Below are 60,948 nucleotides of genomic sequence, written 5' to 3'. Positions count from 1 at the left end.
CCTTCACCCTGCTGTGCCGAGGGCTCCCCTTGCACCCAGGCTTCGTGGCAGCCAAGAAATACATGGGAGCAAGGCTGCTCGCTCCCTGCGGGCTGGAGACGCTGGCTGAGCAGGCGCAGGAGGTCACCACACGCACCAGGCATGTGCGGCAGAGCTCTGGGGTTGTGCTTTGACAGCAACATAGTCCTGTGCAGCTCTGAATCAAACAATCTCTTGTGCTGTTGAGGCAATAGAAAATGAAATTCAGGGCTGCTCCGTTCTGCTTTCATCTCGTTGAAAAGAAGCTTGAAGGGTGGAAGCCAAATCAAGCGCAGGCAAACAAAACATTCTGTGAGAATGTTTTCATAAGCTCTTAGGGGGCTGAGGGCAGCATCTCGCATATCCTTCATAACAGGGCCCTGAGTTGCACTGACAATGACAGTGGTGCTGCAAGCTGAAAAGTGCACTGAGTTAGCTCAGCTGAAATGTAAAACAAGGGGAGATGGGTATGGCTACTCTGAAAGCAAAAAGGAGGCTTAATTCTGCATCTTCTTGGTTGAGCTGTGCTCTCCACTGCTGTTATGCTGCCCTCAATGTATATATCAACATACAGAAGGTGGTGTTTTGGGGAAAAGCCGTGAGCCTTTTCTTGAGACTCCTTGACAGCAGTAGGGGTAGGCAAAAATGTAATCCATTAGAGCAATTCTGCTTGATCTCTATGTCTACTGAATTTCTGATCCATACCTGTAGGCACAGCGCACAAAGATGCCTGCACACCTTGGAGCAAAAGCCCTTTCGCTGCCAAAGGGAGCAGGCTGGGCATTGCAGCCGTACAGGAGGAGGTGAAACACAACATTTGCACGGCGGCCTGTAGAAGGCAGGTAATAGCCCCATGGAATGAACTAGGTATCAACTGCTGGAATAATTACTGGGCTTCTCATTGACATGAAATATCTTCTTTTCTATGTGTGCCAGCTGGGGGTTGGTAGAGCTGCTGATAATATTCAGCAGAATTGTATGCTGCTTACCCAGGTCTCTTCTCATTCTCTACCTCCTCTTTTTGACACTAAAATTAAAGCAGAGTAGGATCTTTTTTTGTTATTGAATAGGAAAGCTGTAATTAACTAGTCAATCACGCTTGCTTTTTGTACCTGAGATCATTGTAGGTAAGGCACAGTCACATCTGCTCCTTTGATATGCTGCCATGTTATTGAATGTATAGATAACATTTTGAATGTTTTCCTATGAGAATACTAATTTAACTGAAAGTTCCTGCAGCCATAGCCCTTCTAAGCAGGGAGCTTCTATGCGTGCATATATACATACATATCTCCTAATTATGCAACTCTACGTCACTAGTTTGGTACTTAGTTATAGGAGTTTTATTTTGGGTTGTGACATCTTCTTTTTGCTCTGGATCGCCACCAGAAATTGTATTGCGCCAAATAAACTTCTAATTACAGTTTTAAAAATAATCTTCATTCGTGTTACTACAGAGATAAATGCCCTCTGGTCAGAAAAGACAAGAGAGTCTTGGTATTTCTGTCCAGTAAAGTCTGTTTGGATTAAGCCATGCAAAAAAAACCCAAACAAACAAGATTGAACAGATTAAATTAAAAAATCCAGCCTGAAAAGCTCCCCCACTCCCATGAGGTGGGAAGACTCACTGAGTTTGTGGTTAATTTTAGAAGATGGCAGTTTTGCAATCTATATTATGACCACTGGAATTTTTCTGTGTGTATCTTTCAGCTGCTCCCTTAAAAAAACCCAATAAACACCCCCCTCCCCCCCGAAAAAAACCAGAAAAAACCCAACCCAAAATACCCACCTCCCAAGTGCATCAGAATTCCTCCATAAATGAATGAGACCTTGTCAGAAATTTTTCAGCAAAATCCTATAAGAAAATACCTATATGTCAAACCCTTTTTTTTTTTTTTTTCTTTAAATAAGAAAGAGCCTGTTTTGCTGAAGTAACTTTTGCAAAGCTTTCTTCCTGCTAGTGCTGAAGGCCCTGGGGCACTGAGGGTGTGGGACAGAGCGGGGCAGTCTCTGGACCCCTGAGTTCTGCTCTCCCCCTACAGCAAGAAGACCTCAAAGCCTGCGAGTCACAGGAGGGTACGGGGGAAATTCCTATTTTCCCCCACGTTTTCATTCAGTTTAATTCCAGATATCCTAATACATGACAATAAATGTGGGAGCTGGAAAATCCAGGTCATTGCAACTTCAAAACTTCAGCCAGGGCTGTGCTGCCTCCGGAGCACAGCTGCCAATTGTTAATACCTAAATCTGCCAACTAATTTGTGAAGCCTTTAAAAGCTGATTCTTGGTCACAACAGTTATGGATTTTCTCCTCCCAGAAAGCAGGGCGAATAGCAGAGCTGATTCATGGCTGCAGCTGGGGATGCCCCAACAGACTTAGCCAAGGTCAAGGTGCAAAGCACTTATCTTTCACCTTTTGGGTGGGTTCCTTGAAGAGCTGATTTGGCTTTGGGTCGGCCAATGCCTTAGGTTGTGTTAAAACAGCCCTGGTCTGGTCTCTGCTCTCTCTGAGCTGGGTGGTCACTGGTGCGATGATCGCAGTGAGTCAGCAGCAGTGCTTGAGAGGCTTTGGCTGGCTGTGTTGGTGCCCTCGCTGACACCAGCGTTTGGAGTGCCTGCCCCAGGTTTCCTAGTGCTCTACCAAGCTGCAGAGCGATGTTTTGCAATGCTTTGTAAGGGTTGTGTTGCCCTTCCTAAGTCCCTGGGTGGGAACCATTCTTGTTCTTGCTCAGACAAGCCCTGGGCACATCAGACATGCCCATGGTATCTTAGCACAGGAGAACTGTGCCTCCAGGAACCCACAGCCGTGTGTGTGTGTGCCTGGCTACTTTTCAGTAGCACTCCTGGGCACCAAATGTGCCTTTTGCAAAGGTTGATAGACTTTCTTACAGAGCTGGAAATTTGTGAGCTGCCTTCTCTAAACAAGGTGTTCCCGAGGCGTCAAGGTGCTTCAGGGGAACACCCAAGAGCAATGCCATGTCCCCTCTGGGAGCAGCATGCTTGTTGGCGATGTTCTGTGCAGTGAATGGTGCTGTTTGTCAGCCCTACAGTGTCAGGGTCACATCTGGGCCTTGGGGGTTGTTATTTAACTGCACACCGACAGGACTGTATTTTCTTTGGGGCTCTGTACATATGAGGGGGAGAAGCAGGACAGAACCATGCAAATATTGGGAAAAGAGTTTGTTTGCATGGATCAGGAATGGTGAATCCCTCTTATGGTTCCTTAGTGTTGATGGTCCAGCTCCTGCCCATCACTCCTCACGTGAGCAACAGCAGGGGCTGTTTTTTATTGCATGCAGCAGATACTGGGCAGTAACACTACTTCATGTGACACCAAAGAACAGTTTGTAGCACTAGTAGCCCTTCTCCCTGCTCAATATTTCTATTATGCTGGTGTGGGGAAGAGGATCCTGAAGGAGAAATGTGAAGGGTTTTCTGTAGGGAGGGAAAAGAGGAACCGACGTAGGTGAATGCCCTGCGTATTAGATGAACTTAAGGATGGAGCAGGCTATGTGTCTGTGTGGGTTTGTAGGGCAGCAGGGACAGGACCGGCAGCTTTCTGCCTCCCTGGCTGGCACGGCACGTGGGAGCCTGTGATGTTCCTGCTGCCTGTCTCTGCTGCTTCCACATCGGTGCTTGTTTGATCTCAGGTCAGTGATGCACAGAAGTGGCTGCAGACAAAAGCTCCTGAGCTGTGGCACTGAGTGCCCTGTGTGAAGCTGGGTTGGGATCCTAACTTTTCAAACCTGACAGCCCCTTGCTCCCAAGCTTGCCAGGGTGTGGACTTCACTTGCTGAGCCTCTTGCATGGCAGGAGTTGCTGCTCACACATCCCAGCAGCTTCACACTTGCTGTGGTGCAGAGCAGGAGGGATAAATAACCTTGACACTTGTTGACAGCTACTTTACAGATGTTGGCTGACACAGAGCCCTGGTGCCAGCAGCTGAGTGCTCCAGCTGAGGGGCAGAGCCAGGCTGTGTGTTTGGGTGCTGGTCAGGTCCAGCCTACCCTTTCTGAAGACCTTCTTGTACCATTAACTTACCAAATTGAGAGAGGTTTTTTCTGGTGAATCAGGAGATAGAAAGGAGCTAGTCCTGCCTCATCTTTCCTCCTGCCGCAGCCACAAGGCTTCTGTCTGTGTTTTTAAAACCAGGCAGGCTGTTTAAAAACAGCCTGGTCGCAAGAAGAGAGTCCTGCTGACGGGTCCAGCAAGCGCTCAGCAGCGTGTAAAGATGAGCGTTGCAGAGGTTCTCCCACACAGACAGCTGCATTTGCTGATGTTGGCCATCAGATGCTAAGCAGGTCATAAAAATGTCTGTAGGTTGGCTGTAATGATTCCTCTAATGAGCTGCTATTTCAGACTCTTCTCCAGTGACCGTGCTTGAAAGAAGGGTGGCTCTGCAAAGGCTGCGTCTTGTTCTGAGCGATGGCAATGGCTGTGGGCTGTGAAATGGTTCTCCAGGTTTTTTAGGGGTCGGTTTGGTCAAACACTTTCCTGTTTGGCATGAAGAGATGGCATACAGGGTGGCTTAGGTTACACACAGACAATTGCATGGCTATTCTTATCCAGTGGTAGGATAACAGCCAGATGTATTTACACGACTCTTTCTTACCCCCATACCCCTGGATTTATAAACCATAGCATTTCCTCTTGAACATTTGCAGTTCAAGAAAGCCCCAACTCAACAGGTTTCCTGTGCTGTGGAAAGCTGCACTGAGGTTTTTGCAACCTGTCTTAAAACTCTAAGCAACAGAAAAAACTGACTGAAAATGGTAAAGACAGCAATTCCTAGGCACAAAGTAGGTGGGAATGTCTATGGGAGCCAACGGCAAGGAACTCCTTATTTAGGGAGGCATTACATATAAATATGTTTGCTAACCGGCATTACATATAAATATGTTTGCTAAACAGGCCCTTCCCTTGGGATAATCCCACCTGCCTTCCCACAGGGAATATTGCATGGTGGTGGTGGAGGGGACCACAGGGGACGTTGTGTGTGTTTGCACTACTGGCAGGTTCATCTGAGCTCACCCCATGCTCCCAGTGAAGCTGTGGCCCTGTAGCTGATCTGCAGCATGGGTGTTGCTGCAGCAGTGCAGAACTGCCTGCAACGTCTGCCCATCTCTCTGATCCCACCTGAGCAAACATTTCATATTGCCAGAAGAGAAGCAGAAGTCAGGTGCATGTGCACTGAAACCTCTTGTGACATTTACTGGAGGGCTGACCTCCTCTAGGCAGAGTGGTTAAACCCCAGAGTGGGGCAGCCTGAAAATGAGCACCTGGGCACAACTCAGAAATTTGGGAAGGAGCCCAACCGGTGGAATTGAAACTCCCAAATTACCGGTTATGAAAGGAGCTGTGCAACTTTCATAAAGGGCAACAGAGGGCAAAGATGTTTCCCTGTTGTATATCAGTTTCACAAAATACTTTGTTGTTGTTGTTTTTGCAAAAGTTTGCATGTGTATCAAGTTTGTTTCGGGATTGAGGTCCGGGAGGTAAGGTAGGATTAGACAGTGCATTCTTCCAGTGCTGTTCCTGCTCCCTGGCGTGGGACAGCATCGCTCTTGGGCAGTGTGAGCCATTGCAAAGGCTGCCCCCCAAATGAGCCTTCTGCAGACACCGCGCTTCTGGGTTCCTGTGCACGGCTTGGCCACATTGCTCTCCTGTTGGCAATTGCGTTGTCTTACAAGTGGCGGGTGCCCAAGGAAAGCCAGGCTCCTCCTTCCCTGCCTTCCACCCCGCCCCACAGAGGGTGCCTCTGGCTAACTGAAATAATTAAAGCCCTAATTCCAGCCCAGTGAAACCAGTGGGGGTCTTTCTGCTGGCTGACTGCCTGACATCTGCCTGCTTTGGGGTTCTCCAGGGAACTCTTGGTTTCTACTCTCGAGGCGCCTTTCCTGGCCTTGGCCGATGCCTGGTTGTGCAGCGCTGCTATAAACACACTTTAACGAAGCATGATCTTGATTTAAGCAGGGACCCATGTGCCCAAGGAGGAGGAAGCCTTGCTGTGACTGCCTACGCAGACTAGCCAAAGTGAGCTCCAGGTGGAGCATGAAGCACCACCCGTCCTGCAGGGGAGGTAGAAGAAAAAAAAAAACCACAAAACTTTGGCTCATTGAATTCAGTAGCTTTTGTTCTCATGATCGTCCAGATTTGGAGCATGTTTAGATCCTTGAGGGATGGGAAATTAAACTCTGAAAAAATCCACTCTTCAGAATGGCTCATAAAAAATATCTTTTGACGGGAGTTCAATTTCTGCTATTATTTAATTCTGCCTTTCTGTCCTTTGGAGCTAAATGATCAGCCAGATTATGTGCTGTGCTTCATTACTTGAGAACATTGCAGCAACGAGCTGGAATAATGAGTGTGAAGCTTCATTCAGATGGTAGCCAAGATCCTCAGAGCTTCAAAAGATCAGATTTATCAATGAGAAATACTGAAATATCCTTGTTTAAAGAGGTGTGCATTTTCTAGGATGGTTCTGAAAATTACAGCAAAATCAGCTAAGGTGATGGACATAAAAAGAGATACAAAGCCTGAAGATGGACTGTGTGATTCCCACTAATATCATCTGAACTGTGTCTGTCTTGGCTGCCCTTTCCAGCAGCCAGAATTTTGCAGTTCTCCTTTCCAAACTCTATATAATAAACAGCTGGATTTGGCTTTATTATGTGTGAGGGAGAGATCTCCCCACTAGCAGTGAAAATAGAAATAACTGACAAACTAGCATCCCAATGTAAAGAATGTAATCAACTTTCCAAGCTTTAAATCCTTTCTGGAGGGAAGAAACGGTAGTACCCATCAAACTATTTTCATCTCTCCTAGCTTCTTAACACTAGGTTTCAAGCACCATGTAATCCAGGAGAATAAGAACAATATCCATTTCAAATGCGCAAGGCTGCCAGGCTGCTTTTGTTCGCATGAGCTATTGTGTAAGGGGGGATTCAGTCTGCCCTTATCTCCTGCATCTTCTCTGAGCTAAAATATTGGCATCGCTTTTCCAAAAATACATTTTTATCTGTGCAGAAATTAATTTAACCGTATCCTTTAGTGACTGTTTGTCAGTTGTCTTTCATGATAGACTTTGAAGACTATCATGAGCTAACTGGCTTTGTTTCTTAGCTTCAGATGAAATGACACTAAGAAACTTCAGGCTGAGATATCTCGTGACATTTATGTTCTCTCACTGGGCATTTTGGGCATTGTTTTGTCCCTTCCCGGATTAGTTCTTCTTTACCAAATCACTCAATGATTATCACTTATACCTTGTGTCCAGTATGACTCCTAATTCCCCGGTCTATAATTCCCACAAAGTACCTGATTAACTGCTGAGGTATTCTGGATAATGTTGTCCTAACTCTGGTTAAGTGTCGTCAAAGCAATTTAGCAAGCCTTGCTGCCTTCATAGTATTAATGTTCTCTTAATGTTGCATTCTGATGATAAACCTTATTTTCAATAAATAAGCTCACAACATGAGTATGCATTTTGATCAGACCAACACTGATCTCCCATGCATTAATATGAATGAGCAGGATTAACACGGGAAAATTTGCAATTTCTGTAAACGCTGGGAGTCAGAGCCAGACTAACAGTGTTAAAATTTTTTCTTGGCTTGTTCACCCTTAAAGGTTTTTCCCCAAGCTATAGCCAAGCATATAAACAGAGTCAAAGGCCAAGAGCATGGAATATATTTAGGAAGCCAAAACTTTAATGATATAAGTTGGAGATGTGATAATTAGCAGGGATTTTTATTCCGAATTTCCTATGTGGTTGGCTTGTGGGTTGCTTTTTTGTTTGTTTTTTTTTTTTATTGAAATGTATCTCCTGAGCTGGCAGGGGCTGAAGTGTTGGATGCATGCAGAGGGTTGAGGGAGCCGTGCAGCCTGGAGACAAGGAGATGAAGCAGGAATTAATTGCCATCTTTAACTACCCAAAGTGGGGGCTGTAGGGAAAAAGGAGCTAGGCTTACCTAAAAGGTACAAAGTGAAGGGCCAGAAGGCACCTTCCCACCTAATTTATTTTGTGGCTATATGAGTTAAGTGTGTGTTTGTGTGTGGAGCAGTGCCTCCAGATGTATTTTTAACATGGTTTACAAAACATCAGGAATGACAAATGGTCCCTGTCCCCAAAGGCAGTAGGAGGGAAGATGTGATGTTCACAGCCAAACTGTGATGGGGCACTTGTGGTCTGCAAGCTCGTCCACCCTGGCTTGCACAGGGCCTCCTGCAAGGGCATGGGCTTTCATGGGTAGCTTGCTTTCATGGCCTGTGCATCCATCTGGACTTAAAACCCCCTTCCCAAATGGAGACATCAAGCGAGTTCCTGGAAAGCGCAGTGACAAATGGCATTTTTTTGCTACTCTTCTTTGAGACATCCTCCTCGCAAACTCCAAGCAGCTGCAGTCTCCTTGTCCGAGTGACTCAATTGTATACTCTCTGGTGAGCTCTCCTCTTTAGGTCACTGCAGTGAGGAAACAGCTTTGTCAGAACATCATCCATCAAGGATGAACGTAATGTCAGTGACAGCTTGGAAATGGAACGGGCTTTACTGGTGCAGCTGTAAGAGCATCACTGCACTTCCCACTACTCTGACACTGATTTATAAGGGGTTTCTCTGGCACTTGGGCCGTAACGCACATGGAGCTGGAAATTGGAAGAAGACACTGTGGACTGTATTTTCTCTCCAGAACTCTCCTCCCTCTGATTACTGCCTTCTCCCTCTGAGCATGTTTTGTTTTCAATTTTTGTTCTCAAATATACATCAAAGCACTGTATGTCATTACCACCCACAAATATTCCCTATCATTATTAAACAAATGAGATGCAACTGCTAGATAAAGTTAGTGAGAGTGCCTAGCTGGGGAGAATGGGGGAAAAAAAATAAAAAAAAAGGAGAAATCTCTCTTTTTTTTGGGTATTGTTTACTGTGCTAGGGACACTGGATAATTGGGACATGGATTTTCTTGGCGTACCATCTAAGACTGCGCTGTCAGAAAGCACGTCTCCCTCGGGGTCTGGAGCAGGAGTGGAAACACGGAGGCAGACGCCAGGTCTTCCAGGAGGAGGGCTGGCTCTGCAGTAGGCTGGCTTTGCAGCTCCCTGCCCAGGTGACGCTGACCTTTTATATGATGTTCTTAAGTTGTGATACTTCTTGTCTGCAGGGCTGGAGCTGATCCCAGAGCTGAGGACGTGCTGGGAAACATGGCTGTGCTGCCTTTCCCAAGAGGGAGCAGAGTGCAGGGGATTTAAAATCACTTCCAGGGATACTGAATACGTATCTCCTATGGGAGCTAACCCCTGCTGCCTCAGCAAGGGGCTACAGTTGCCTTAAACCTATATGTTATGATTTCACCACAACCGTGCCATTTTGGCTGTCCACATTTCTGCAGAACCATTTATATGCATATATGTATGAATAGATTCAACTCCCTAGGCTGTTGCTGGGAGCTTAAGTCACTAGAAAATCCTATTTTCAGACAGAAACAACGTGGCAACAAAAAAATTCAGACACCGTGGGATCTGTTTTGGTGCTTCCAAGGACTGAGAGCTCTGGTTCCTTCAGAAACAGTCCCAGCTCTTTTTTGGGAAGCTCCGTGGTGGTCCTGCTTGTGCAGAGCCAGCAAAAAAAAAAAAAATGCCTCCCTGGCTGATTTTCTCCAGCGCAGAAGGTGCTGCAGGCTTGCTTTCCTGCTCTTGGGAAGCGCTAGCTGCTGGGTATGGCTGCTGTCTCCGAATCCTGTTGCTTGCTCAGCCAGGAGAAGGCTAAAAGGGCTGTGTGAGGGAGAACGATGAGGGTGCATGCGAGATAGCTTGGCTCTTCCTTCCTTTCTGCCAGTCTGTGTTGGTGTGTTTGGGTTTGCAGCAGCTCTCGTGGGTTCCAGGACTGCAGGGGAGTGGACAAACACTGCGATCTTTTTAGCAAAGCCACTCTGAATGCTGTGTAACTGTCTCCACGGAGGAGTGAAATACTTATGGGCACTGTTGAAGTGCTGGAGGCACCGAGTATTTGTGATACCACCCTCCCATGATTTTTTTTATTTTATGATACTGCAGCACGCAGTGAAATACTAAGCTACCTGTGACACAGCAGCCCTGCGCCCAGGGCAGCAACCAGGCTGCTGCCAGCTGAAATGAGCCTTTGTGCTGGAAGGTTTGCTGGCAACCGGTGACGTATCTGGTCCCCTTGTTTTTTAAATGTTAATGCAGTTTTGTAATTAAAGGGAAAATGCAGGGAAGCACAAAATGTGAGGTATTAATGGGTTATTTTGTGGGATTTATTTGCTTGCTAGACTGATGGGGGGTTCAGTCTGGAGGCACAGTAAGGTTTCTCCAGTTGCTTTCATGCTGGGTCAGGGTTAAGCCCTGGGTTTATCTGGCATTTGAGGACTGGAAACTTCCAGCATTGGGTGAGTCAGCAGGTGGTCCCATGCTAAGACCCCTGCTGATGAGAAGTCAGACACATGTAAAGAATTGGCGTGACTGAAGGGATAGAGGTACAGCAAAGATCCTGCATTGCCTTTGTGCTGAACTTTGCAAAACAGTGACTTTGGCAGGAACCCTGTAGTATAAAAATTCCCCCTCATTGGAGATGAGGTGGAGATTGGCCCTGCTGCAGAGGAGATAACGCTGACCCTGTGGCTCCAGCCCTCCTCCACTTTCTGCAGGCTCAGTCACTCAAGAGCTGTCTGCACGTTTCCAAGCAAAGGGCATGAAAGGCACATTTGCAGCCGCTCTGGGGACAATCCAAGCCTGCAGTGATGCAGGTTTAACGGTCAGCATGGCAGGGCAATTCCCAGCCCCTTGGTTCTGTTATAAAAGCCTCTCCCTGCCCTCAGAAAGATCCAAAATCATGGAGAAAACTTTACTGGCGGATGCCCAGCTTTGCAATGGGCTGCTGTTTCTGTGGGCTATAGGGCTGCAACTTGTTCCTTCTCTCCTTTTGTTAGGACAGCTATAATCTTGTTTGTTTGCTGTGAGGAGTGTGTGTGTGTACATGCACACAGCCAGCAAAAAGCAGTTCAGGATGCTTATTCAGACAGTGCAGTGTGAATTCAGGAAATTGGACTATGGGGTGAGAAAGCAAAGCCCTTGCTGAGTGCAAAGCAATGGGGAATACAGCTTAAGGAAAGAGGGGAAGCAGGTAATGAGCCTGTTATTTCCTGACACTGAATTCCTGCTGAAGAAGCAGAGCTGAGAGCACACAAAGTGGTCATAACCAGGTGGAAAAACCCTCCAGTTCTTCTTGGCTTTTCTGGAAACAACCTCGTTCAGTGATGATGTGAGGGTAGGGAAAGTGCCTTTCCCAAGGCTGAGATGGGTTAAACGATACTTGATTGTAATTTTCAATTGCTCTAAATATTTAGTAATATTTGGTGGCAAGATGGTAAAATCTTTAAACATAGGTCTTGTAGCCAGCAAACTATAACAAACAGCAAATGATTAACGTGTGACTAATATGAATTGACAGGCAGATAACTATCCTAAAACTTGACAAACTGAAATCTGTGAGTGCTTCTAAAAGATCTGCAAGCCAGAAGCACCCTTGAGAAAAACCAATTTATGCTGCCACCCTTCCCTCCTTGGAAGAGCACTGGAGCGAGGCAAGGATCTCTGAGTGCTTGGATATTGAAAGCAGTTCAGTAGAGGCAGCAACTGCCATTCTGAAGCTGCGCCAACATGTGAGGAAGAAGTGAAACAGAGGGTGTAGAAGGTCCCCAGGCAGGCAGAGCAGGAGACATGCAGCATGTGCTAGGCTACGTTCTCTGACGTCTGTAGGTGCATTGCTGTACTTGGTCTCCCTAGTCAAGGCTTCAGGTTGGGATTGAAGGTTTGTCTTGTATGAAGAGGAGGGCAAATTTCTCTGGGTTATAGTATATAATGTGAGCAGGCAAATTGCAAGGTCGCACAGGGGCCTTGCAGCAGAAAGCGGGATAAAACTGGGATGTCTTCAATCCCAGCACAACTCTGAGCAGCAAGGAATGGGGAGGGGGGAGGAGGGGGAGGGGGAAGAACATAGACATCAAGTTGATTTAACATGGGAATGATTCAGATACTTATGCACTGAGTTGCATAGCACGAGAGGTTACTACACCCCCAGTGCAACCAGTGTGAAGCCAAACGGAGCATCAGTCTGGGCCACCTTGCAGTCCTGTTGTGCTCGAGCAGCAGAAAAAACTTCAGAGCAAGACAAAAGGTTTGCATGATGTAGCCTTAAACAGCTCCAGTTCTTCACCCAGCGTGCTGCACTGGGCTGTAGTGGGCTCCAAGTTAAAAACTCTGGTTTATACTTAGGTTTAATTTGAATTAAAACATGCTCTTTAGATTTCATTTCCACTGAGAATTCTCTGATACCCAATGTGGATCACGAAACATGGGAAAGGGAACTCATTTTGAGTGTTTTCGTATTTGTCAGTCATCTTGACAAATTCTCCCAAGTTTTTGATGAATGGGCTCATAAAAGTAGCTACCTACACAGATGTGGAACCTAAATCTCATCTGCTGGAGAGACTGGCAAAAATACTAATGACCTGAATGTGAGCAGCATCGGGCAGGTAGCTGGACTGTTGCTCTGGGGAGCACGCTGCTCACTGCCTATAATCCATAACTTGCATGTAACGATTTTGCTGCCAGGGTTTTGTGGATTAGGCATACGAAACCAATCAATTTATGTGATGCTGGCAAGAGTTCTAGTCTAAATATGGTCACCCAGAAGTGATTTTGCTAGTAAGTGTCTTGTTTCATTCTGGAGGTTTTGAGGTGCATTTTAGGGGTCTGAATTTATTGATTGCGCTCTGTGCAAACTGCATCTCTGTTGGGAGGGTTTGCTGGTAAAGCAACAACAGAGAACTGCCTCTGATAGAGGCAGATAAAGGTGGTAAGTGGGTGAGGTAAAGCACAGGAGGCAGTAAAGACGTATTCATTTTCCTCCACTACTAATAAATTAATACAGTCAATGTCCTATGAGGACTTCACATGATTTCAGTGCATGAGCTCACACGGTATTAATCACTGAGCCTTTCTCTGTGTCACCGATGTGTATCGTGGGAAGAATAACAGCATCATTAATCAGCCACTGTTCTGCAGGAACCCAGAGCCTTGCTATTCAAGAGGGTGGATTTTTATTTTTTTCTGCCTTCAAAACTGCAGTTAAACTATTGGAAGATCTGTAGGAGACAGTTCTCTTGCTGAGGAGCAGATATTTGTGCTCTTGAGAAGCTGTCCACAAATACTTTTAAGTAACTAACAAAAATAACCTCCCCGGTTACTCTCTCATGACTGCATTTCGGGAGGATTTCAATAATCTCTCATGACAGGCTCCAAACATAACATGATTATCAAGACAGGAATAATGTCCTATTTCGAATAATGTCCGTTTCATTCCTGAATGTAAAAATCTAAAGCTGCTGAGAGATAAGGAACACGTGGCGATTATGTAGAGAATCACTTTGCTACTGGAAAGATTTTCTTGTTAGGTTTGCAGCCAGGAAATGTTTGTTTAGCTCCTTTGATCTGCAGATGCTGGGTTGTCTTAGAGTGGGAATAGCCATTTCTAGTTGCCTCAGAATTTCAAAAACTGTTTGATCCAGAAAGGTATTAGAGATAAATTCCCTGAGTTTCAAAGGGTATAGATAATACATCACATGCAGTAGGAGACACCACTGTTGTTTTCTGAAAGATTAGACAGGGCTATCTTAACATCATCGGGGAATTTTAAAACAGGCATTGAAATATATTTGTTCTGTCACTTATGAGGAATATTTGATGAAGCTTGTTTGATTTGATTGTTTCACTACTGTGTGAGCTCGTTTATCTAATTATGGTATTGACCATTTTCTCATTGTATTGAATTTTAATAGTCCCAAGATTAATTAGATGTGCATAAAGAGCAGCTGCAAGAGATGTGAACCTTTTGTTCTGGATCTTTTTTTGTACTGTTTTGAGAAGAAAGAGATGAGAGATAACTGAATGCAATCAAAATGCAGTCATGCTCTTGATTAACAACATAATTAATTAAAAACTGGAAGTTTTTCAGGGAATATCTGCACTTGATATATATAAGGCTCTGAACTGACTAGAGAAAGACAATGTTTGGGTTTCGCTTTATTGTTTATAAATATGATTGAATGTTTTAATAACAAACCCTGTATTTTTGCAATAGGAAAATAAACAAATAGGAAATGAACAGGCAAACAAGGAAGGTATGTTGGTTTCATTGCTGTTACGCTAACCTCAAAAGGGAGAGTCTGGTCTCCACTGCAGCTATTTTGCAGCTAGCTTTGCACTAGCAATTCTAATGCACACCCAGCCCGATGTCTCATAGAGAAATACAGAGGGAAAAGTTTTTTGGTTTTTTTTTTTTTTTCCCTGCGATCAGGGCCTTTTCTTTAAAATGCTTCAGCTTAGGTGGGTGTTTTTGATAGGCACCGAAGGAGAAGGGGTGGTGCAGGCTGACCTGAGGTGGCAGTGGCTGACAGCAAGTAGGGGTGTGAAGGAGGCCGGTACCTTTTTAGCTAAGGGCTAAAATGTATATCGTGCTTTTTGGGGAAAAAAAAAAAATAATATTGTTTTGTCAGTCTTATTTAGCAGTTAGAATTAGGGGGGGGCAAAAATCTCTCAGGCTACAGCTGGTAGGAAAACCCTGAGGATTTTTATGAAGAATATTCAAAAATGTCCTCCTGTTTTAAGGAAAACTATTGCCAAAGAACACTTGAAAATAGCTATTTTCACACTGAGTGCAAATCATGTCTAACATAAACAAAAAACCACAAACCAACCAAAAAACATTGTAATTGCTATTATTTGTGAATAATCTGTTTATTTGCCAAAGATAAGGCACAGGATAGCAGAACAGAGAGCTGCAAGTGATTACTTTATTTACATTTTATGTAATTATATTTTTTTACTTTCAGCTTTAAACAGAATAATCTTTAAAAATATCTTTTGTGGGATGGAACAAATCTGAGAGCAATGTATCTATATGAACTCACAAAATAAAGTGTATGTTCTTGCTGTTCTAGAGGTATTATGCTTCCAGATTTAAGTATCTCCACTCCAAAATTGGTCCTGTATAAACCCCTGAATTCTCTCGGTGTGTCTGCATGTTTGCAGTGCGTTCCTTACAAGCTTTCCACCTGTCAGTTTTAACTTATCAAATTCCACTTAGCAGCACTGCTGAGAATCATAAAAAATGCTAGACTAGAAAGCTAGAAAATTTATTTCTTTGTGCAAGTGAAATTACTAATTTCAAAGTTCGGAGGAAATCTGGCTTGGCTCTAATTATTTCCCCGAAAGTTTTGATTTTTTTTTTTTTAAATGAAAAATAGATTGATTTTTGTTTGATACGTTTTCAGTGCCCATAAATCCTTATTCTACATGAAGTATTACTTTGCAGGAGGAATTAATAGCATAATTTCCTCCTTTCGCCATTCTTATAGTTTATAAATATGCAAAAGTAAATTCCAGTAAGGAAATAAAGATACTTTTATTAATAATGTCTTTTCTGAGAGTAATTTTGGGTAAAACACCATCTTCATAGATTCATCGTGTAGATTTGCAAACCATAAAAGAAAGTATCACCATACCTCACAGAAAGGATTCCCTGGGGGGACAGATCCACCCTTTTCCAGCAGGGAACTGGGGAAGATGGGAGTGAGGGTCTGGGGTCGGGGAAAGCCACGCCAGTTTGATTCTGTTCTGGTGGTGTTGTTACTTTGGTTTGAACCCTTTTCTCTGCCCCAGTGTGCTGAAGCACAACACAGAGGGCTTCTCCTATTTATGCTGATGGCTGATAGTTAGAAATTAACGGTGCTTTGCAGCTACTTCTTGGTGGGCTCATAAAAATTCCTTTTAACTCTGCACAGCCCTTCAGTATGCAGAAATTCTCCAGTGCACCATCTGCTCAGGGCCTGTGGACATCTGCAAGTTACCTCTCTGTGACAAGGATATCTGAGAGCTGTGCGTCTTTAGCATCCCTAACTAGCCGAAACATTTCAAAGCCAGCTACTGGTGAGAATGCAAAAGGGATTTTAGCACAAAATGAATGTGCGCTATGAAATAAAATACAGGAGCATACTTGCAACTGTTTACCTTCTGCTAAGCTTGTTGCTACTGAATTAATTCTGGAAACATGATCATTTCATTCTGCTGAAACAGTAATTCATGCATAGGATGTGTTTTTAGAGCTTCAGATCATTTAAAAGCACTTAGTTCTCTTAATTTATCACCTGCTTTCCAAAAATCTTAATTTGTAATTTTTCTACTTTGCAATCAAAAACCTATTATTGAAGAGGCTGTCACTGAAAATTTCCTCCTTCCCTCTTGTGATATGCATATTGGAAAATGAGTTCTCTGTCAAATGTGCTTGTGGAATTCACAGGGGCCAATTCTTTTCCAGATCTGATCCTACTTTCACAGCTATAAAGCATGAGAAACTCCTCTGAATATTCACTGCAAATTATCTGATCAGCTGTTAGCCAGTCTCCTGTTAGCAAAACCAGAATGTAACATAAGTTGGGTGGATTTACAGGCAGCTGAATAGCCCCTTCTTGAAATCGTTGTGCTCCTAAGAAGGAGAGTCATGTAATGCAGGAGCAGAGCCGAGATGAGGATGCCCTGACAATAAGGTACTGAAAGGCCACTGTTACACTTTCATCAAGCAGAGAGAACAGATCATTTGAGTTCTGTATGTAATCTGTTGCTGTTGATAGCTGACCTAATTTCGGAGTGCAGAAATGACTTAGTAGCAATCCCATCTCTTGGATAAAGGAGAGAGTAGAAGTGGCGTGTTGCTGAACGGCCTCTGCCAAGAAGGTCAGCAAGTTCTTAAGCGAAAATGTTTGATAGATGCTATTAAATGTACAAGGCTTCTGCCTATTGCTTATTGACGAATTCTAAAATGAAATTATTTTCTCTCAAGCTTGAAGGTCATTTCTGATACGTGCCTTGGCATTAAATTCGGGATCACTTCAAATTAAATGCCAGGAGCGGAAATGAAAAATTAAAAATGTTCATATGCTGCAATTACGAAAACCAAATCAATAAAGGAAAGACATTTAATGAGACTCACAAATGTCAGAATGCAACTTCAGGATGCATCCACATCCATGGTTGACTAAGACTTTACTCTGTGCATGCTCATACTGCACCAGCTGATAGAGAGGAAAATTGAACCTCACTGACACCCTTTATCTATTTAAAATAATTGCTTCCAATACATTGCTGGGGAAAGCAAAGTGGATGTATAATTAGACATCTCCCTTGATGGAAAGTCAGCCTACAAGCTTGGATGTCTTTTTTATTTTTAACATCCCCAATGCCATCTGGAGGTTACTCTAACCCCCAAAAGTAAGACTCTTGTGGTAAGACAGCTCTAGAGCAGCTTCAACAGGGCTGGGCCCTGAGGTTCAATTATCATGCCTGGTATAATGTCATAACTCATTACTTTTCAGAAATATAAATTTATAATGTAATACAGCAGGCATAAATATTTTTGGCATTTGATGTGGAAGGGGTTAGAACACAATCAGAATGGAGCCATACTTGGAGTGGCCTTTTTGGAAACATCGATGTGATGCCCACTCATTAAGGGAGCAGCCAACTGCTGGACATAGTTGATTGCATTGCTTTGTGTCTCTGGGAGGGATTTTTCTCTGATTCTACAACCTGTAAAAATAGCCCCCATGAGTCTGGGTTCAGACTTCTTGCTGCATTTGCACATTCCATTAGGAAATTTTGCTATTTCCTTTTTTTTTTTTTTTTTTTGCTATTACAGTATGGAAGGTAAAGTAGGGTAGCACTTTTTGATTTAATATATTTGTATACACTTACATAGCATGCCCTGCGAAGCTTTAATTGGTTTTCTCTCTGTGTGAATACTGCTAACCTCTAAATATCCAGCTATCCTGCTACCCATTACAAAGAAACTATGTAATATGCTAAATTTAATCTTACTGTCACCATGATGGATCTGGGAAATCCCAAGAGACCTTTGGAGAGCCCTTGGATCTTGACTCTTTCCCTGATACTCCCACATAGCCCCCATTTCCCTTGTTTCTGCAGCTCCATGTAGATGCTTGTTGCATGTAGCTGTAGTAGGCATGGGGCAGGCAGCCTGAGGGATAGGGTCAGGCACAGTCCAGTGCACAGTACCCAGCTGTAGAGTCTATAGGGTCTGTACACAGCTTTCCTGCCCCTTGTCCTCCTCCAGTGGTTTTTCCAGCGAGGAGCATTTGAAGCTGCAGCATGCGGTATTCATGGGTCAGCTCACCTTCCTTTCAAATGAGACTGGTGACTTGGAAAGCCCTGATCGAGAGTGATAATGCATTTCGGAAGATGGATGGAGAAATTCTTGCTATGCATAATGCATGCTTCCCCCCAAGGACAAAGCTGAAAGTAGTTCTTGTAGGATGCTAATGATGGAGATGAGATGGAAATTCCCGCCTTGAATTCAGATCCACGGTGCCATTCAGCAGCTGGTGACCTGGAAGCCTGGAGTTTCCTAGTGGATGCTGTGCTGAGTGCTGCCAGGATGGGGTTTTGGGGCAGGATGGCTATAGTGCAGTGTTTCAGCTAGCTGTGTGTCTGGATTCAGCCCTCTCAGGACCTGGGACCTTCCCAGAGCTGCTGCCGCAGTCTGATGGTGCTGTCACCGCTCGAGGCCAGCTATCACTTCTACAGGGGAGAGATGCCAATGGCTCCACATCTGTGCTCCAGCACCAAACCCACTAAGTTCATGATTTGCAGACCTTGGGGCCAGATCCTAGCTTCAGGTGATGAGGTTGGCTGTTGGACTGAAGATATTGCATTAGAAAGGTTGTAAATCAGTGCAGGAGCAAAGGACGCTGTGGGAAGGGATCATTTAAAAAAAAATCATGCAGCAATAAGACCTGTTTTCTTTGATAGTACTGGGAGGATTGGTATGTCCGTAGGCTCATTGTGGGGATGCATGTGGGGCTGGCTTGTGACATGCCCTAGAGTCCATCATTTGAGACATGGCTTTCAAAGGAACACGGTTTTAATTGCACTAAAAATACTCCGGGATGGAGCGTTTATTCTGAAACTTTTTGACAGATGTGCTCCTGTTCAATGGTGTGTCTCAGCAGCACACACTGATATTCAGCAGCTGTAGGAGCTGTGTTCAAGCCCTTCTCTGATTTACCAAAACCCACCTGCCTTTATGGGCAAAGTTTGCAAAAGGGTCCCTTCAAGCAAAAAAGCTCATTATAGATGTTAACGTGTCCAAAGACATTCAGGATGCTTTCATTCATATATAACAGGTTTGAATGTGTCCCCAACGTGTGATATATAGTGGGGCTCAGGGACATGGTTTAGTGGTGGACTTGGCACTGTTAGGGTCACAGTTGGACTCAACAATCTTAAAGGTCTTTTCCAGTCTAAATGATTCTATGATTTCACATATGTAACAAAGAATCCCATGTATATTTGCTTTCTTCGTAAGAGAATTGTCCATCACAGCACTCTGCCATCCTGAAAAGCCTAGGTCATCATCTCCTAAATAACATTTATTGAGCTCCCACTAGAGACAGAAGATGGTTTTTGCTGTTAGGTGTAAAATGCCTTTAATCTCCCCGTGCGTATGGGTGATTGAACCGGAGCAGATGTGTGTATACTACTGAACTGCTGAAAAACCTTTGGCTGCAACACTTGGGTATATGTGAGATTCATACAAAACAGATTAACTGTGGGACCATGTAACAGGTTAGCAGATGGCCAGCACAGTCTCTGGTATTATTCTGGGCTGGCAATCCTGCCTGGCGTGGATGCTTGTGTGGGTGATGAAATGGAGGAATGATGAACTGGCATCTGATGCATGAGTGTGCAGCCCTGGCGTTGCGTGGCTCCTGCCAGCAGTGCTGGTAGACCAGTGGGTTTGGATTGTATTAGCACAAATGACCATATAGACAGGCCTTCCTTGGATCTATGTTAAATAACTACAAAAGCATGAAGTGATTAACAATTACCTTTCTGTTTCCCTGTCCTGAGATCAGAAATAACCCTCACTGAAGTCCTTCGCTTGGGTGTTGCTTCTCCAGTGGCAGAGTCCCTCATCTTCCCCCCGTCCTAGCTCAGCTGCCGCTTGCAGTCATGGGCTTGGCAGGGAGATGCTGGCAACAGGGGCTGATTCCTGTTCCCTGGTATGTTCAGTCCTTCCCAGCAGTATATATACAAAATGTGGCACAGGAGGCTTTTGGCACCAGCAGGGAAGGGAAGGCAAGAGCCTACAGGTCAGCTATGAAATGCTGGGTTTGCACTGCAGCGGGGAAGAGCATCATCAGATAGCTGGAAAAATTTCCTAGTGGGCAGCGTAGTGAAGTACTTAAATAGTCTGAGGAGGTGGTTCAGGACAGCTGAGACGTATGTCATAGGCAGAGGTCCAGCTGATCCGGCCTCAGGCAAGAAAATGTATGAGCAGGACCTGCAAGGTGCCTTCCAGCCCTGTTTTCTGTGATTCTGCAAATCTGCCACTTTGAGTCACACAGCACTGCCCAGCGTGCTCCGATGGCTCCCAGCCCTCGTGGGCCCTGCACCGTGCTCAGCACCAGCGCAACTGAGCACCGAGTGCTGTGTGGCGTGCTCAGCCTGAGGGGTCTTCTCGGGTCAGAGGTACCTTGTAGAGTAGATGCAGGAGGAATTTTTCATACAAATAGCATGTCCAAAACTGAGCGGACTGGTGGCACCGTGTCCCTCAGCGTGTCGGTATTCACAAAGGTGAATACCTGGCCTTGAAGTGCTTGTGCAGTGGCACAAGCTGGGGGGATTATCACTGCACTGAACTACATGGGTGCTGGCAGTCTCCAGCTCACCTAAATGACAGTGTTTGAGCATGGCAGGTGGGACAGCGTGTTTCTTATCCTACACCTAGAGAGCACCTGTGAGGGGCAAGAAGAGCACAACAGGCACAGTGAGATGCAGCAGCTTGTTTTTGGAAAAGCGGCAGGAGCTGCAGGCTGGCTGCCACTCTATGCTCAGACACCAGGACAAAACCCCCTACTTAGGAGGCAGCTTTTTATCCTCAGGGTGGCTTGCCATCTTGCGAACGGAATAGCTGATTTACTCCCACTTAAGCATACAACTTTATGTGCCACAGAGCATCAATAAGCACTGATCAGCCCAGTTCCTGCACAGTGGCTTTAGTCAGACTCCAAGGCCAGTTTCTTTTGTCCCTTAGAAATCCTGTTCGTGTTGCTGGGAGTCCTAGACAGGGCATTTAGCATGCTGTGGCAGCCCCATCGAAATGGAGAGTTACTCCAAACTCTACTGTTGTTGCCTGCAACATGGAGGTAGTAATTCTCTTTCTATCACCCCAGGTTAGAAAGCCTTTTTGCTTGTCTTCATAACTTTTGTTGCAATAGAAATATGAATGTTCACTCTGCTCACTATGGCGGAGAGAGACGTTGCATTGGGTTATTGAGAAATGCTGCGTATGTGGCTGGGCTGTAATAAAAAAAAAACACCCTGCTCTTTCCAGGCTGCTTGGATCCAGGACTTTGATCCATCATTGTCATCCTGGAACAAAGGCCTGTGTGGAAACTGAAATCTGGTTCCAGATAGTTTCCAACCAGTCAGATCCATGGCTTGGGTCAGGAATGCTCTTTTTCTGGTGTTTGCTTTCGTGGACTTTAAGGTGCAGATGTAATTTTTTTTTCTTGGTCATCAGCATTGCCAGAAGTAAAAAAGCTTTTGATGAAATCACTGATTTGAGGCAAGTGTGTTAAGACCAATGATAGGCTTGTCGCTGGCACCTAGATTTAATTTCACCTCCTATGAAATATAGGTTTCATAAAATGCTCCATGACTTCTCTGAGCCTTTTCAATTTTCTGAAATCAGTTTTGAAAAAATATTTTACCTTCTTCAGCCAGTCAATTTTCTTGACTTTTTGACCTTTAAATTCAATCTGTTGTATCCAAATTAGTTGGCACAGAACAAAAATACAATACTGGAAACTTAGCTGCCTTACAGAAGCAATGGGCAGAGTTCTGCCTGCAGTACAAATCTGGAGCAGATTTAGTGGCTGTATGCCAGGTCTGAACTGAAAGCAAAAGCGGGCTGTTTATTTTTTTGCCAAATTATATATAAATGCTGCACAAATTGTGTCCTTGCAGAACATCACTCTTTCTACACACACAAATATTTATGTGATGAATAGACTGTATAGCAGAGTTACTGTGGCACTAAACTTGCAGGCATTTGTGCTGGAACAACTGTGCAACATGCTGTTATTTTTAAAGATGCTGCCCTTGTAAGTCTTTACACCTCATTGTTTTTGTATGGCAAATTTGCCATTTCTCTGGATAGCCATAAATGTGACCATAATGTATCTACAAGGTCACAGTAAATAAATATATAATTAACAAAGCCTTATGCAATGTAAAGATGCATTCAAATGACATAAGATACTACATTTCAATGTTACTTTTATTAAAGATATTACAAGGGGAAAATCAGGTATCTACCACTGAAAAGCCCTTGGCTACCTGTTGGGAGATGGGTGTGTGAATTTTATTGTCCATCTAATTACTTCGCTGAAGATTCTGCGATTTAGAATCCCATTTCACACCCCGGTAGGGATGTTAGATATTGTTTCCTGGCCCAAATCCAAGCCAAAGAGTGAATTTCTGCATACTGACGTGCCCCTGCTGCTACAGCTGAATATACCTCTTGATGGTTTGCACCGAAAAATATGTAATATTGCTTTTGCGCTCTGCTCCCCAGGCAGGTGATATGACAGCGTACCTAAGCAATACGGTGAGTGACATTTTGCCAGTTGGGTGGAGACTCTGCCGGAAATCCCTAGTCAGTGCAGGCTGGTGCCCTGAGGGTCTCCGAACTCCACCAGGCCATTATCCCACATTTATGGTCAGTGGGAGCCAAAGTGAACCTGATGTGTAAAGGTGGGATGCAGCTAGGGGCCAGCTGTGAGCCTCTGTATTGTTCTACAAATGTCAGGATCCTTTGGAAAAGCTCTGTAAGAACTGATGGATAATGCACGTTGCAGGGGAAGCCCCTTCAGTGTTACTGAAAGAAAACCTTTGTCCCATTTTAAATTACATTTATTAATTGTCTGAGCAATTTTGAGCTGGAAGACAAAATGGTGATGTAAGAAATAGCAGTGTCATGGCTGCGAGTGTTATATCAGCAGCTCGGAACTCCTCCAGCTCCATCCATGGACCAGGTATCACCCACATGGGGAAACCTGTAAGGAATGGTGCTGTCATGTTCCTTGAGTTCAAGGCAGGACTTGCATCTCGTCTTTCATTGTCTAGGCAAATCTATGGAATTTGCTATGTAGAGCAGCATAAAATTCCCAGAAATGCAAAGCTAATGGTTTTTTGCCTTTTTGCCTGCATGGGGTGCAGATGTTGCGATGAGGGTCTGGTAATTTAAATTGTGGGGACCTGGAAGCCCCACCACGAGGTCTGTAGCCATCTTGCTGATTTATAAAGAGGCAAAAAAATAATGAATTAGGCAAAACAAGGAATGAGACAGTGTTTCAGATTTTCCCCTCCAAAGAGTAGTAATTTATTGAACATTTAAAGCTCCTAATTAAGTATATAAACCAATCACTCTGTCTCCCTCCCTCTCCCTTTTAATAAGGTTTCCAGAGCAAAGCAAAGGTGTGAAGTCGGTCAGGCTCTCCTTAGAGGATTAAGGAAAATTGTGTAAGTTATATTTAATTCAATTAATCTTTCCAGATAGGTCCTAAATCATGTCATCAATCTATTTGATTCCACAGGCATAATCCTTAACATGCAGCTGCCTCACACAATAAGCCAGGGACATGCTCGGCTGCATTCAAGGGAAATAAATTTAATTATAAACACATCATAGAGTCGAACATTTCCTGAATTTGGAATTCAATGTCTTGTCAGCCTTCCAGACGAGAACAACATCAAACTTTTATAGGGAAGCAGACTCTGTCCTGAATTTATATGTACTGGCAAGCACCTTAACTGGAGGAAAGCATAAAAACTATGTTTTTTAAACATTTTAAAACTTAAAGCTACTTTCATCTTCAGTAGAACTACTCACAGTGTCAAATAAAGCCAGGAGTATGGTTACTAGAACTTGTCATAAAAAGGGAGAAATAAAAAAATCTATCTGGTCCAGATGGCCACAGCATCACACTCAAAATACTGAGGGTTGCAGAGGGACTGGAGGGGCAGGGGGCTACAAGCCATTCACAGCCCATGTGAGTGGCCAGAAGTTCAACTTCTCACTGTGTTTAAAACCTGGGGGCTCCATTTGGTGCCAGTTGTTACTCAGTGATGCCACCGAGGACCTTACATGTGAGGTTGATCTCGCTGTGATCGTGTGACTTAGTAAGCTGAGGTACACGGGGACCAGAAGTCACTCGGTAAGCCATGACCTGGTGCGCAAGGAGGGGCAAGCATCCTGCAAAGAGGGTCATTGGGTTCTTCCAGGGGTGAAGAAGCCAAGCCCTGGGTGTCCACAGGAGGATCAGAGCCCCGCCTGACCAGCAGAATCCTGTTAACGCTAATTAGGCACATCATAGGGCATCTGGATTTATTAGGACAGAAATAATTCTGTTTTCCTCTTTTATTTACTTGTTACTCTAACTCAGTATTGCCTCCTCAGCCATACAGATGCCCAGTTCTTTCTGGATTCCTTTAAAAGTAATGATTGATGGTTGTTTTACTGCATGAGATTTTTTAGTATAACCTCAGGTTATGCTAAATAGTCCATAATTTATAATGGAATATTGTATAACAGATGTTTTCAAGGAATTTTATGCTTTGGAAATTCTATGAAAAAGTTGCAGAAAAAAAAAAGAATTTTGAAATCCCTGAAACATCCCCTTCCAAAATTTTCTCACACTTTTCCAGTTAGGGAGGCAAAATTAGTTTTTATTTAGAAACGTGAAGTTATACTTTAAAGAATTAACAAAATGAAGTGTTTTCATTGCTCCTCCAGTGATAAAGCAAGAGTCCAGGCAGCAAGCACCAAAAGTGTGAGAGGCAGCACAGCTCTTGAGGTGCTCGTGAGGCTGAGCAATGGCTTTTAGTGTTTCAAACGAAGGTGTCTGTGTTAGTGTATTATATATCATAAATGTATAATGGGGGAAAACTGTTCTGCCAATAGCTTCATTAGTTCAGATTAAATTTTTAATCTTCGCTTTTGGCAGGCTTAATTATTAAAGCTAATTTCACGGTAGTTGGTGTGTTTCTTGTTAGCTTTGGCCCCTCTTGGGAGGTAACACCTATGTTTTATGTGGCAGTTTTCCCGTGACCTGCCAGCTCCCACCTACCAATTCACCCTCTCCCATCCTCCATGGTTTGCGTTTAGCTTGTTGTTTCTAATGTTTCGACAATAAATAGGTTTAGTTTATCACCAAATCAAAGTTGTGCTGGTCTCAAGGGCTTGCGGTTGCTTCCACACGGCCCTTTTTTCTGTGTCTGAGTGGGATGTATCGGTGTGTTTTTTGTATTTTCTTTTCCTCAGCTGTTCTACAGACTGTCTTGTGGTATTTTATCAGTCACTGAGATTGAGAAGTTTTGAGCTGAGGCATAAGAGATCAGGCATTTTCCTCCTGCCAGGGAGATGCGCTGAAGCGGATGCTGGGGGAAAGGCACAGGTTGTTTGGTGGGGCTGGGGGGGCCTGGGAGGCAGCCCCAAGTCCCAGGGCAGTGGGGAGGTAGCAATGGGCTCACCAGCAATGGGCTGTCACCTCCTGCACATGTCTGGGATGGTGGCAGCTCCCCTGCATCATGTGCAATAACCCCACCATGCCCACAGCACTGTTCCTGCCACAGCAACAAAGAAAAGCTTTGGAACTGTAAAACCGAGCAAGTGCAGAAGCCCAGGAGTAAATCCCAGGGGATGAAAAGGCCACCTTTATACTATATCACTTTCCCATACAGCCCATCAAACATTTTCTTTACTTGTTACATGTTAATTTAGGTTGTGACAGCTTTTTCTAAGTGCCCTTTAAATACGCTTATAATGCAGAGGAAGAACAGGAGATCAAGAGAGATAATTATTTGTTCAAACCTCCGCTGCAACTTCATGCACAAACGAGAAAATCTCAGTTCAAGTCAAAGGAAAGGAGAGCCCAAGCACTGCTTATTGCCTTTCTGTAGTATGTAGCGTTGGCCACATACAGTTATTTCACCTGATATTTTATTAGTCTTTTCCCCACACTTCCCTGGCGTGGTGGCAGGGCAAGTGTAGGAGAACAAAAACCCACCTGTGGAGAAAAGGCACCCGTGGTTGCTGAGCTGCATCAGGAGCCATTATTTTTAGATGACATCTTTATCTGTGCAGGATTTGCATCTCTCTCAGGTAACCCTGGGACACCTTGCCAGAAAATTTAGTTGTTTCCAGTTTCTACTTTTGTTTTTACACAGTTAGTAGCTTCCCAGGAAGAGCGAAGCTTTCACCGATCAAACAGCAATATTCATGATACTTTTTACTAAAGGTTCTAGAAAAAATTCTGTTACTCAAATTCTAGGATATTTTATATTTACAAGAAACTAGATAGTATTAATGAAAAATAGGTGCCAAGTATTTTGGTGATTGTTTACAAGTGTTTTCATAAGCATCTCAATACAACGATAATTAAATCTGTAGAAATATTTTCCACTGCTACTTTTTCTGTTGCAATTAATACAGAATGTTTTTTTCAAGCTCTAGGTGATGCCTTCACTGTTGTAAGTGCATCAAGCTAAAGACAGCATATATCAAGGTAAAGATGTCACTGTTGCCTGTGATTAACCTCTTAGACTACAATCTCTTTATCTCGAAAACAGCAAGGATAAGCAGGCAGGTCTTGCCAAGGGTGGCAAGATATCGTCTGACACCGCAGAAGCAAATGACCGTGGCTACGTGGGGACATGCATGTTGGGAGATTGCCCACAAACTGGACACTGGCTGCTGCTGCATGCCACCTCGTCCCACAGCAAAGCAAGTGATGGGCTCCTCTTGCATTGCACCGACTGGTAACCTCTGGGAAGGAAAGCTGGGTTATCACTAGGGACTTCAATCTGACTGTCATACGGAGGTCTCAGGCTGTCGGTGCTAAAATGTCCTTGAAATATTTCATACTTATAGTTGGCAGTCTCCTAACCCCAAAATTGTTGTGTTTGGCACAGGAGAAATCTGTATTAGACCTTCTCGTGATGGGGTAAGTTTTTAAGGATTGAAAATGAGTGATTTACCTGGCTACAATTAATTCTGGATGGGCTACACTGCCAAGACATCTTTACTTGCCTTCATGATGGAAGGCAGTTTGGTAACAGCAGGTGTTGCAGTGTAGTTGACCAAGTATAATAAGATTCAGTGGAAACAGGAGCTAGTGCAAACTGAAAAAAAAAGGTAGTGCATTTTCTGGAGTGAGGAAAATTAACTCTGGGAACAATTTGCAAAAGAGTTGTGGTCAAGTCGTTATTACAGAAACACAACCAGATTTTTCTCTCTGAAATCTACACTCTGGTTCCCACAGAGACTGGACGTGCAGCAGGAATTAATGCGGGACAGCGCGGCGGCCAGCCAAGGCACTGTGTTGGGAGGGATCATCACAGCGGTCCACTCCAGCTCGGCTCTTTCTGAATCTATGAAAACATCCATCCAAGTGGGTATTTCACTTTCTTCTGCGTTTCCCTGTTTATGTTTAAAGCAACGTGTTTAGGCACAGTGATGTTGCATGGCAAAAGTTTCTTTAGACAGAAATTACGTTAAGAAGAAGCAAAAGCTTCAACAGAAAGAAGAATGTTTTCCTGATGCTCCTTTGCACCCATGTGGTCCCTGAGAAGGGTCTGTTCCCCTATGGGTGCTGGGATTATTCGGGGTCACACGTTTTGATTACAGCATCGTCTTCATGGGCAGTGGGTGCCTCACAGCCCCATGTTGTCTTGGGTGGGTGTAATATGGCAGTGCCTGGAGGGCAAGTTGGCATCTCCCCCTATTTTTGGGCTACCCAGAGCCAAGTGAGATCCCTCTAGGCCCCAAGTTTGGCAGGTGGGGTTGTGGTGTGTGTGCCTGGAGCAGGTACAGCACCCAGGACAGGCAAGTCTGGCTTTAAGGCTTAATTTTCAAAGTAATTTCAGGGGAAGATCAGGGGAGAAGTGCGGCTTTCCAGACCCTGGCACTTGCTTGGGAACAGTCTTTGGGATGAGATTTCATCTTTATGTGTTTGGGGACGTTGGGGGTCAGAGCAGCTAATTGAGGTTAAATTAGATCCAAGTGACAAATGTTCCAGCTTCAGTGGCATTGCATTTAGTTGCCACAGCAGAATTTTGACCCCTGATTTGGAGGAAAATGGGAGTTTTGCCTTCAAGATTCACTTTGCTTTACTCAGCTAATACACCAGCATCAGACTGTTAGGTGTATTGTTATGTTTTTGCTTGTGCCTTAATTATTGTTAACAACCTGCCCTTTACATCATGTAACATTACCACTCTCCTTCAGATTATCTCTGCTCTCATGGAGATAGCAGCATGCCAATTAGTGTCTCTATTGGTAATTGCTGCCTCAAAAAGGGTGAGAAGTATGTCTTTTGGAGGGCTTTGAAGCTCAGGTAGACCTGATCTCTCCAGTGTGTGTTTAGCAGGAAACTAAACCACAGAGAAAACCCAAGGAGAGAAAGCCAGAAAACTGGGAAATGGGCTTTGGTGGAAGTGGAAAAAAAGATGGGAAAAAAGAATTTAAAATGGTATCAGGCATGGGCATGCACCTGGATGAAAGAAGCTGTGACTCAGCTCACTCAAGAGGGGTCATACTTCCAAAATATCAGTGTGGTTCTCTGCAGAGGGTATTTTATTATGGCTTTAGTACTGGCCATCGCCTGCCTCCATATCTTAGAGGAGTTAGCAGGGCTGATGGCACACATGACTTCTGGTCGGGAGATATGAAGATGACTTGATTTTACTTTGCAACCTGTTAGGCAGGTTCACCAGGGCAGCTGGGCTCCTCGTACGACAGGAGGAAAAGGTAGCTCCTCCACCAAGGAGTAAGAGCAGGACTCTGACTTGCTCCAGTCCTGTTAGATAAGCCACCCTGTGAAAGGTGTCAGCAGTGCCTCACAGGGGCCTGAGAAAAGCACAGATAGCTCTTCTGCAGTCAGAGCCAGCAGAACCCATGGTGTCATCACGGCCCTGCCTGCAGCCACACTCCTGGAGTCAGCCACAGGATTGCACACTGAGCCATCCGCAAGCACACTGCCTGGCCAGTCGGGAGGAGGAGGAGGAGGAGGGGTGCATCTCGAAACGCCTCCCGTGCAAACAGTCACCAGCAAACACTTGGGTTTTTTTAGCAAGAGCAAAGTGCAATCCATTCACATTCTGCTGCATTGAATTAACATGACAGATTAGCTCACAGCGATGGATCATTGTGGGGGAAGATGTCTGGAACAACTCACTGAGAGCAAAGTTCTCTGAAAATCCTGCAGAAGCTATCCTTTGACCAGTAAAAGGCCATCCTTTGACCAGTTTTGAGTGGGGTGCTCTTTGTCCATGACATTTTAGCCTAAAGACGTCACACTTAGTTAAATTCTCCTCCTCCGTGCTCCATCCTGGTAGTCTCATGGTGAGAGAAGAGATGTAAATCCACTCTCACCCTGTCTCAATGTATAATATGCTTATCCCTTTGCCTGATAAGCCCCTGAGCAGTCTGGAAAGAGGTGTGTGTAAAGGAAATGATGTTTCTGAGATGTAAGCGAGCAGTACTGGGTTTGGGGCAGAGCTCTGTGCTGAGATGATTACCAGTGGTGCGGCAGGGATGGAGAATTTGCTACAAGGCAGTAGCTTTGCCAGCTGATGGAGGCTATAATTAAGCACAGCATCTGCATATACACGCTGCTGGAAGAGGCTTCCGAAAATACCTTCCAAAAAAGGTTTCCCTACCCGCGAGACAGGAGCTATCTCCTGTCCTCCCCTTTGGGTTGAGTCCAGCTCTGAGCAGACTGAGGAGTGTAGAGGGACAGGGGGAGGCCAGGCCCCCATCACTGGTAGCTTGGCACCACCCTGGCGTGGAGTGGTGTTGGCGTCCATCCTCCCGGTCCTCTCTTCCGCTCCACCTTAGCAGTTGTAGCAAGGGAGCAGTTCTGTTTCATCCCATAGGAAAACAGGAGTAAAGAGCCCTGCTGTGATTATGGCCCTTTCCACTCCTCCAGACCTCTGGAAATGGATCTTTATTAACATTATTGTCAGCCATAATGAATTCATTTCCATTCCCATCACTAAAACAATGTTGGTGCCTGGTAAGTCACATTATTTTCACTTATCTTCAGAGTTAATTGCTTCCCAGTGTTTATTTTCTCAGGAGCAGAAAAAGCATCACTCATTGCCGAGCAGAAGCTTTCTCCACCCTCATGCCTGCTCTTTCTCCACCACGGCGTGGTCTCTCCTCTCTTTCCCCATCAGTTAGGGAAGGGTGAAGACACTGTGCCTCCATCTCAAGCCTGAGCTCCCTCTCTGCACAGCCCTGAGGGGCTGGCTGGAGGAGGCATGGAAAGGTGCTGGTTTTTCTGTACCAACCGCAGGGTCCTCCAAGTGTTGCCAGTCCCAGCTCAAAGCATACAGGAGGAGCAACCCACACCCCCCCCTGGTTTGTAGGTGAGCATTAATTAGCCCATAGCAGATGCACAGACACTTGCTATTCTTTGCCTAGAAAGTCATTGCGTCCAAATGTGGGAGAGGGAGACCGAAGGCAGCTCAGAGACGTTGCCCCCGGGCAGCCAACGTTGCAAATAGTGATTTTTCTTGGCAGGAGGAAGGAGAAAGGATTTTGCTGTTGGATGTCTGTCTTTAGGAAAATGGTCTGGTTTCTTTATAACTCTTCCTTAGGCTTCTAAGTCCTTAAACCCCTTATAAATATATATAGGACAAAAAGGTGTCTTTTTACTTGTTTTGTATATAAGCAGGATAAGGCCTTGGTTTCCTCTTTCAGCTGAAAGGGTCAGAAAAGTCAGTGCCATGCTACATCCTCTTAAGGGAAAAGACTGGAATCGTATCCAAGGCTTTAATATTTGTCAGACAATGGTTTCTTATTTTTGTGTCAAAGAATAGGACAGAAATTAAAGAAGGGGCACATTTATTTCAAAATCTAATTGTTGAATTTTACATTTCTATTGCAACATATACATTGGTAATGTGTGCACAAGGACCTGAAAAACAATTATAGAAATCTAATATTAGAGATCAGAAGTAAGGCAAAGCAGGGGAATCAAGCATGTAATTTGTTCATTGTTCATTTATCAGACTCAACACGAATATTTTTGTATCTGAGACTTGGACTCAGGGGAGTTACATCATGCAATCATGGAGCCTTTCTTTGAAAAATGCTTTTTACATTAAAAAACAAACAATAACAACAACAGCGTTTGTCTAACAGATCACAGCTGAAGCAAAGCAGTTTTATTTCCAGCAATAGAAATTGGTTAAGAGAATTAGTGGCTGTCTGAGGCATCAAGCTGTGTGTGATAATGAGATGGGTTATAAATAGTGTCATTAATTCACATGTCCTTCCAGCACATGCCACTCCACTTAATGTACAAATCCCAAATCCCTCAATGCAAAATACACTGACCTCCTCATTAAAGTATCTAATGGCATGAAGCCTGTTTGCACGTATCTGCTTGTCTAGTGCTCTGGATCAGGGATAATTACAGGGGAGCGTTTCTGCTCCTAAGCTAAGAGGTGGAAGCAATTCTGTCACCAGACAATAAGGCTTTCCTTATCTCTCGTGCTGCTTTTTCCAAGTGTTGAGGTGTGTTATGGGACCGCACGTCTCCCTGTGCGCTGCGAGGAGAGGCTGCTCTGGCACCAATGCTGGGGTGATTCAGCACCCTCCAAAACCTGTCTCGCAGCATCCCTTGAGATCTCGCTGCCGGGCCCCTAAAGCTTGATATAGATATACCTTCTTCATCCCTCTGCTTACTCCACTAGCAGCAACTTTTCTGCCATGGAAGGGTCACTGCTGACGGCAGCTGGCGTTGGTCTCTGTTGAAGGCTCAGCCGGGTCCCCAGGGCAGCTGACCAGAGGGATTTCCTGCAGGAAATTTCCTGGGCCCATCCCTTGCAGGCAGCCCTGGTGTTTCTCACTTGTTGGAAAAGAAACACTCTTTATGGGGAGCAGAGACAGGGTGCTTGCCGTGCCTGGGGCTGTACGGAAAGGGCCCAGCACCTCAGTGTGCACCATTGCTAGCGAACAGCCTCATACTGGAAGGAAAGGCAGAAGCAACCGTTGTATTTTTTTTTTTTCCTTTTTCACTATTTTTATAACGGGCCTCTGGGAAGTGCCTGGAGAGAGAAATTATTGTCAACATGGTCTGAAGTTTCCAGCAAATGCATCCTGCCTCACCTCTCTCAGGGCTCTCCGGGATGTTGGTGCCACAGACGTGAGTACAGCTGGAGCATCGGCCGTAGGAAACCACCGCTGCAATCTGCAAACTGGTCTTTAGTCCTCTGTCAGCATCACATGCAGCCTGAGTAATATTTGTCCTGTTTCCATATTAAGAAAGAGAATATACTGGGTGTTTTTAACAGGTGGGCAAACTACCCCTGTGCAATATTATGGCTCTTGTCAGTGACAGTTTCCATGGCGTTCATGTTCTCTTTCTCCGTCTTGGAGTTAGCACAATTTCATTAGCTCCAAAGATAGTGTTTAAATTGCCCATCTTGTTAATAAATTAAACCCTGGTAATTATGGCCTTTTCTAAATAATCTAATAAGAACGCTTCTGCTTTGACGGGGGGAGTTTAACTGTAAAACCAATATTTATAATGTACTTACAGAAACTGTGATCAACAGGAATGCCTTGCCTGGAGAGTAAAGGTCCTCTCTACCCAGTATAGCCAGAGTCCAGCTTCTTGATGGGAAAAGGAGCTACAGCTTTAAATGCAGGGACCATTGAGCCAGTTGTCATTTCATCAAGGGATTCAGAGAATCTTTGCTTAACGTTCTCCTTTCCCACTGCTGACACCTTCCCCAGCCAATCTGATCCCACTGCAGCTGCATGGGGCATGGTGCAGCCCACGGGACAGGATGCCCTGCGGAGCAGGGATGGTGCATCCCCACTGGCCACCTATGTTAGGGAGGTACAGTCTGGTTTTGTTTGGTTGCTTTTTTTTATTAGTGACATGACTGATTTTGATGTTGCTCGGGTGGATCTACACTGTAGCCGAGCACGGAGCTGTGTCAGAGAAGTTGTGCGGTTCACCTCTCTCTAATGTAAAATATTCACAAGAGCAAGAGCTAAGGTGGAGCAGGAGACTTATGCCGTGTGTCCCTCCCATGTGCTGGCTGCACCGCCACGATTCAGCTGTGCCTTGGAAAAAAACCCATTCAGAATGAACTTTAATTAGCCTGGCTATTGTTTGAAAGAGCATTAAAATGCATGCATATGGATTGGAGCAACAGAGTGATAAATAATAAGTGGGATGAGAGCTGCCTTCGGCTCATCTGTGTTTTGGGGGATTTTATTCCTTAAAGTATCTTTCTGGAGATTAAGTCATGAGGCCAGAACAACCTGAAGGATCTGCAGGGAGTGAAGCTGCTGCTTTCTTTCCAATGACTTTCCTTGCGCTGAACTCTGCATCCCTCCCAACAGAGACCACAGGCTGCTCCTGCAGCACCAGCACAGCCCGTCTTAAACCCTCCTGTACTAAGGGATCATTGCTTTAGAGGGTAGTTACTGCAAAATGTAATCCCACAGCTACCAGGTCACTGAAACGCATCAGCATTTGCTTATGCAGAGACAGAAGGGTCAAGCCTGCATTGGAAAATCTCCCTGTCTGGGGTTTGTGGTGGGGCATCCACCCTAAGACTGCTTGCCAAGCCCAAACGCCCTCAAATCATGCTATTGACTTACAAACCATGAGATTTAGAAAGTAATTTAGCTGGTGGGTTTTGATTGTTCTTTTTTTTTTGCCTTCTAGGATTTAAGTCTTCAGAGAACACATATTCAGGCTTTATTCTGAGCCTTTCAGAGAAGCAAAGAAGACACCGAGATCCTCTGTAATCACCTGCCTCCGGGAGCTGCAGCTCCACAGATGGTACCAGGTATCAGAGCTGGCAAAATCACGGTGATTCGGGGCTGGCTTGTCTGGCTGTGGTGGGTAATGTGTTCACTGCAATGACAGGGAAGAGTTACTGCTGTTGTGCAAGAATTTTCTGTATAATTCCCAGTGCGTGTGTTCAGAAAAAGAAGCCAGAAATCCATGGCAGGAATGCGGAGAACTGAGGCCCAAGTGGCCTGTTTGGGCACCTCCAGGACTAGGGGGCTGGTACTGAGGGCAAATGAAGCGGTGAGGGAGCTGGGCTGTGATTTTGGGCTGAGAAGCCAAAAGTCAACCCAAGCGGCTTCTCTGAAACCAGCCCAAAGTTGCAAAGAGCCAATGTCTATGAAACGTCTACAGATGCTTCATTATGTAAAATTATTCCCTTTTGAAACTCGGCTAAAATAATGCAGTTCTGTGGTGCGATGCTGCTGGCCGGGCAGTGCTGGCTCGCCATGCCCGCGTTGGTGTTTCTCGTTCAGCTTCTTGCAGCGCTGGGATGAAGATGAGTCTGTGTGTCGGGCTGGGGGCTAACGCCAGAACAACTGTTTTAATACCTGGTCTGGTCTCAGCGGTTCCTCTGTGGATTAGGTATGACATTTGGCTTTTTGGCGTTTATAACCTGGTCCTCAGGACAGTGGACTTTGCCTTGGTGACAGCTGCAGGCCTGCCTTTGTCCTCCGCTATTGCTCTGAGAGCTGCCAGTTCTGGAAGTGGCAGAAAGCATATATAGCTTTTTCTGGAAGAAATTAAAGATGGCTTTTTTATATTGGTAGATGTCACACACCAACTGGCTTATAAATATAATTTTAATGCCTAAAAAAGGTGATAATCACCTTTATACTTGCTTAATAGTATCATTTTAAAGTGAATTACTGACATCATATATTACCTTCTTCCCCTGCAGTAAATGGTCTCTCCCTGCTGTATTTTATTACTTATTGTAAATTCATTCAAGCAGTATATTTTGCTTTCAGCAAGGTACCCTCAGTTACTTTTTCTGTCCAGGATAAATTGAGATAAATTTTGCCTGTGCCTGGGTTTTGCTCATGGCATCCATCTTTGCCCATGAAAAGTTACATCTGGAGTTGAACAGGACTTGAGAAATGATAATATCATATCGCAGAAAGTTACAGATCACCAGCCCGCAGCCAGACTGTGTACAGAGGGCTCATTGAAGCAGCCAGGAGTTTAATAGGAAGTGAAAAATGTAAAGAAATGTGATGTATTCTCGAATGTTTATCCTGATAAAGTAATAAGTACATTACAAGAAAATGACACTAGTTATCTACCATGCCATCATAAGAGTATACAGTAGCATATCACCCCTGGCACCACTGTTTGTCACTAGTTACCATTTTTGTCCTTGGAGGTCTATGGATTTATTGCTAGAGCTATAGAAATGTGAATTGTTTCTTTAGGGGGGAAGGGGAGACTTCAGATAAGAGATCTCCATCCCTTTGCTGACAATTCTGTGCTTCCAGGGCTTAGCAAATTGCGTAGCTATGGCCACTGTGTTGTCAAATCAAAAAAAAAAAGCCAGGAGGCTGGCAATGTGGCAATGAAATGTCTGCATGCCTTTTAGGAAACCCCACTAGGTGCCCCGAGACGCAACAATTCTACTCCCAGCTCTGGATACCCCAGGATCGGTCCATGACGGGGTCCAGTGGCTGTGTTAAGGATGGATGTTGGCAGATACCCCATTGCAGCCACCCTTGCTGCAAAGCGATGCCTGCTGTGGCTAGTCAGAGCAGTAGCTCAAACACAGAGTGCTGGATGGAAAAACAATAATTATTCAGATCCCCCAGGTTACGGGGCTGCCTGCAGCAGCACTCAGCATCCCAACTGCTTTTTCCTGCAGCAGTGGAGAGCGCAAACAGCAAAACTGTTCTCTCCTGAACTGTTATCGTTCGCTCCTCACCAGCATCAAGTGTTTTATTTAAAAGCGTTTAAGTATGCAAAGCTCATTTTGGATTTGTATTATTAGAATTTTTAAGTGGACAAGGGTGTGATTTTTCTCATTACAAGAAAGAAATGTGACATTTTAGCTCAAAGTGAGTTTTTTGGTGCTAGGTTACAAAACGCAGGTAATGAAATATGCCGACTTTTAACAACGGCAGTGAACGCCTGGCAGGGCTGCCTGTTCCTAGGGAGGCAAACCTCTCTTGTCAGCTCAGGTCCACATGGCAAGGGGAGGGAAACCTGGGAGTTTCTGCTCATCTTGTGGCAGAGTGGTTCAAAACCTATCTTTGGGGATACTTCTGGGCATTGCTGGAAATCCTATTTCAAACCTGACTGGTTTTGAAGCCGAGCAGTGTGTTAAAGCCTACTCTGTTTCCAGTTCCCTCTGTGAGGGCTCACAATACATTTCACTGCAAATTTCCCTATTTTTTTTACAGTACTGATGAAAGGGCAGGTCCGTATGGTAGGAGCGCTTGTGGAAGGAGATGCCTGGGCTCTGCTGGGCTGTCTGTGTTGGCTAACCACTGTAAAACCTCTGAAGTTTATTCTGTCCACACATGCTGCTGAGAAGAGAGGAGCAGTTCCTCTGGAGGCTTTAGCATTCTGTAAGTAAAATCGATTTTTAGATCATGGGGCTGAGTTGAAAGCCAGTTGGGATGGATTTTGTTTAACTTCCCTATTTAAATAGCTCATGTTGTTTGAATAATTATATTTGCTTTTTGATTAGCTCACCCATGTTAGTGATTTGTATGTCTGTATCTTGTGTCTTTGGAAAAAAATAAGCAGCTGTCATGTAGGGCTACAATAGGTATTAACCAATGTCTGACGTACAGAAAGTTAATGTTACGGCCCCTTAACCCAAGCAAGGCATGAAAACCTCAGCTCATCAGGTGCCACTAGGACATCATCTTGCCATTCTTGCCAGCTCTTCTCACTGTTGATTTCTCCTGTGGTTGGTATTTTTGGGGCTGTCAAGAGAGCTAGGATCACAACTGTGCTGTTGTTATCTTGCAATAACCTCGCACACCACTATAATAGCTAAGCTGTGAAGGGCAAGGTCACCTCTGATGCTTGCAAAGCCAATTAGGACTTACAGAGCACTAAACTCAGATTTCTTCAAGCCATTTAATTTTATTGATCTGACACATTTTTATTTCCAGATTACTCACTCTTGGGAACCATCCAGGTTTCATAGTGCGAAGGACTGTGTAAAATGTAATGATTCAGCACTCCCAGTGTGGCCGACTGTGGATTTTGTTAACCTTGCAAGCTACATTTAAGACGCAAGGCAGGGCTTGAAGAGCACCATCATATATCTGATGCTCTTCTGAAAGAGTTCTCCAATTTGCATTTCCTTCTTGTCTTCTTTAAAGTCAAAACACATCCTTCACCTCTTTCTTGGTTAAATCCTAGAATTTTCCTGGAGGGGAGGTTCCCAGCACATAAGAGAGTTCAGCAATTCAGACAGTGCATGGATTGATGCTTAACTAACTCTTCTTCCAAAAATTACTGTACAGGTTGTTAAGTTTTTCCCTGTAGCTAATGGGTCTCAGATCAGAGAGGTGGCACTTCAGGGGAGAAGCTGGAGCTCACCCTCACCCACGGAAAGTGCAGCACAGCTGCATGCTGTCGCTGTGTCCTTAACAGCCTCGTGAGTGCTGGCTCCAGGCACACACGGGCATTTCCTGGAGATTCCAGCATGAGCAAAAGGACTTTGCTGGCAATTTAATGCCTTTTTGCACGGGAAAGATACATTCTTTTTGCTTCAGCTGAATTGAGAGGCTTAAAATCCCAAGAAAGGAAATACAGTGCTTCTAGATTAATAGAGAGAGATATACTGTAAACACTTTAGTATGTTGTGCAATAAAAAGAGCCCTCATGCCTTATAAATACAGGCACTTAGCTTATCATGTGCATGTAGTCAGTTCTCCAGTATCCACAGGCTGCTCGAAGGGCACACAGCTGAGCTGCTCTGAAGCCACTGAAGCTGCCTTTGTACGTGTTTCTCCTGCTTTGGGAGTTATCTTGGACTGAGAATGACTCCGGGAAGAGCAATCGTCATTGCCCTGAGCCTGGGTGCAGGGCAGAGAAACCGTGCTGGCTGTGTGAGGATCTGGCTTGTGTTTAAAACCGGTAGCAGCCATTCTCATTACTCTAGGTAACACGGAAATCCCTCTCACGCTGCTGCTGACACACAGGATGCCCGGACATAGGGACCGGCAACAAAGGTATGTGGCTGTAGAGTGATGGTCGGAGCATCTTTGTGTGAGGGATCTGCAGAATTATCTGAAGAGCTGAGAGGGGTCTGTTATCTGCAGAGTTATTCTCCTAACTGAGCTAGCTGTGCCTTCGGGGTTTGCAGACTTTCCTTGCTCTGTAGCCAAGCAATCCTATAATCCAGTGAAATCTGGCTGATGAAAATCCATGTTGTCACACTCCATTAGAGGATGGCCGGGGACAGGCACTAGACAGGACAAGCTAGACTGATTGCAAATGCCTCATTTCTTTCAGAAATCAGACTAGAAATCTTCCCAGCACACTTAGGCTGGTTGCAAGCAGCTCTTAAGTATATGTGAGATGGGAATGATGGCCTGCAAAGTCAAACAAGAGCAGGATGCTGAGAGCTGCTAAGATGTAGAACCTTTCCTCATCAGCAGCCCAGTTTGAATTTTGTGGATTTCCATGGTTTTTCTTTTCAGTCTTTAGTCATCACCTCTTCCTTTGAGGCTATTATGGCTGTGGCTGCCCAGCTCCTCTTCCCCTGCCCATGTGAGTTCATCCCAGGGATGCACCAAGCCCCGAGCTTGCACAAACCCAACCGGGTGCTTGTGGGGCTGGTGGCAATGGGCTGGCAGCCACCCTCTGCAGGACCGTTGGTTACCTCTCCTCTGAAAAAAAGTATTACCACTACCTTGAATTTGATGTGAGATACTGTATTTCTATCCATCACAGGAACACAGGAATTAGACGTTTAGTTGAATGGCAAGTTGCGAATTACCACGCTTTCCAAGTATTTATTACCCTGGCCTTGACTACAAGCCAAGGAGGAACTGATCCAAACAGATTTCTCCCTTTGCTCACCTGAGGTGCCCATTCCTCCTTCAAAATGCTTTTTCAAATTTCTTTTGAGGAACAATACCTCCAAATAAGGTAGCAGAGAATATATAACGAAGTATGAGAAGATTTCTGTGGAATCCATCATATTGTCACGTTCCCAGTTCACCTCCTTGCCTCAGATTCCCTTTGTTCCCCCTCCATCCTCCCACCAGCCTCCCTGTTTGTTCTTTTTCTGTTTGACTGCCTACTTTCACATTAATTTTGGCTTTCCTTCAGTCTTGTAATGCTGTATCTATTCCTTGAATTTACTATAGTTTGATATCGCGTTTCACGAGTCACTGCTGGGAACGGTAGAGTTTGAAGTAGATAAAAAAAACCAACAAGCTGGTTCTTACAGCTCCATAAAACTAATTTGAATTCATGCTCTTTTTTCCCCCTTATAAACCTTTGTGGATTCTTTCCTCCACACACGCAACCCAAAAGCCGATGAAGTAAATACATGTATGTATTGCTCGTGGTGATGACTGTATGCTGGGGATGGAGGGGACCCACAATTTCTTTCCTTTTCCATCTGCATGGGTGCTAAATTAACACACCACAGAAAGTCTGAATCATGTTTCCTTCCTAAGTTTTCTCTAATCCTTTTTCCCCCTAGTTAAATTAACTTTACAACCCACAGTGAGGAAATTCAGTGGTAGCAAATTGAGCATGCATCCCCGTTTACATCTTTCCTAGCGAAATGCTGCATGGCAGCAACACTGAATCCCCAGCACTTCTCTGGCCAAAAATTACTTTTTCCCACTTTTTCTTTGATTATTCTTTATTGAACTTGTTTTCTCTAATACAGCAGGAAGAATGCTGATGCTTAGAGGAATTCGTACTCACCAAACAAGTAAGTTCTCCATGCAACTCCACTTTGGTGTTTTATCACCTTCAGAAATTGTTCCTAAGCTTGTATATGCTGCTAAGAACATTAGTCTTTAAAGAACTTTGTGCTATGGTGGGGTAAGATGATTAAGTTGGCAAGGATTTCTGTTGTGGTGTCATCATAATTTTCATTAGTACAGTGAATTATGACAGCTTGTTCTCTGCTCAAATTGATGTGATTACTGCTCTGGATCCCTGGCACATTTCACTAGCACCTGACATCTGGAAGAGAAAGGTGGGAGGCAAAGCAAGCTCTCAAAGTTGCTGTGTGATGCACACTGACAGTCTCATTTGTTCCAGCAGCTGCAGCAGCCAAGGGTAATGGCCTTTGTTGGTCAGCAGAGCTAATGCAATTCTTGCAAAGATAAAACAAATAGCTCTTGTGATTAGTGACGGAAAATGCCATCAAATGATGTGTTGTGCTGAATAGGCAGTGACTGGAATTGGCAGCAGGTCCTTTACTTTAAAGTAACGTGTCAGAAGTGGGTGGGCAAGTTGGAGAATTATGTTAAAAAGAACAGAAAGCCTGCACCAAGTGTACACCAAGTTCAAGGCCCGTATCAGAACAGAAATAATTGTTCCAGTTTGTTAAATGGAAGATCATTCTACCAACAGAACTATAAAGGGATTAATTTCTAGCTCATCTACTGAAGCATAAACTCTAGCCCTTGCGTGATGGTGATCCTTGGCGGGCTGGTACTGCGCAGGTGCCATTGCTTCTGCAGGAGCTGTGCGGACATGGAGCCTAAAGTGCAGCATGCCCCTGCGTGGTGCCCCGTGGCAAAGAGGGAGACAGATGTACCTGCTCTCCTCTGGTATGGGTACAGAGCAGCTGGGTGCTGCGACCTGAATGGGAACAGCCACCACTTCATCCTTGTTCTCCCTTTAGGGGAGGCCAGTGATGCTGCCAGATCAGTTTTCACACCGTAGCTGCCTGCAGGAGCCCCTCAGCATGGGATAGCAGCAAGGGTTGCCCAGCGAGGCCAGGGACACCCACGGTGGCTTGGTCACAATCCTTCCCGTGACCCTCAACAGCCTGCAGTTCACCAGTGTGCATCCAGCACTGCTGATAAAAAGTGATGCTGTCAGCTCGCCTTGCTTCGTACCTGGCATTTAACAGCGGTAGCAAAGGGAGCCACCAAGAACAAGGCAAGTTCACAGGGGAAGTGAATTTTCTTTGCATTACAACAGAAGCTCCTTTTTTGCAGCATTAAGCTTCTCACCGGCAGCTCAAAATGCAGCCCGTTGGCAATGTGGTTTTCTTATGCAGACATATATATTCCAGCACTCATTGCTGGTGATGAATCTTTTCACAGTGATCTTGTACCCTGCGGAGTCAGCAAAGCCTCACACGCTGCCAGTGCTGTGAGTGTCCGACAGGAAAATCTGATCTGCACTTCCACCGTTAAGCTTCTATTTCCAGCCCTGAAAATTATGCTGGGTGACGTTAGGCAGCCAGGCTCTGTAAAACAGTGTAGACAAGATTGTCAGACGGCTGCCTTGGCAGAAAAATCTGCTCTGACACTGAGGAAACCACTATACAGGTAAAGCAGAGCCCTGACCCAGCCAGGGACACGTGTGAGTGTGAAGCACCGGCGCTGCTGCTGCAAGACCTGAGGAGCCCTGGGTGTGCCACACATGGGCCACCACTGCCCAGGGACTTGGCCAGCACCGTGCATCTCCAAGCAAAGCCAAAGCAACATTTGTGCACGACCTGCACCTGTATGAAGCAGATTCCCAAAATCCCTGGTGGTGTGGGTCCCCTCACAGAAGTTGTCCCAAGCTGCTGGTAGCAGCCATGCCTGTGGCAGGCTGTGGTGGGGGCACTGGGGGGGAGGGGGGGGCTGACAAAGGTCTTGGCAGTGCATCCAACTCTTAGCAAAATTTAGGTGCTCTTAACAAAAACCACACGCAACTTTCACAGCTCCACATGCCACTTCCCTCACAACAGAGTGAGGTCTTGTGGCTGTCATTATCAAAGATATTTTCTGTACAGCTATGTATTAAACTTTTAAGAAAATAACCAAACCCCATTAATCACTAGCATTACTTACTACTGCGCCAGCCAAGGATTACTTCAATACTTATTTTAATGGATTGCTCAGCTAGGAATGATTTTAAGGTTAAAGGTCTTGGAAGACTCTTTTTATAAGCTTTCTGAAATCTAGTCCATCTCTAATTTCCATATGTCTCACACAGCACTAGGCTAATGTAATGCATCACCACATAAATCCCTCTCTGATAAAATTATCCTGGGTATTACAAAAATTCAAAGCATTATTCTTAACTACGTGTGTCTTTTTCAGATGTCTCACAAGTTGAGACATAAGCCTGGTGTGTTCGAGACTTTTTTTTCCTTAATGATAGCTGGAATAGGAAGTTTAAGATGATACCTGGTAGCTTAGATCGTCCGTGTCAGCACGTCACAGACAGAACTGGCTTTTTTAAAAACAGCTCTTAATAGAAAAGAGCTAACTTCCATTCTTGTGTTCTCAGACTCAAATTTTGGCCCCGCTTCCAGTGTTTTTTATCCCACAACCCAAGCTGCTTCCTCTAACATCATGTAAAACACTGGTGTGACTCCTTTGCTCTTTCATCATAGATTTCCCTAAACAATTTCAGTATATTCTCTGCTACCCATGATGTACAACCACCAGTCTAAGCAGCAAGAGCACTCTGCTTCTGATAGCTGCCTGGTTGACTGTCCAGTCATGATCTCCTGCAGAGGAGACAGGGAATGCTGTTATCCAATTAATTCTGGTATGCGTGACTCTACACTCAGCTAGGACCAGACAGCTTTTTGCCTTCTCTGTCCCTTGAGTTATTAAGAAATTTCCTAGAAATGGTGTGAGAAGGGCAACATAAGAAGCCAGGCCAGGTCTACCATGGTATATATTACAGGGAAAATTAATGTCTGGATACAGAATCTAGAAGGCGGCAAAAATTTGATTTTTCCAAGAAACGTAAGGAAAGCTTGAAAATACAAGCCTGTTAACACCTCACAAAGTCAATGCAGCACCTGGAAGGCTATAGAAGAGAAGACAAACTGGAAAGGAAGCCTTTTTTCTACACTGGCAAAAAAACACGGTAAGGGAAAAGTCTCATATGTGAAGTCATATGCAATGGCTGTAGCAAGGAAATCATTATATCAAAGCCAGTAGACTTTGTATATAAAAGATATAAAGAAAAAAACCAAGAAAAAACACACAGCACGTGAAGTGAGCAATGATTCAGACAAGGAGACTGTGCCAGTATCTAACACTACCCCAGCAAACCAGCAGAACAGTGTACCTTAAGCTATCTTCAGATGCAAGGACCAGCCCCACGCAGCCCCCAGGAGCCAGCTCGCTAAGAAGCAGCCAGGGAGGTTACCTGCAGGGAGCCTGAGTAACTTACCTGGGAGTTAGTAAGTTCCATGTAAGCTGTGTCGCATTTGTTCTATGCCAAAGCCGGTTGTAAAGCAAAGCTGAGCCAGCAGTTCAGAATTGAAGGTGGCTGAAGAAAGCAAAGGCAAACTTAAGTTTACAGAGAGACCAAGGGCCTCAGAAACCATTTTAAAAAGATTTGTTGTTTTAACTTAACCTAATAAAACCGTCGCCCTGAAGTCCTTGAATACCACCACCAGCATAGCTGCACTGCGCATGAAAGGAATACAAAGTTCACCTTTGGCTGGATAAGTATCACCTATTCAAGGCTGCTCAGTGCTTCTGGGTGCCAAGTTTTCTTCTTCAAGTGTATCTGAAATTATGAGATGCCCAGACAGCCAGGCTCTTGCCCTTACCAGCAGTGAAGGTGGTTACTCTCTGAACACAAGTTTTGTATTGGCTTGCAATGAGGAGGACTCTCCTCACAGGGTTACTTAATGCAAGTCCCATGACAATTCTTAAAACTGCAAGCTGCCAGCCAGGTTTCCCAAGCCAATATGTTTCCAATAAGAAGTGCTTGTTTTATTTACAGGTTACCATTAAAGAGTACATTTACACCACATTATTAAACCGATATTACTGAGAATGATGTGGCCAGAATAGCTATTCATGCCTCATGGCCATCAATGGTTTATGCTGAGCCCACTGCCATCCTTCCCCCTCATCTGTGCTGACATTCCTTCGTGAATATTTAAGGTAATGTCTGCTCTCATCTCTCGTTCAGAATCAAACACAAGCACACTACAGCACACGATGGGTATTTGCAATTCAACACAGAGCGCACTGACACGCGATGAATGCTGGCAATGACCGGGCACAGCACCACTTTAGTTGTAAAGGGGAAATACTTGCGGGGCTGCTTTGGGGTGCAGACTGTATAACTCTCACCAATAAGCCTTTGAAACTTTGCCTGGGAAGTGAATGCAGATTATCGGAGCTCTTCCTTATTTAAGTACAGGAATGTTTGATGGGGCAGGAGCTGAGTGGCGGTGGTGCCATCAAATGTGAAGGGCACCTGGCTGGCTCAGCCCATGGGGGGAGATTCACCATCCCAGAGCACGAGCACGTGCCCTGCCTCAGCCCCGGGGGCTTCCCCAGGAGGGCAGCTCTACTGCTGGCGTGCCAGCACAGCTAACCGTGCGAGCCAGCAGTGACAGCAGAGCTCATTCCTCCACGAGCGCGCTGACCTTGCGTGACAGAGTTGGTAGTGAAAGACATTTCAAACCACTCCTGAATGGGAACACCAGGTTATTTGTTTGTTTAGTGAAGCGACACCTCGCTGCCTGCAGGGCCATGTATGCCACTGTTAAACCTTCTCAACCAATATATACATAAAGCAAATTCTGCACAGCTGTGGTTGTGTGTTCTTCTTATTGTGATCCCTTGGACATATTCCTGGCCTACAATTGGGCTGTCAAAAATACAGTAATCTGTCCCCAGTGCCTGCAGCATTTGTGCTGCGGAGCTACTGGGAGATGCACATGATGTGGGAGGGGCAGGAGCACCGGGGTTATTAATAGCACCTGCCTCTGCAGCTTTTTAGCAGAGCACCACCCATGCAAAAACAATCTCCATCTTGCCTCCGCACACCCTGAGTGTGGCATTGGAAATAATTCAGCTTGCAAAAGAAGGACGGGCTTGAGGCAGTGAGGCTGTCACACAGGACACTGTCCTGCCACATGCCCCCTCCCTCCACCTGCTCTACCTGAACCCTCCCATGGGACTGCGAGGTCCCCTGGGCTGAGCCGTGGCTCTGCTCCCTCCTTGACCATGGGGACTGTGCCAGAGCTGAGTGGGAACAGGATTGCCCCGGGGTGTTGCTAAGAGCAGCAAGAAGGATGCTGGATGCCCTCCAACTCCCCTCTGCACCTCGCATCCACTTGGTCCTCCAGCATCACCCTGGCACTGGCCTGAGTTTACAGCTCACCTTCACCAGGACGCATGCCAGTGAAACAGAGCAGGTTCTACCAGCTTTCCAAAGTCCTTCCAGTTTTAGGCACTCCAGAGACATCACAACATTTAAGCAAAATACCGTAAGCATGAGTTTCCTCCCACCTGTGTTTTCTTACTATACCTCAAAGTCAGGTGGGAGCCATGCTCCTTCTGCCTGGCTTGCTTTTCACTCTCTGCGAGTGGAAACTGGGGTGTCACAGGGCCATTTGTGACTGAGGGAACTGCCTCTCTCCATCTCCTCATGCTTCCTCGGTTCAATTGTTGCAGTCATTCTTGCTTGGAGAGTGTTCCCTGCATTTGAAAATCTCTCCCTGCTTAGAATCCCCTGGAAACACCACTGCGAGTAGCTTTGCCTGTTACACAAATTACACAGCCTGCTGGAAGATTTAGAGAGTTTTCAATACCTCTGGCAGTGCCAGGGCAACACCACCACAGCAGCCTCAGCTGCAGGCAAAGTCACCCGGCCACTGCCCTTGGGCCAGGCTGGGATGCAGCCAGGACCCCTGCAGGTGACTGCCACACCGAGAATGGGGACATCCTTGTGTGCCACTTGGGTTACCACAGGCTCCAGCTGTAACATCACTGTTGATTCAGAACATCTTCTAAATAAAATCCTGTGTATTGTTCACAATTTATATCTTTTTTATCACTATTTATATCTGGGGACTCTCCCATTATGCCTTCGGAATGAAAGAAACACTGTAAAGTGCTCCCAAGGTTATTAGTGATATAAACATCTAAGTTGTGAAACCTGTGAGTATTCATTCACTCACATGAACTTAGGCTTTTCTTACATCCACCTCCTGATTCAGGTGTCAGACAAAAGCAGACATTCTCTAGGATACTTCATATGTGCGTTTGGGGGCTAAATAATAACCTGCATCATTGCTGTAGCTGCAAATATACATTTCAATGTATATGGGAAATTACATTCTTCCAAACATAAGAACAAAAGTTGCGGGGATTATGTGGTTACATAGTTGTAATATGCTTGTAGAAATAGCTGGAAAATGTTCTGGTGGTTGGTCTCAGCTTGCCTCCTTTTTAAGGGGAAATAGTGGAGGAAATGCAGGCCAGTCTGAACCTGCAGGATCTAACAAGATGTTGGTGTTCAACAGCAGAATTTGCAAGACAGTACGTTCTGTTTAACTTAAAAAAAACCATATGCTCATTGCAAGCAGTGATATAGTGAAACTGCCAAACAAGAAGGAGACTCCTTTACCCAAATGGAGATCAGACATTAGAACAGGCAAAACCTCCTTGGCTTCAGCGTGATTTATTCACAGCACGATCTGAAAATCCTCTGTGCTGCTTTGCTGGCATAAAGAGCCACCAAGGGATGAAAAGCTTCAGCAGAGACCAAGCGAGGTGTGCTGAGCCTTTTGTGGTCTCCCCCCATTGCTCACCAGTCCCTGGGCAGCAGCAAAGCTGGGCACCACAGAGCTCTGGCTCTGCTCCAGCTCAGCCTTTGCTGGCACCCTGAGCCATACAGCAAGGGAAAGCTGGTGCCAAAGCAAATGCATTAGCACAGTCCACTGGCAGCTTGTTCTCTTTATTATAACTGAGATGTTTGAAAAATATCCCTGGTTTTGTTCACCGGAATGCTGGCAACAAGGCAGGGAATCTAGAGGAGCATCACACGGGGAATAATGACAGGTTAAGTGTTATTTTCATTACAGTCACATTAGTGTGATTAGTGAACGTGGTCACAGCGCAAAGGGAATTTTCTGTCCTCTCTCCATTCTCCATTACTGGAAACATTAATCCAAAACCAAACGCACCTCTCCTTCCCAAAATCTTGCTCACATCTTTCATTCTCCTTCCCTGCTGCAGTCTGCAAGCCTTCAGCTTGCTGGCATGCTTTGGATGGTTTCTAAAACATCATCAGATGGCATCCATGGATAGTTAATACCCATGGATGTGTTTTCTGTGCATAGGTTTCCCAGCACAGGGACTGTCTTCCTCACTGTGCACCACCTAAATACAGAAATCTTCAGCTGTAAGACGGTCCCATGGTACTGTCAATACAGAGCCGCTTTTGAGCTGTTCTGTGCAGTCATGCACCATGCTTCACATCCCTAAAGCATATGAAAAATGAGCAAAGGGTCTCGTCCTTTCAGAAAAGGAAGAAAAAAATCCTCTAAAAATTCCTGTAAGTCTGGAAGATAGAAACACAAGGAATGGGCAAGGGCAAATGATGCCCAGGGAAATCATCACCCAAACTGAGGAAGCAAGAACCTTGAAGGAAACAGAAAATTGAGCTTGGATAATTTTCCAATTCATTAACTGCTGAAATGGAGCAAATTCCACATCTGGACCTGGCTTCATTTAATTGCAGGTTTGGGTCACATTGACATCTTACTGCCTAAGCCCATCCCGCTCTAACCAGACTAGGAAGCCCGTCCCCCAGAGAGGCAGTCACTCAGCAGTGCTGTCCCATTGCAGATATTCCTGTCAAACAGCTCTAAGCTGCCCATCCAGGATTTACAACCAACCTTTTGAACCCAACTCTGCTTTTCAAAGCCACAGCAGCCCACGTTACCTCATGCCTTGAAATCCTGAAGGTAAACCAAGCATCATCTGCCTGCACAGAGCTACCAGAGGTTGGAAACGCTGTTGCTCTCACTCTTTGATCCCACTGAGATGGTCTGGAAACGCTGCACTGTGACAGCACTGGGTGATGAGGAACAGACCCAAAGCACCAGGCTGCAGCAGGACAGTTGGCAGTTAAATCGTGCAGCGTGTAGTTGTCTGCATGATTCCTGACAGCTCCAAAAGTTTGGGGGCAGGAGGGCCAAACAACAACAACAAAAAAAAACCCAACAAAAAAAAGTACATGCACAGATTTAGCCACCCTCAGTCCATATTTAGGCACCTACATGCATTGCCCACTTTCCAGCTGGGACAGACAGGATTTTAGTTGCAAGAACTGAGATCAAACTTAGCAGGATGCCCACACACTTCAGCATCCCACACACTTAATACCCATGATTGTTACAACATAGCAACTAGTCTGTAATTAGTTCAGATGTTGCTAGAGCTGCCTTTGTATTACTTATGAGTCATGCTACTAAAATATTCTTTATTCATTATCCAAATCCTTTTCATTTCAGTGCCAGCCATTACCATGTTGCCGGCTACACAGCACTCTGTCAGGCTTGTCAAAGCCAAGTGCTTTCTGATAGGGATCTTCATATTTAATCTGACGAAGAGTTACTTTACAAAAAAGTGAGATCAAAAAGGTTCATCTCTGTGCAGAAGAAGAAAGAAAAACTTAAACGCATCTCAAAGTAAGGGATTTTCTCCTTGTTGCTTCTCCAGGCATACATCTACGATTCGAAGAACCGCTTTCAAACTTGGCTTAAATTGTTCTGTCAGTTAATTAAATATTTGTATTTTAATGCCTTTCTAGTTAACTAGAGAGGAAAAAGGCTCATGAAAAACTCAAGCTGAATCTAAAACTTTTTTTCATCTTTAATATGATATATGGAACAGAAAAGGGAAAATGTAGATGAAATGTTTATGACAAGCAAATAAAAGTAATATCAGAAAATTCCTTTGGGCAGATTCTGTTCTAGGCCACTAGTATTTACTAGGATTTTTTTTTTTATTCACTGTGTTATTAAATCACTGGGTTGGAAAGTCCTTGGGTCATTTTAAACTGCTGCCTCATTGATTTCTTATTCCTAAAGCATGCTTAATACAGGATTGTTATTAGAGCCAATAATGATGATCCCTTGATCTCCCTCAGCACTGGGCTGATTGTCTAAATGCTCTTGCTGTTGAAGAGGGACACTCTCAGATTAATTCAGGCCTCAAGATCAGGCTTGTAAATTAAAAAAAATAATAATCTGACATCATCAGAAAAGTTCCTATAAAAAACACAGTAAGAAATGAGCACCTCATCTCGCTGTTTGCCAGCTTGCGTGCAGCCAGCCCGATGCAGGGAGCAAGCAGAGACTGCAGCTTGACAGGAGAGCATCCTGCTGCACAGCAGGGCCCTTGGGTGCTGAGCCACTGCTGATTTAAAGACTACACATTTGGGTGCTTTAGACTGCATCTATTATTTCTCACTGCCAGAGTACAAGCTGGTGTCTCCTCCGAGTCTAGTATTTTATGGGAGTGGTGTTTTTCTATTTGTTAATAGAGTTAATTTCATAATCTCATCATGTTCTGCATTTCTAAAATCTTTTAAAGTTCTTCCTGAATGTTGCTCTTCTTTTCCAATTCAGTTGTATGCTTTAAATAATTGGTTTTACCACAAACTGGAATTCATTACTTTACATTTTGGAAAATACACTCTCAAATGCATCTGCTTGTGAAGCCTAAAGAAGAGATTCAATTTATTTCTGAGGTTTCTTGCACCTCTTTTCAAATGGCACACCACCTTTGCCCTGCAAACAGACAGCTCTGCGCTTTCCTGTTTAGTACATCTAACTGGTTAATGTCTTCTAACTTCATCCTTCTCTTTCTGTTTTCTACTCCTTTTTACTCCTTGTTAATTTACTTAGTATTTCTCTTTAGCCTTTGGAAACCTGCTGTATCTGTGCTTCAAAGAGCAACCGCTCTCCTTCCCAGATCTGCACCAGATCTGGAGATTTTTTTCTGAGCCCTGCAAGCACTGGGGAAGGGAAAAGGCCAACCCTGGTACCTCTTGGCACAGCGCTGCACCAATATAACAAGATTACTGGTGCTAGTGGTGCCCAAGACAGGCCTGTAATGTATTATCTGTGCCAGAGAAAGTCAAACTGCAGTTCAGAATAATCTTTGAACTATTCAGTTTAGCAATCTAATTATTTCCCAATTAGAAAGGACATTGCAGAAGTGGAGTACAGAACGCTATCAACAAGACAAAGAAAACTTCCAAAGCATTAATCTAGAAATAAAATTAAATTTCTATTTTTAAGTGGAATCAAAATTTTTTCCCCCTATGTCATCTGCCTTTTTGCTTTCAATAAAATCTCTGGGTGCATCCCTTTCTGAAAGCGCAAAAGCTCAGCACTAGGATGTACTTGCTGCCTTTCAGGAGAGGCCAGACTCAGTGGCATCATTTCCTACAGGCATTACAGACCCAGAAAAAATACATCCACGTCTGTACGGAGAACGGCACCAGCTCCTTCTCCCAGATCAAAATCCAGCAGCAGTGGCTTGCCAAGGAGCTGAAAAAGCTGGACTCTGTGCTGCACTGAAACAGATGGATGTGGATGACTTGCCCCGCACTTGAAGACCCCAAATTCATGCCACACAGGCATTCATCTTTGTTTGATGCGTATGGCTATTTTCCCATGGGGACAAAGTTCACTCCTCCAGAGAACAGTACAAAGCACCTTGGCTGGAGATACTCTCCCAGCAAGATAAGATGTTGAAAGCAGTGCAGCATGGGCTCAGCAGGTCGAGGGTCACGTTTTCACCTCGCTCCTGTGCTGAGACCAGCCTGCACATGGAGAGGATCTCTTCCCTGCTGGGAACAGACTTCATCTGTTGTATCAGTACAACAAGGAGGGACAGGACCAAAGCAAGCGGGATGAGCCATCAGACAGACACCAAAAAAGTGCTGGTTTTACACAGCTTTTTTCTTCTTTCTTTTGTAGGTGCTTTTGACCAGTACTAAAACGACGTGCCTCTGGTAAAAGACCCAGTAGTCAGTTTAGGACATCATTCGGCTTGAGCAAAGAGAGGTAGGTAACTAAAAGTTTCAGCTGCAGGAAGGATCACAGCTGCTGTTTCCAAATCACAGCTGAAGGAGTTTAAAATAATGGAAAATAATACAAAACTACTTTTGAGACCCAGCATAAGCTTCTCTGTAGTGCTAACAGACACTAAATCATAAATTTCTTCATTAACTCATTTTGCTACAGAAGAAATGAGGTTTCAGGGGGAATTCAGAAATCATTTCTTCCACATGAAAAATTTGTGCACTTAATTTGTTGCAGTAAACCACCATTCTGAATGCTGAGGAGCTCTGCGATAGCCAGATGATGGAAAAGCATCTGCCTTAACTGCTTTTTTCTCCATTTAACTAGTAAAATATTTCCATTTCAGTGATGAGATGAAAAGCACAGTGGAGAAAATCACAGAAGAAAAGGCATGCCCTGTTTTCTAACCAGGGCTGTAGAGTGAAATAGCTGATATCACCAGATTCAGCCAGCACAAAACAAAATGGTAGAGAATTCTTTTACAAAACTCTTACGACGAGCAGATAGAATAAGAGCATTTTGGAGGAGCATATAGCACACAAGTGAGATTTCAACACAACGTAAGGGACTTACAGATACAGAGATACATCTCTTGCGTTACCCAGACCATTAGACTTGGATCTCTAAACAAACATTGACAATGGAAGGATTTACAGACTTGGGAGTCTGAAATCTGAGCCTGGTTTCTATAGATCTCCAGGTATTCAGAATAAAACGGGATTTGGAAACCACAGCCTCAGAATTGCGTGTTAACATTGGCTCTGCGCAGTGAGAGCATCTATCCTGCTGGAACTCCCTCCAGGGACACACGTGCAAGATGCAGCCTGTGTAGAAGGGGGGACAGTGAGACCAGCCTGAGCTCACTCAGTTCTTCTGGAGCAGCACAAGAGATATCAAGGACCCTAGGTTTTTTCTTTAAACAGTGTCCCAGCAGCTTTGACCCTACTCATTTCATGTAGAACATGCCTTCCTTTAACGAATTCTGGCTCAAACATTATTAAAGACTTTTTCCAACTGCTCCTACCTTTTCCCCTCCCTGCAAGTATTCAGTTCTCATATATTACTCTCGACACCTCACTGAATATAAAAATACATTATTAAATTTGAAGTGAAATCAGAAGAGTTTTAATTGCTCAGAGTCTTGGGAGCCCTCAGCCCCATCTGCAACAGGAACACATTGACAGATTCAGCTGCTGGATTAGTCCCACAACTGAATGGATGGATCCAAGGTTCAAATTGAAGAGGCTTGGAATAAGAAGGTCACTGAACCCAGAAATCCTTATGGTCAGTGATGCCTGGCAGTGAGGTCCGTCCGCCCATGTGTGTGTGTCCCCGGATGTTTTTACTGCAGGGTTTTTACTGCAGTCCTCTTCCCCACATTAAGTGCAGTGTCCGGTGCATAACTGCCCCACTGCTGTTGCACTGTGTGCAAGGGACCTGCAGACCAAAATTATCAGGAATAACTACATTATTGTACCAAGGCTTTCGGAGACGAGAAAATGGATGACTGCAGAGCGTATTTCTTTTTCTTGCAACATTTTGGTAGAGCTCGGAGCACAGAAAAGGCACTATTCCCAACAGTGAGTGGAAGAGGCAACTGCTATGCACTATTTATTCTTCATGGTTAATACAATATTTCAAGCTTAGTCACAGACTGGAAAGCTCTCTTGGCATTGCAGATGTTGTTTAGATCTTCTCCCTAGTGCACATAACGCATGGATTTGGAGAACCAGCCCTTACAAATGTTTATGTAATATAGAGGAGCAGTGAATATTGATGTGGGGGAGCCCTGACTGAATCCCCTGCTCCTTTTGGGGAGATTTCCAAAGCCTTTTTCTGCCTTTCAATATCTTATCTTGCTGGGAGACAGTATCTCCAGCCAAGGTGCTTTGTACTGTTCTCTGGAGGAGTGAACTTTGTCCCCATAGGAAAATAGTCATACATATCAAACAAAGCAATCGTGCAAATTTGTACCATCATTATCTGCATTAGCAGCTACAAGTAACACAAGGAGAAATCGTGGAGGGAGATGTATGTAAGTCTGTAAATGGCCAAAAAAAGCTGAAAGCCACATTTGTCAGAACTTTTTGCTGTGATTAGCAAAATGTTGTTAAAAACTGGTTACCAAGCATACCTGTCTGATCACTGTTTATAAGTTCAAAACACCATCCTGGTTATACCCTGCACACTCTGCTTAGCAGCCACCTCGAAGCAGCCAGGATTTTCTGGGTAAGGAGAAATCAGAACATGCCAATTCATTCACCAGTGCGCTACTAGCTTTGCTGCGATCAAATTGCATCTACCCATCAGAGTTGCTTGAGTTGCAGGAAGCACAAGATAGCGTCAGCAAAGAAAATATGTCCCTAGGAAAAATTACAGAAATGATCTTGTTGGAAACAGCCAAGCAGCATGGATAATGAGAGTCCTTCTGAAATGTCAGCAGGCTGAGCGGGGGCTCTCAGACCAGTGCTGGTACAGTTCAGCCACCTCTTGCCGTTTAAATGTTATCACAACAATTCCTGTAAGTTTCTAAATTGAAAAAATAATGACCAGTACACCGAAATTAATCATTGGCTTGTACAGGGAAAGCAGCTCGCCAAAATACAAAGGACCTTTACAATGTCACAGAGGTGTTTTTGACGTAGTAATGACTAGTGGCAAGGGTTTCTGCTTGTCCCTGTTCTGCTGTCGGCCTAATCAGATCAGCACCGCTAATAAAACTTATTTCCCTCTAGCTGAGTTTGAGCTTGCAAATGTGTGTGCAGCTCGAGGCAGAAAGAGTTGCCCCCACTTTGCTCTTTACATGTTTCAGGAGAGGGATGACACCAATTTTTCGGAAATCGATGTCCCAGTCCTGACCAAGATCCACAGAGGTGGGGTGGATGGGGTGAGCGCCCTGCTGAGCCCCGTTTCAGCCACCCTTGCTGAGCTCTGCCTATGCAGAAGGAAGCTGCTGTAGGGCCCTGCCCAGCTGCACTTGTGCAGAAGACCTCTAACCTCAGCATGGCCTTGGTGGAGTGGAGTGGCTGTGACAGATCCCACCTTCCCCACCGTCCCTGAGCTGGACCAGTCCTGCTTGGGCACCCTCCAGCCATGCACACTGGTTTAAACTGCCTGTGCGTGAAATTCCCAGCAGAGCTGATGTTTTTATTTTATTTTCCTGGTTTTAGCAAGTATCTTTTGCTAGTCTAATGAAATACTGTTCTAATTTATGAAGGAAAGCCAGATGTGCAGCAGATGAAGCTGTCCAGGAGAACACTGGTGACAGCACTGCAGATGCACTGAGATGCAATCCATTTATGATAACGGTGCTGAGCAAAGGAGCAGATGTGCCAATCTCCCAGCTCAGGTTTGAATACTGCACCTCCTGACACCTTTAATCCTCCTTCTCTCTGCCACATTTAGCTATGAATTTAGCCTGTCACCAGGCTGAGGGTTATCCAGCCCAGACAGCGGGCCCACCTCCCTCACTGTGCACCGACAGCGAGGAGCAGGTGGTGCTTTGGCGTATGTGCAAGCAGGCTCCTGCTGTGCACCGCTCAGTGAGCAGAGTCATCTTTTTTTGGCAGCCCTGAGACAGTTTACTCTTGCCTCCGTGTTGGGCTGGATGTCAGTTTGTATAACTACAAGGACTGGCTTACTGTAGAAAAGCAGGTATCGTGCTGATTTTCTTTAAATGTTCCTAAGTGGCCTTTCATACCAACTATAAATTACCTAGCCCACTGCTTCCCTGACAAACACCTTTTCTAGCTTTTTTTATTGCACAGCTGTAAACACATCACTTGGTATTGTACATGTAGAGCCTGCTTAGAGATCTTTCCACCAGCAGTATTTCATCTTGCAAAAAGTGCAACATTGCCAAAATATGTGGTCTTTGAGGTAAGGTGTGGTGGCCAGCTAATCGGAACCCATGACTTACAGGACAAGCAGTCCCATAGAAATTCAAGTGTTTCAGAACAATCATGCTACCTTGGCTCAGTTTTCGACAATACCTTTCTCACTGAAACTTAAACACAACATCTCCAGGTTGCACTGCGCTTGAAGGATCCTCAGGATGCATGACATGGGCTAGGGCCAGCAGAACATTCTGGCTTCATCTCCCTGTAGATTTTGCTACAACTCTGTCATCCAGGATTTCCCAAACACAGGGCTGCCATGTGGTCCCTTTGCATGCTTCCCCTCCTCCCACACGTGCTAGCCTGAAAGAGCCCTCTAACACGTATTCATTGAACCAAACTACCAGGCACCAACACCTTGGTAAAAACTGCAGTTGACACCTGGAAACAGGGCATCACCAATGCATATTAAAGGGGATTTCACATCCTTCATCATAATTTCTGAAGATGAAGCAGAGTTGTCTATTTAGACAGGTAACATTATGGGGTCACGCATAGTGTAAAACCCCACGGCAGCTGCCCTCTGACAATGTCACATTCACCAAGTCAAAGATTATTTTGCCTTTTGTAATATCTTACACTAACCCTAAACATAGGAAGAAGAAAAAAAAGTGCCTGTTTTGCACATCACTAGCTATTAGGCTCTATCTGGTTACATCACATCAGCTGACATAACGTAAACTAATGCAAGCAGATAAAATGTGACACAAATGTCATGTTGCATCGGATTTTAAAGGATTTGGCAGCTTTTACACCAGGGATGAAAAATATCAAGTTTAACCATCATACCTGTAGGCCTTCAGGATAAAGCAATGCTAACCACCCCCTGCAACCCACATTTTCTTATTCTAATGGCTCATTTCTAGCTTGAATGTAAAAATGTAAATTACAATGTAAAAATAGTAAAAATATGTAAAAATGTACATATGTAAAAACAGTACAAATGACCAGTTTTAGTCTCTGTTATTCTCCTATTCCTTCCCAAAAGACATACAAACATGATGAGGGCTAGCCTTGACAAAGCACACGTCGGTGGGGAATTAATCTACTGAAAAATGGATAAAACATAGACCTTGTCTCAAAAAAAACCCACCAAAATCAATAGCAACCTTTCTATTGATTCAGACAGGAAATGGATCAAGGTCTCCATGCCTCAGTAAATATTTTTACTGTACAACTAATTTCCCATTAGAAAGAAAAGCACAGGTTTTTTTGTAAGCCATGGGGAAAAAGCAGAACAAATTTTATGTAACAGAGCAGATAGATTACGAAGGAGAGGCAGCGCTTAGGTGATCTATCAAGTGCTAATACCATGTTTGGTTTTTCAATATTTTCTTCATTTTCCACTCACACAGAAATTTTACAGTGAGGAAAGAGCAACCCTGATGTTTGCACCAGCAGCAGGACCATGACCCACGTACATGCCCCTCCTAGCTACAACTGACAGAGAAAACATGGTACCTGGGCATCACAGAGCCCACTGGGCACTGGCCCCCTCCTCACCCAGCTTCTGGAGCAGAAAACAGCTCTAGGACCTTAGGAGCTCACTTACCCGTGGTTTCCAAACCAGTTGTTTCGGAGCCACATCCTGTAGGAGATACAGAGAAGCTTGACAGTCCCCTGTAGGAACTCCCCTCAGCCACAGCTGCAGCTTGTATCAATTACTTTCAGCCACCTGAGGGTATTCATCATGCAGTGGCTTGGTAGGATTCTGCCTTTACAGCAGATTATTGTCATCAGGCTGGAAACTCTAGTGCCACACTAATAAGATAATGCTCTGGTAACACAGTTGGTTAATAACATTTGTTACAAACAGAAGCTGAGGCAAAAGTACAGACTTGCAGCCTGACAAAGGAAAGAAAACAGAAAATGGCCAGCATCAGCATCGCCTGCATCCCTCACATACCACCTGCTCATCAGCACACTGCCTGCACTGCAGCACTGAGCTGCAGCAGCGTGGGGGAGGGCATGGGCTGGCTGAGGGACTTTGCTCCCCAAAATACATCACCTGGATGGGTTCCTTACATGCTGATTTTCCTCTTCTCACAATATCATGGATACATCCAAAAAGTTTCCTTTTCCTGGTTTGCATGTCTTGGGGTGAGAGAAAAAGGACAGGTGTGCCTGCAGGGGCAGGGGTGCTGAGCTGTCAGCTGAAAGTGCTTGTCAGGGGTGGAAGAAATTAAAAGGACACTATCCAGATCACATAGTTGTCTATAAACTTTCAGTAACCTCCTCCTTGGATTTGTGTCCATCGCATACTAATGCTTTAGAGAAGAGTTGCATTTAACACCCCTCTGCATACCAGATCTTGCTCTGTCATGCCACTCATTTCACCATGAATCGTCTCTTTCTACTTGGTAGGAGTAAAGGCTTGTTCCTTGCTTGCTTCCCACCCCCACCCCGCCACCCCCAAAGGCTCTAACAGCTTCTTAGCCCAGTTCTGGGGGCAGAGGTGCAATTTAGTAATTGTCGAAGTAATACTCAACTAAGATTTTCAGTACATTAAAAAAGGGACCTGTGCTCTTCTCCAGGCTCCCTGCATTAGCTGCTGTCAAGGGCAGGCTGCACAGAAGAGATACCACATTGCTGAGGCCAGTACTGCCCGGTGAGAGTTTGCCTTTTGTATGGAAACTCTGATAAAGGGCAGTCGAACAAATCAGACATTTTCTCTGAAGTGAAAACATTTCTAGCTTATCCTCTTGATCCTTCGGATTCTTATTCATCACATGCAGGAGAGTAGCACCTGCGGATGGACCCAAGCAAAGGTATCAATTCAATACTGAATCCAGCAGTTTACCAGCAGAGTAAGACTCAAATTGCAAAACGATTCATCTTAGAACCCGTTTATAAGTGAAAAACAGGTATCTCGAAGCTGGTAACCTTTTAGAAACACCACGGCAACAGGTTCTGCCTGACAGCTTTGATACGAATTTTGCCCACTGTATAAATATTGATGGGTTTAATGCTCAGCACTGCAGACTTAATCTTAGCAGGTACATTTCCAGATCGAGAGCTGCAATGAGCGTGAGGTCCCCCGCCCCGGGGTGGCAACCATGCGGTGCAGCGCTCAAGCTGTTGTTTGGAGTCATTAGTCCTTGAAAGGAAAAAGTTAATTGACAAGTGTTCATAAATGTTGTGTACTTGAGAGTCTCAGGGGAATTGCTCAATTAATATACTCTCAACCAAGCAGATTTGGGATCATTAAGAGCCTCTGGCATGTTAAAGGAGGCACGGGGAAGGCAAACAAGCAAACAGGGACTCCTGCTATCACATTGCCCTCATCATCATGTGGGAACAAGCCACCCTGGCACTGCCGCTACGCTGCCATGTTCCCCACAGCTCCCCAGAACATCTCTGTGATCAGGATGAAAGGAAGCAAAGAAGAGCAGGATTTCAACGTGCGTGTTTATTTTTAGACCCTGTTCTTCTGACCGGCTCTTCCGAGAAGGTCTGTGCCCACAGAGGCTCGGAGCCCATCTCTACCAGCCAGACGTGTAATTTATAACTCCTTTTCTTCAGTGTCAAAGCTAACTGCACAAAGGACATACAATATTGAGAAAGACCCAATTTTACTGACACTATGAAGGATTAAGGAAGTAAGATGGGAAAAGAATATTAAAAAATCTGTACATCAGTTTGCTTTGCTTTCTGGCTTAGTAGACTGTTCCTGCTTGTTTATTCCACCTGTACATCTCAGTTCACCTTTAGGTAACTTAGCTGTTGAAAGTTTATCCTCACTTTTAAAATAAAGAATGTTTTAACCTAATTGTTTAAATTAATGAGCTGCCCTGCAGATTTCCTCTTTTGAACCAGAGCCACTCTCAGGCGGTCCTGCCAAACCAAATTCTTTGACCCAATTTCTAAGAATAAATTCCTTCCTGAAAGCTGAACGCAGCCGCACTAATCCATATTGTCCAGCCTGCTGAAACTGGTTTTTATAATGGAAATATGCAGAGCCCTCAGCAATGGTGATACAAATTAAGTTACCGTATTATTTTTTTTTTATGCCAAAGCTATTCTGAAATTCTGAGGTCACTACTTATATGGCTTGGTGACAAGGGAATTAACTGCACAAAGATCAAGTGACATTAGGATTTTTTTAAAAAAAAAGCTTACTGGGAAAAAATAGATGCAGTCAATAATGTATGAAGGATAGATGTGCCATTGTTCAAAGTAAAAGAGCTAGAATGCTACTTTTTTACTTTTACACTGACAAATATGTGCAAGGAAGTAAAAGGCCTTTGTGCTCTCTATTAATAAAAACATACTTTGAAAAAATTATGATCAGATCTCTATCATCAAACTTTTAAAGATGCATTAAATAGAATAAGACAACTGGATATCACATCATATATTAACTGCCAGTTACCTGCAACCACACAGATCATTTCCCCTTGCCTCTCCTTTCTGTTTAGGCTGCAAACCCATGTGTCATGGAGTGTATCTTACTGTGACCTCTTGCCCGCACCATAAATCAGTGGTAGTTTTGCTGCTGAGCTGCTGTGCTTAAATCAAGTCCTATGTGTATTAATAAATATAAAATCACATAGCAGCTCGGTGCTGTAATCCTGACAGGACTCTGAGGATGCTGCCATCAGAAGCATTGTAGCCTGGTAGCAATTGCACCCTGGCACCCAGCATGCTCAACACTGGCTAGAGCAAGACTCCAGTTTGCTTCAGCTAATGTAGATTAACCCTCTTTAATCTCTCCTGGTGATATTTTTACATGCTATTTTTCAGGGAAGGTATCCCTGTATCACAGGGAGAGCACATGATCAGCCTCCCTACAAGGGCTTGCTCTTGCAAATTCTTCACTCAGCGAGACGATGGGGTACCCGGTGCAGAACGCGGTCTGCACTAAACCAGGGATAAAAGGAGCATCTCAGGGAAGAATTGTTTGTCACGTCCCTAAATCTCTCTAAGCAGAGTGGGAGGCTGCAGCAGCACAAGCCCAGGCTGTCAGAGAGCAGAAATCACTGCTCTCCCAGCGCAGCACTTGCTGTAGACACAATAACAAATACAATGCCCAAGTCTGGAAGGACACCGGATTGATGGGGATTTACAGGCGGAATTGAACCCCTGAGAGAGAGTTGTCAGCAGCACCTCAAATACTTGCCGCAGAGACCAGGTTTCCTGCAGAGCCTTTTACCTCTTTTCTGAAAATGTAAAGACATAAACCAAATGTTGTCAATACGAACATCTCATGAACATGGGTGAAGCACCCTCTGCAGCAGCATTGCCACCCACTCAAGCTGGCATGTGGCAGGACAAGGCACAGGCTGTGCTCCAGCTACGCCGAGCTCACCCAGTGCCACGGAGCCCAGCACGGTCACCCAAAAATACCACTTGGAAAAATTTATGACTTACTTGAGCTCTGCTTTGTCTCTCGGAAGTATTTTTTGCTGCTGAAAGTATACAAATTTATATTTTTATTTTATAAAATTTTATAGATTTTAAGACTAGAAACTTTGCAACTCCATGTATTTGCTTCAGATAGAGGACGTATCTCTGAACGAGTGCGAAGAAGGGACTTCTATTTGATTCAGAAAACAGTATTGGTACCTTTCAAAAAGAAACATTCAACTGGGTTCAAATGGGATAAAATGGTGCTAGAAGTTCTTGTCTAGATTTATAATTTTAAACAAAAATGGCTTAAAACTCTTCCTTAATAAACCCAACAAAATAAGACAACTTTGATGGAAAAACAGGCAGAACTGTGGTTCTATGCAGTAGCAAAAGTACATTCAGAATTTGAAAGAAAGAAAATACCCAACTTATTTGCAGTTTTTCTTTTAAGGGAGAAAAAGTTTTTTGTCTCCAGCTGTAGAGCAAAGAGCTATTACCAGTCCATCAAAGAGAGAAACTCGGCACAGACCTGGTCAGCCATGCAATCAATTTCCATTATTATTTTTTTCTGAAAGCAACAAGCTTCTGTGAAGCTGTATTTGTCAAACTTTTTCCTCAGTGAATGATTTTGCAT

General features: G+C 44.5%; 1 long non-coding RNA gene across 2 annotated transcripts; it reads left to right on the top strand.

Annotated features, from left to right (window-relative positions):
• Nucleotides 1-729: 729 nt before the first annotated feature.
• On the top strand, nt 730-44,766 carry LOC308053936. Of its 2 annotated transcripts, none has more exons than XR_013923863.1 (2): nt 730-34,053; nt 36,449-44,766. It is a non-coding gene; the product is annotated as an uncharacterized lncRNA (long non-coding RNA). The 2 variants fall into 2 exon arrangements; XR_013923864.1 differs by having other exon boundaries at nt 730-34,640.
• Nucleotides 44,767-60,948: the final 16,182 nt, after the last annotated feature.

The sequence above is a fragment of the Falco punctatus genome (genome assembly GCF_963210335.1).
Source record: "Falco punctatus genome assembly, chromosome: 15".
Lineage (NCBI taxonomy): Eukaryota > Metazoa > Chordata > Aves > Falconiformes > Falconidae > Falco > Falco punctatus.
This window is presented reverse-complemented; position numbering and strand designations above follow the sequence as displayed.